We start from the raw sequence: 72,089 nt of genomic DNA on the forward strand, positions 1-72,089 counted from the left end.
GACTCCATCAGTTTTTTTTTTTTTTTTTTTTTTTTTTTTACCTTATAGAAACATGGGGGGTGGGGGTGGACCGTAGCGCAGTGGGTTAGATGCACGTGGCGCAAAGTGCAAGGACCAGAGTAAGGATCCCGGTTAGAGCTCCCGACTCCCCACCTGCGGGGGGGGGGGGGTGCATCACACAGGCGGTGAAGCAGATCTGCAGGTGTCTCTCTTTCTCTCCCCCTCTCTGTCTTCCCCTCCTCTCCCAATTTCTCTCTGTCCTATCCAACAACAACGACATCAATAACAACAATAATAACTACAACAACAATAAAAAACAACAAAGGCAACAAAAGTGGGGAAAAGCAAATAAAAAAAAACGTTTTTTGAAAAAAAGAAATACAAAGAGGGAGAGAACAGGGAGACACCTGCAGCACTGCTCCAAGGATTATACTGCTTTCCCCCTGTAGGTAGAGACTGTGGGTAACATGTGTGGTCTACTGGGTGAGCCACTGCTCAGGCTCAATCACTGGAGCTCAGTGCCTGCACCAGGAATTCACTGCTCCTGGAGTCCTTTTTTTTTTCTTTTCCCCTTTTGTTGCCCTTGTTGTTTTATTGTTGTTGTGGTTATTATTGTTGTTGTTACTGATGTCATTGTTGGATAAGACAGAAAGAAATCGAGAGGAGGGGGAGAGAAAGATAGACACCTGCAGACTTGCTTCACAGCTTGTGAAGCGACCGCCCTGCTCGTGGGGAGCCAGGGCTCAAACCGGAATCCTTATGCCGGTCCTTGTGCTTTGTGCCATGTGTGCTTAACACGATACATTACCATCTGCCCCCCCCTTTTTTTAATGAGAGCACTACTCAGCTCTGGTTTATGGTGGATGGGATATTGAACCTAGGACTTTGGAGCCTTACGCATGAAAGTTTCTTTGCATAACCACTGTGCTACCTACTCCCAGCAAATAATTACATCTTAAAAAGAAAAAAAAAAGTATTGGACTCTCAAGCACATGTACCAGAGTAATGTTCTGGTTCTCTCTCTATTGTTAACAGATTAAATAAATAAAAATAGCTATCTTAGCCTCCTCTGTAGCCACTGACCCCATGTAGCTATTTAAATTTCAATTAAACTTCCATAAAGTCAGGAAGTCAGCTTCCCACTTGCACTGGCCACATCGACAAATATGCAGCTGCCACATACTGGCTGGTGACCTCGTTTGGACAGAGCAAATATGGGACATTCCTGTCATTACAGAAAGTTCTACCAAATAACACTATGAAGTAATATCTGGACTGAAATTCTAGCCCTGGCTTCTCAGCATTGTGAGTCAGTCCTTCTCTTTCTAGTGAAGTAATTGGCACTGGGTTACTCACAGTCCAAAGCATGCAGAGGCACAGCCTCAGATGAGCACACTCAGGAATGACCAGGTGCACGTTATGGTTCTGACCAGGTGTTTGCTAGGTAGTTGCTGAGAGAGTGCAGCCATGGGGTCATAAACAGAGCTAGACAGGAAACACTCAAGAATATACAGTTGGGACTGAGTGATAGCACATCCAATTGAAAGCACACATCACTATTTATAAGGACACGGGTTCAAGCTCCCCTCCCCAGTTGCAGGGAGAAGCTTCATGAGTGGTGAAGCAGGTCTGCAGATGTCTCTCTTCCTTTCCCCTCTCAATTCTCTCTCTCTCTCTCTCTCTCTCTCTCTCTCTCTCTCTCTCTCTCAGTGCACGCCCACACGCACACAGAGTCATTTTACTATTTTCTCCGACTTCTTCAATTAGAAAACAATTGACAGGGAGTCGGGTGGTAGTGCAGTGGGTTAAGCGTAGGTGGCACAGAGCACAAGGACCGGCATAAGGATCCGGGTTCCAGCCCCCAGCTCCCCACCTGCAGGGGAATCGCTTCACAGGTGGTGAAGCAGGTCTGCAGGTGTCTATCTTTCTCTCCCCTTCTCTGTCTTCCCCTCTTCTCTCCACTTCTCTCTGTCCTATCCAACAACAGCGACATCAATAACAACAGTAATAACCACAGCAACAATAAAAATCTTACATACTTTTATTTTATAAGACAAAGAGAAATTAGGAGGGGAGGGGAAATAGGTAGATAGTAAGAGAGGCTCCTGAAGCCCTACTTCACTACTTGTGAAGCTTCCCTCCTGCTGGTAGGAACCCAGATCTTTGCACGTGATGACATGTGCACTCAGCTGGCTCCACCGCTGTTCAGAATCCTGAATAATCTAAAAGAATAATCAGAATAATGAAAACACATATGAATACAAGAATAACTTCATTTAAAATTGTTTATATTTACTTATTCCCTTTTATTGCCCTTGTTGTTTTATTGTTGTAGTTATTATTGTTATTATTGATGTCATTGTTGGATAGGACAGAGAGAAATGGAGAGAGGAGGGGAAGACAGAGGGGGAAAGATAGACACCTGCAGACCTGCTTCACCACCTGTGAAGTGACTCCCCTGCAGGTGGGAAGCCGGGGTCTCGAACTGGGATCCTTACGCTGGTCCCTGTGCTTCATGCCACATGCACTTAACCCGTTGCGCTACCGCCTGACTCCTTATTTAAATGTTTTTTAAAGATTGGCAATTTCTTCTTTTTAAATTAATTATTTGATGAGACAGAGAGGGTAAGGGGGGAGGGCAGGTGGTGGTCATTAAAATATGCAAGAACGAGAGGGTAGAGAGCATAATGGTTATGCAGAGAGACAGTATGCAAGGACCCGGGTTCAAGCCCCTTGTCCCACCTGCAGGGGGAAAGCTTCATGGGTAGTAAAGCTGGGCTGCAGGTATCTCTCTGCCTCTCTCTATCTTCTCCTTCCCTCTCAATTTCTCTCTCTCTCTATCCAATAATAAAAATAAATAAACAAATAAAGAGGGAGAAAGAGAGACATCTGTAGCCTTGTTTAACTGCTTATGAAGTTATACCCACCACTAGTGAAGCTTCCTCCGTGCAGATGGAGACTGGGAGCTTAAGCCTGTGTCCTTGCACATTGTAATGTGTGTCCTCAACCAGATGCACCACTGCCCAGTCCCTTCTTTATTGTGACACAGAGGCCTTACACATATGTGACTTCACTACTCCAAGGCCATCTTTTTCATTTTTTTTTTTAAAGAAAGGTTTATTTTTTAGTGATCAGAGAAAATCACAACATCACTTTGGTACATGTGATAACTGGGGATTGAACTCAGGACATCATGTCCACGGGTTAGATACTTTATCTGTTGTGCTGTTTCCTGGCTCACAACTTTTTCATTTGTTTATGAGAGAGATATCACAGCCCCTAAATTTCCTCCAATGTGGTAGGGGCTGGGCTTTAAACTGGGTCACACACATGACAAAGCAGTCCACTATCCAAAGAAGCTATTTCATCAGCCCCACCCCCCCACCCCCCCTTTAGCCCAGCTTTTCTTTCACTATAAAAAAGTGTTTTGGCAAGTAGAACCTGAAATGTAATTGGCATATCGCACCAAAGTAAAAGACTCTGGGGTGGGTGGGTGGGGAGAATACAGGTCCATGAAGGATGATAGATGACATAGTGGGGGTTGTATTTTTAAATGGGAAACTGGGGAATGTTATGCATGTACAAACTATTGTATTTACTGTTGAATGTAAAACATTAATTCCCCAATAAAGAAATAATTTTTTTTTATTTTATTTAAAAAAAATTTTTATAAACACCATTCCCATCACCAAAGGACCGTGACCCATCCCTCCCACCCATTCCCACCCCCCACTGGCCCAGGAAGCTACATGTCTACCCCTCACCACTGGGTTTTTACTTTGGTGCCCTACTTACAATTTGATCAGGTCCTGCTTTTAGTTTCCCTTTCAGATCTTCTAAGTCAGCTTCTGTTGATGAGTGGGATCATCCCATACTCATCTTTAACTTTCTGACTTAGTCCACTTAACATAATTCCTTCTAGCTCTGTCCAAGTTGGGTCAGAGAAGGTGAGTTCATTGTTCTTGATAGCTGCATAGTATTCCATTGTGTATATATACCACAGCTTTCTCAGCCATTCATCTGTTGTTGGGCACCTGGGTTGCTTCCAGGTTTTAGCTATTATGAATTGTGCTGCTATGAACATAGGAGTACACACCTCTTTTTGGTTGGGTGTTATGGAGTCCTTGGGGTATAACCCCAGGAGAGGAATTATTGGGTCATATGGAAGGTCCATGTCTAGCCTTCTGAGAGTTTTCCAGACTGCTCTCCACAGAGGCTGTACCAATTTACATTCCCACCAGCAATGTAAAAGAGTTCCTCTGTCCCCACATCCTCTCCAGCATTTGTTGCTGCTGTCCTTTTTGATGTATGCCATTCAAACTATTGTATTTACTGTTGAATGTAAAACATTAATTCCCCAATAAAGAAATAAATTTTTTTTAAAAAAGTTTTTTGGGTGGGGGTAGATTGGTTATTCAAAGAGACTCTCATGCCTGAGGCTCCAAAGTCCCAGGTTCAATCCCCTACATGACCATAAACCAGAGCTGATCAGTCCTCTGGTAAGAAAAAAAAAAAAAAGTGTTTTCATGTTAGTAGAAGCTGACAGGGGCCAGATGGTGGCACACATGTTACAGTGCGCAAGGGCTTGGGTTCAAGCCCCTGGTCCCCACCTGCAGGGGGAAAGCTTTGCAAGTGGTGAAGCAATGCTGCAGGTGTCTCTCTGTCTCTCTCCCTCTCTATCACCCACTTCCCTCTCAATTTCTGGCTGTCTCTATCCAATAAATAAATAAACATAATTAAAATATTTTTAAAAGAAGCTGACATAATGGGGCGCAGGTGGTGGGGCACCTGGTTAAGTGCACACATTAGAGTGTGCAAGGACGCAGGCTCAAGCCCTTCATCCCCACCCGCAAGGGGAAAGCCTCACCTGTAGTGAAGCAAGGCTGCAGGTATCACACTGTCTCTTCCCCTCTCCCATGTCAATTTCTCTTTCTTTATCCAGTAATAAGTAAATAAAATTTTAAAAGAAGAATAAGAAAAAGGAAACTGACAATGTGACTCCTGGCATGACACAGGAGAGTGCATCATCTGTGTAGTTTTCTTGCCCAAAGCACATTAAGTTGCATCTAATCATGAAGAGATCACCACAGACTGAGCTCTATGAAATAGTTGGTCTTTATTTTTCTAAAATCGTAACATTATGAAAGACAGAAACACCGAGGAATGTTCCAGATTCAATGAGACCAAAATGATGCAACAAGCAAATGTGATGCATGATTCTGAACTGGATCTTGGGTCAGGATCAAGAAGTTAAAAAATCGGGAGTCCAGCGGTAGCGCAGAGGGTTAAGCACACTTGGCGCAAAGCACAAGGACCCGCGTTAGGATCCCGGTTGGAGACCCCGGCTCCCCATGTGCAGGGGAGTCGCTTCACAGGTAGTGAAGCAGGTCTGCAGGTGTCTCTCTTTCTCTCCCCCTCTCTGTCTTCCCCTGCTCTCTCCATTTCTCTCTGTCCTAGGCAACAACAACGACAACAATAATAAGAACAACAATGAAAAAACAAGGGCAACAAAAAGGAATAAATAAATAAATAAATAAATAAATATAAAAAAAGTTTAAAAATTCAAGTTCGAGGTCAGGCAGTGGTGTGCAGGGCTGAGAGAACATGTTGTAATGAGTAAAGACCCAGGTTCAAGCCTCTGGTCCCCACCTGGAAGCTGGTGGAAGCTTCATGATGACAGAAGCAGTGCTGCCGCTGTCTTCTCTTTCTGTCTTTCCTCTATCTTCCCCCTCCCTGTCCACTTCTCTGTGTCTCTGTCCAATAGATCAATGAATAACACATGTTTTTCAAGATCTCTGAAAAGTTTTTTATGTTTGAAGGGGTTGGGTGGTGCTTTACCTAGTAAATCACACATGCTATCATGGTTGAGAACTAGGTTCATGTCCCCCATCCCCACCTACAGGGAGAAAACTTTATGAGTGACGGGGTAGTGCTGCAGGTGTTTCTTGAGAGCTTGTTTGGAGGTTCTAGCAGGGGAGCGCAGCTACTCGTATACCCTCGACCGAAGACCGGTCCGTCTCTATTCGGGGAAGGCCGTCCTCTTCGACCGAGCGCGCAGCTTCGGGAGGGACGCACATGGAGCGGTGAGGGAGGAAGGGGACACCCGCCTAGCCAGCCAGATCAGCCGAATCAACCCTGGCGATCAATGGGGTGACAGATGTCGCAGCCAGATCGCCCTCACATCCGCTGCAGGTGTTTCTTCTTCTCTCTGTCTGTCCTCTTCTTTCTCTCACTCTATCTCACTGTGTCTCTCACCTTCTATCAAAAAGAAGGAAAAAGGAAACAAAGGGTTACTGAAAATGGTGGTCTGAGTCTCAGGCACTCAACTCCAGAGAGAAACCTGGTAACAAGAAACAAAACAAAAACAAACAACAGCAACAACGTTGGAAAATTGAACTGTGGTTGTATAAGGGAGTGAGTGTATAAGAGAATGGCAAAGCAACTATGATCTCTGCAACGGGTTCACAAATGCTTCAGGAGAAAATAAACAGAGACAGAGAAAGCAAATATAGGTATAATCTAGGTGAAAGGGATATGCTTTTTTTTTTTATAATTTTTAAAAAATTTTTTTTATATTTATTTTATTTATTTATTCCCTTTTGTTGCCCTTGTTGTTTTATTGTTGTAGTTGTTGTTGTTGTTGTTGGATAGGACAGAGAGAAATGGAGAGAGGAGGGGAAGACAGAGAGGAAGAGAGAAAGATAGACACCTGCAAACCTGCTTCACCGCCTGTGAAGCGACTCCCCTGCAGGTGGGGAGCCGGGGTTCGAACCGGGATCCTTATGCCGGTCCTTGTGCTTTGCGCCACCTGCGCTTAACCCGCTGCGCTACAGCCCGACTCCCATGCTTTTTTTTTTAAGCAGCACTTTTCTAGGTTAGAAATCATTTAGAAATAAAGAACAAAAGCAATATAGTGCTATTGCCCCTCCTTAGATAAGAACAAGACAAAACCAACTAATATTTTCCATGATAAATCTCTCAAATGGAAAGCTAAGTAACTCATAGTGTTTTTTGCATGTTTGTTTCTTTTTAGTATTTTAAGAATATTTTATTTATTGTGGTCCGGGAGGTGGCGCAGTGATTGAAGCGTTGGATTCTCAAGCATGAGGTCCTGAGTTCAATCCCTGGCAGCACATGTACCAGAGTGATGTCTGGTTTTCTCTCTCTCTCTCTCTTTCTCTCTCCTTCTATCTTCATGAATAAATTTAAAAAATATTTTTAAAAACAATATTTTATTTATTTTGGATAGAGACAGAGAAATTGAGAGGGAAGGGGGAAATAGAGTGAGGAAAGAGAGAGAAAGAGAGAGAGAGAAGGAGAAAGAGGCAGTGGTGCACATAGACCCGGGTTCGAGCCCCTGTTCCCCACCTGCAGAGGGAACGCTTCATGAGCAGTGAAGAGGGTCTACAGGTGTCTTTCTCTCCTTCTCTCTGTCTCCCCAACTTCTCTGAATTTCTCTTTGTCTTATCGAATTAAAAAAAAGAAAAAGGGGAAAAAATGGTGGCCAGAAGCAGTGGATTCAGAGTGCCAGCACTGAGCCCCAACAACTGGAGGCAAAAAATAAATAAAATAAATAAAAATAAAAAATACATAAGAGAGAATGAGAGAGAGAGAGAGAGACTCCTGTAGCACTATTTCTCCACTTGTGAAACTTTCCACTTGAACATGGGTCCTTGAGCACTGTAACATGTGCTCTCTGCCAGGTGAGCCACCACCCAGCTCTCATATTTTCTTTTTAATCTAGTTTTAAAGATTCACTTGACAGTACAAATATGCATGCAAGAAACAGAGACACCAGATCACAGTACTTCCTGGTTGTGCCTGGGGGCCCTATGTAAGCAAGTCTGTGTTTGAGCTGACAAGCCACCTTCTGGGCAATTTCAGTGTTTTTCAAATAGTATATTCTGAAATTGTTTTGAGAACTTGTTTTAAACATTTGAAAAATGGAACAGAAAATTGGAATGGTCTTATTTTAATTTAAATTAAAATAGTTAAAAAAAATTTTTTTTTTATCAGAGCACTGTTCAGCTCTGGTTTATGGTGGTGCAGAGGATTGAACCTGGGACCTTAGAGCCTCAGACACGAGTCTCTTTGCCTAACCATTATGCTATCTACCCCCACTCCTTAAAATAGATTTATTTACTTATTTATCTATTTACTTTAAAACTATTATCTTTGGGAGTCGGGCGGTAGCGCAGCAGGTTAAGCGCAGGTGACAAAAGCACAAGGACTGGCGTAAGGATCCCAGTTCGAGCCCCCGGCTCCCCACCTGCAGGGGAGTCCCTTCACAGGCGGTGAAGCAGGTCTGCAGGTGTCTGTCTTTCTCTCCCCCTCTCTGTCTTCCCCTCCTCTCTCCATTTCTCTCTGTCCTATCTAACAACAATAAAACAACAAGGACAACAAAAGGGAATAAATAAATAAATGTTTTAAAAAATATTACCTTTATTTATTTATTGGATAGAGACAGCCAGAAATTGAGAGGGAAGAGGGTAACAGAGAGGGAGAGAGACAGAGAGACCCCTGCAACACTGCTTTCTCATTTGCAAAGCTTTTCCCCTACAGATGTGGACTGGAGGGTCTTTACGCACTGTAACATGTGTGCTCAACCAGGTTTGCCACCACCTGGCCCCTCTATTTACTTTTTTTTTTTAATTCTTTTTTTTTTATTTAAGAAAGCATTAATTAACAAAACCATAGGGTAGGAGGGGTACAACTCCACACAATTCCCACCGCCCAATCTCCATATCCCACCCCCTCCCCCATAGCTTTCCCATTCTCTATCCCTCTGGGAGCATGGACCCAGGGTCATTGTGGGTTGCAGAAGGTAGAAGGTCTGGCTTCTGTAATTGCTTCCCCGCTGAACATGGGCGTTGACTGGTCGGTCCATACTCCCAGTCTGCCTCTCTCTTTCCCTAGTAGGGTGGGTCTCTGGGGAAGCTGAGCTCCAGGACACATTGGTGGGGTCTTCAATCCAGGGAAGTCTGGCCGGCATCCTGATGACACCTGGAACCTGGTGACTGAAAAGAGAGTTAACATACAAAGCCAAACAAATTGTTGAGCAATCATGGACCCAAAGCTTGGAAAAGTGGAGAGGAAGTATTAGGGAGGTCTATTTACTTTTTACCAGAGCACTGCTCAGCTCTGGTTTATGATGGTAAAGGGGATTGAACCTGGGACTTTGGAGCCTCAGGCATGAGAGTCTCTTTATATAACCATTATGCTATCTCCCCCACAACCAAAAAAAGATTTATTTTTGAGAGAGAGAATGAGAGAAAGAGAGAGAGAGAAAGATTGGTGGTGGCACACCTGGTTGAGCACACCCTTTAAAATGAGCAAAAACCCAGGTTCAAGTCCCAGTCCCCACTTTCAGGGGGTCAGCTTTTCAAGTGGTAAAACAGTGCTGCAGGTATCCCTCTGTCTCTCTTCCTCTAATCTCCCCCACTCCTCCCAATCTTTCTCTGTTTCTATCCAAAATAAATAAATTTTATTTTATTTTATTTATAAAAAGGAAACACTGACAAAGGATAGGACTCTACACAATTCCCACCACCAGAACTCTGTATCTCATCCCCTCTCTTGATAGCTTTCCTATTCTTTATCCCTCTGGGAGTATGGACCCAAGGTCATTGTGGGGTACAGAAGGTGGAACGTCTGGCTTCTGTAATTGCTTCCCCACTGAACATGGGTGTTGACAGGTCAGTCCATACTCCCAGCCTGCCTCTCTCTTTCCCTAGTGGGGCAGGGTTCTGGGGAATCGGAGCTCCAAGACATATTGGTGGGGTTGTCTGTCCAGGGAAGTCTGGTTGGCATCATCTTAGCATCTGGAACCTGGTGGCTGAAAAGAGAGTTAACATATAAAGCCAAACAAATTGTTGACTAATCATGAACCTAAAGGCTGGAATAGTGCAGATGAAGAGTTGGGGGTGAGGGTGGGGAATCTCTGTTTCGTAGATAGCTAGTAGGCATATTTTAGTTATATTCCAAAGGGCCTGTGGCTATCCAAAATAAATAAATAAATGTTTTTTTTAAAAAGAGGAGAGAGAGGGAGTCGGGCGGTAGCGCAGCGGGTTAAGCGCATGTAGCGCAAAGTGCAAGGTTGGCTTAACGATCCCGGTTCGAGCCCTCAGCTCCCCACCTGTAGGGGAGTCGTTTCACAAGCGGTGAAGCAGGTCTGCAGGTGTCTAGCTTTCTCTCCCCATTTCTGTCTTCCCCTGCTCTCTCCATTTCTCTCTGTCCTATCTAACAACGACGACAACAATAACTACAACAACAATAAAACAACAAGGGCAACCAAAGGGAAAATAAAAAAAAAAAAAAGAGAGAGAGAAGAGGAAGGGAGACAACTGAAGCATTGCTCTATGGTTCATAAAGCTTCTCCCCTGCACATGGGAATCCAGGCCTTGAGCTAGGGTCCTCAGACATAGTAATGTGTGCACTCTACCAGGTGTAGCACCAGTTAGCCCCAGAACATTTATCAAGTAGTAACGGTTAATTCTGTGAAATTTTGAAATAATATAGATCTATAACAATCTAACTATTACACGTCTGTGTACTGGATCATATTATTCAGTGTATTTCTCTTTTTATTTTTATCTTTTTTCTCTTTTTCTTTTTATTAGAGCACTGCTTAGCTCTGGTTTATAGTGGTACAAGGGATTGAACCTGGGGCTTTGGAGCCTCAGGGATGAGAGTCTCTTTGCATAGCCATTATGTTATCTCTCCTGACCTAGCTACCTACCTACCTTCCTTTTTTTTTTTTTTTTTCTTTTTTGCCACCAGAGTTATCACTGGGGCTTATTGACTGCACAACTTCCAACTTCACTATCTCTGGTGGTGGCTTCTCCTTTTTTTTTTTTTTGATAGGACAGAGAGAAATGGAGAAAGGAAGGGGAAGATAGAGGGGAAGAGAGTTAGACACCTCCCAATCTGCATCATTGCTTGTGAGCAACCCCCTGCAGGTGGGGATCCAGAGGCTCCAACCCAGATCCTAGAGTTTGCTATGGGCGTGTTTAACCTGGTGCACTACCGCTCAGCCCTCTCCTCCTCCTTCTTCATAGAGGAAGAGAGACAGAAAAAAGATAAAAAGGGAGAGAGAAGGAAGAAGAGGTACCTGCAGAACTACTTCACTGCTTGTGAAGTTTGCCTCTTAAGGTGGGAGCCAGGGGCTTGCATCTGGGTCCTGGTGCATGATAAACACAACACCAATTTCCACCTCGTGCATCCCCCCCCCCTTTTTTAATGTGGCATTGGGGAATGAACCTAGGACCTATTGTGCACGTACAATACCACCAACTGAATGGCCTCCGCAGAGCAAATTTTTCATCCTTTATTTCTTAGAGAGAATGAAGTGGGGGGAGGAGTGAAAAAGACAGAGAAAGGAGAGATACCCCAGCACCAATTCACTGTTCATGGAGCTTCTGATGATGTCTATAACGCTCCACTTTGGTACAGGAGCTCAAGCTCAGGTTCTCACACGTGAAAGTCATGTGCTTGACCAGGTGAGCTACTGCCTTGGCCCCTCAATGCATTTCTTCCTGTAAGCTCTGATTTAAAAAAAAAAAAGTTCAAGTTCCCCTCCCTGCACCACCATAAGCCAGGGCAAAGCACAAGGTGAAGCAGGTCTTCTCTCCCCTCTCTGTCGTCTTCCCCTCCTCTCTCTGGTTCTCTACGTCCTATCCAAAAACGACATCAGTAACAACAATAACTACAACAATAAAACAAGGGCAACAAAAAGGGAATAAGTAAATAAATATTTAAAAAAATAATTAAATATTATCTTGATTTTCAAGGCAACTAGCTCCCATTCTTAGGTGTTCTCCAAAAGTTGGCTTCATTAACATAACAAGAAACACTTTTACACTTTCCATATGTTGAAAAATACTAATTTGAGGCTAGGGAAACAACATAATGTTTATGCAAAAGACTTTTATGCCTGAAGCTCTGAGGTGCCAGGTTCAGTTCCCAGCACTACCATAAGCCAGAGCTGAGCAGTGCTCTGGTCTCTTTCTCTCTGTATTTCTCATTAAAATAAGATAAATAGGGCAGGGGTGACAGCATAATGGTTATGCAAACAGACTCTCATGCCTGAGGCTCCTAAGTCCCAGGTTCAAGCCCCCACACTACCATAAGCCAGAGCTGAGCAGCGCTCTGGTGTTTCTATGTGTGTGTCTCTCTCTGCACCTCTCTCAAAAATAAAAAAAATTAAAAGAAATAAGATAAATAAGAAAAAAAAAGAAACTAATTATAATTTGAATGACTAAAGCACATATTTTAAAAATATTTTATTGTGGGGTAGAGACAGAGAACTTAAGAAAGGAAGGGTATATAGAGAAAGAGAATGGGGGTAGATAGTATAATAGTTTGGCAAAGAGACTCTCATGTCTGAAGCTCCAAAATCCCAGGTTCAATCCCTGCACCACCATAAACTAGAGCTGAACAGTGCTCTGGTATTAAAAAAAAAAAAAAAAAAAATCAGTCTCAGGTTGGTGAAAGAACTTACCTGGTTAGTGTGCTGCTTTGCTATGTGCACAAACTAGGTCTGAGTCTGGCCCCTCCCACACTGAAGGAAGTTTTAGTACTGGTGTCCTTCTCTCTCACACACACATTTGGAAGTAAACCACTCCCAAATTTCTGTCTGAGAGAGCTCAACTATCCTGCATACGATCACACACACACACAAACACATAAATACACACACACACACACACACACACACACTTCAGATTCACCAACCACAATTAAAATTTCCCTCAGTCTGAGATGGGAAGCAAACAATAACTAGTTGTTGTTAACCATTAACTTGAGCAATGTAAGGTATACAGCAGAAGGGCTAATTTCCCCTTGTAAATTTATATATTTTTTTATTTTTATTTTTTTCTTTTTCCTTTTCTTTTTTTTTTTTAATTTTTTATTTAAGAAAGGATTAATGAACAAAAACATAAGGTAGGAGGGGTACAACTCCACACAATTCCCACCACCCAATCTCCATAACCCACCCCCTCCCATGATAGCTTTCCCATTCTCTAGCCCTCTGGGAGCATGGACCCAGGGTCGTTGAGGGTTGCAGAAGGTGGAAGGTCTGGCTTCTGTAATTGCTTCCCCGCTGAACATGGGTGTTGACTGGTCGGTCCATACTCCCAGTCTGCCTCTCTCTTTCCCTAGTAAGGTGTGTCTCTGGGGAAGCTGAGCTCCAGGACACATTGGTGGGGTCTTCAATCCAGGGTAGCCTGGCCAGCATCCTGGTGGCATCTGGAACCTGGTGATTGAAAAGAGAGTTAACATACGAAGCCAAACAATTTGTTGGATCATGGACCCAAAGCTTGGAACAGTGGAGAGGAAGTGTTAGGGGGATACTCACTGCAAACTCTAGTGTACTTCTGCTTTCAGGTATATATTTTGCAGTAGTTTATGGATACGTGTGCACATAAGCTCTCTCTCACAGAAACTGGTGTATATCTAGGTTATGGGACTTTGTTAGAAAGTGAACTACCTGAGATGAAATTAGAGTGTACTATAAAAGGAAAGGTCTCACCTGAGTAATGAAGCTGAAGGGTTGTCATTCCACACGTGAAGTCTCTGGACACAGTCCGAGGTGAAGCATGTTGAGGTGGCAATCGTTGCGTTGGTTAGGTTGTGATCGGCAGATGAAATATTATTTGGTTTGGATTGGGAGATGCATACGGGAAAGTGGGCCCTATCCAAGGGTTCCAGGACTGGGGGAAGTAGGGGCTCTATAGTGGCGATGTGAGGTTCCTGCTGTCTTAGGGTTCAAAAGACAATCGATAGTTAATGTTATCATCACATTATTTGTTAATTGGGTTAACTTTGAAAAGTCCTTTTGTTATGGTTTGCTGTACAGTATCCAGTATCTTGTATATAGCTGTGCTATTGGATGCTTGTAAGTTTTTTTTTTTTTTAAATATTTTATTGGGAGTCAGGCGGTGGCGCAGAGGGTTAAGCGCAGGTGGCACAAAGCGCAAGGACCGGCGTAAGGATCCTGGTTTGAGCCCCTGGCTCCCCACAGGAGATGAAGCAGGTCTGCAGGTGTCTATCTTTCTCTCCCCCTCTCTATCTTCCCCTCCTCTCTCCATTTCTCTCTGTCCTATCCAACAATGACGACATCAATAACAACAGTAATAATTACAACAATAAAACAGCAAGGGCAACAAAAGGGAATATTTTTTAAAAATTAAAAAAAATTATTTATTTACTAATGAGGATAGGAAGAGAGAGAAAGAACCAGACATCACTCTGGCACATGTGATGCTGGGGATTGAATTTGGAACCTCATTCTTGGGATTCCAACACTTAATCCACTGTGCCATCTCCCAGATCATTCCCTGTAAATTTCTATGATTTCTACAATCTTTTCTTAAATCCAAATTTAATTCCTTACTGATAATTGCAAACATGGAAGCAGCAGAAATTTAAGATATAGAGTGCTTGGATTCATATTTTGAGAGTAAAAGGTGTTTTAGTTTCACAATCTCTGAAACCCAGAGACAACTATCAAATATTGAGTGTCATACATTATCTGCCAATTAATGATGTGAAGAATTCTGAGGGGATTGGGGAGATAACATGATGGTTATGCAAAAAGCCTGAGGCATCAAAGGTCCTGGGTTCAATCCCCAGCACCACCAGAAGTTGGCAATGAGCAGTGCTCTAGTACTCTACCCCCCAAAAAATATAGGGGAGAGCAAGGATGTAGTTCCTCAAAATTAAATGTATACATTAATGAGGGAGAGACCAGAGTACCACTCTGGAATATGTGGTGCCAGTGAGTGAACTCAGATTCTTATGCTTAAAAGCTTTATCCACCACACTACTTCCTGGGCCACCTAGGTTTTTTTTTTTTTTTAGTGTTACACCAAGAAGTGAATCCAAAACCTTGTGCATATCCGATAACACTGACTTGCCTCCCAGGCCCAATTTTTTTAAGTTTCATTTTTTTTTTTTGTTATTAACAGGTTGTTTCTAATAAAAAAAAGATTAAAGAAAAAAGTTTTAAAAAAGAAAAAGTAACGCAACGCGAGTACCACCTCAGCGTGCTTCACTTCAGACTGTGTCCAGAGATGACAGGCATGGAATGACAACCCTTCACCCTCATCACTCGGGTGAGACCTTTCCTTTCATGGTACTCTGTAATTCCATTCCAGCAGGTTCACTTCCTAACAAAGTCCCAAAACCTAGATATAGACCAGGTCCTGTGAGATAGAGCATATATCCACATATATCCCTAAATTAGGGCAAAATATATACTTGAGAACAAAAATGCACGTTTGTAGTGAGTCAGTATCAAGTTCATAATGAAATAGTGTCTACTTAGACTTAGATACCCTCCTCACCTACTTCCTATTACAGTTCTCTCACTCACTCCAAAGCTAACCTTATCAAAGCAAGGACTGCAAAAGCTGAATAAGGGCAAGAGACTGGCATACTTTAACAATGTACTCTTTAGTCACTATCAGGCCACCCCATCAGCTGAGGCCCTATTTGGGGAGTTCTGAGATTCCCAAACAGACATGATGGGCCTAGACCTCGAATAAATCCCTTTCTCCATTGTTACCAGTTATCTCTATCAGGAACAACACAACAGACCCCTTTGTGGGCCCCCATAGGGCCTTGTCCTCAACTTGGATCAACAATGGTCGAGAATGTTCCATCCTCCAAAGGGAGGATGGACAACATACTCTATGCTACACCTGAGGAAGATGGGTTGATATTGGGGCAGCTTGGAACATTCCTACTCATGACCACAGAATGTGAGCTCAGATCTACAGGGATGCAGAGATCACATAGGCTCCTAAGCCGAATATGGGCCCCAGATCACATTAAATCGATGGGGTTTACAGTCAACAATGTTATACCCCTTTGCCATATTAGGAAGCTACTCTCTTCCCTGATCCAGCTTTCTGGTCCTTTTTCCAGCCATGACATCATCTCCCCAGACAATAACTTGGATTCACCTGCATATCAGATTTTAGGTTCAGGGGAAAAAAGAAAAACAAACAAACAAACAAACTAGTATAGCCAAATGTCCTTTGGAATATAACTAAAATATGCCTACTAGCTATCTACAAAATGGAGGCTCCCCTCCCCCCAACTCTTCATCTGCACTATTCCAGCCTTTAGGTTCATGATTGGTCAACAATTTGACTTTGTATGTTAACTCTTTTTTCAATCACCAGGTTTGATGCTAGCATGATGCCAACCAGTCTTCCCTGGACAGACAACCCCACTAATGTGTCCTGGAGCCCTGCTTCCCCAGAGCCCTTCACCACTAGGGAAAGAGAGGGACAGGCTGGGAGTATGGATACAATTACAGAAGCCAGACCTTCCAACTTCTGCATCCCACAATGACTGGGTCCATACACCCGGAGGGTTAAAGAATAGGAAAGCTATCAAGGGAGAGGATGGGATACAGAGTTCTGGTGGTGGGAATAGTGTGGAGTTGTACTCCTCTTATCCTATGGTTTTGTTAGTGTTTCCTTTTTATAAATAAAAAATTAAAAAAGTTATCACTCTGGCCATGTGACGCCAGTGCTGTGATGCCACCTCCTAGTTTGCTAAAATTTATCTATTTATTTATTTACTTATTTAAGAGAGTGAAAGAGACCACAGCACTGAAACTATTTCCAATGTGGTAGGAGCAGGGCTCAAACCTAGGTCATGCAGATGGGCAAAACAACGCATTTCCAAATGAACGGTTTTACTAGCCCTCAAGCCCGACTTTTATTCTGTAATTTTAGAGACCAAAGCATGTCCTTGTTTTTTTTTATTGTTGTAGTTATTCTTGCTGCTACTGATGTCGTCGTTGTTAGATAGGACAGAGAGAAATGGAGAGAAGAGGGAAAGACAGAGAGGGATAGAGAAAGATAGACACCTGTAGATCTGCTTCACCGCCTGTGAAGTGACTCTTCTGCAGGTGGGGAGTCGGGGGCTCAAACCGGGATCCTTACGCAGGTCCTTGTGCTTTGCGCCACCTGCACTTAACCTGCTGTGCTACCGCCCGACTCCCAGAAGTAAACATTTTAAATGTGTCTTCCAGTGTGGCAGTGGCTAATGTATTGTAAGCATGAAATCCTGAGTTGGATCTCCTGGAACATATAGGCTAGATGTCCTGGCCTTTCATGAAATGTCTTTTTTTTTTTTTTAAATTCATTTATTAGGTAGTGACAGATAAACTGAAGTAGAAGGGGGAGATAGACACCTGCAGAACTGCTTTTCTCAACACTGAAGTAATGCTGTATGTTCTCCCTTCTCTAGCTCTCTCCTCTTAATGTCTCTATCCAACAAATAAAATATTTTTAAATGGTACTTTTTATTTTTAATGATTGGCAAGATTGTGGGATAAGAGGGGGTACAATTCCATACAGTTCCCACTACCAGAGTTCCATTGCCTCCATTGGAAGCTCCCCTATTCTTTCTCTCTCTGGGAGCATGGACCCAGGGGTGCAGAAGGTGGGAGGTCTGGCTTCTCTAATTGCTTCTCCATAAATGCTATCTTGTGGTTCAGGAGGTGGCATAGTGAATAAAGCACTGGGACTCTTAAGTATGAGGTCTTGAGTTTGAAGCAAGCACTGCCATGTCATTCTCTCCTTTCTCATTAATTTTTTTTAAAATTGTATCTTCCAGTTCATAGTCCTAGCCCACACATAGCTTCTATAAGTACACATGCAACTTGGTGTACTATTTTTTTCTGTGGTTGTATTTTTTAAAACATAATTCCATTTTGTAACATTATTGTTTACACATGCACAGGACTTTGTGATTCAAGAAGCAAACACATAGATTTTCATATGCCTATTGCGGGAAGTAATGAATATGAAGTTGTTTTTAAGGACAAAGAATCACAGGGTGGGAGAGGTAAAAAGAAGTCCTTGGTGCTAAGGATGGGAGAGAAGTGGAGTGAATGAGTTCTTGGCCTAGGTTTATGAGTAGCTAATTCTGGTGTATTGCTTTGAAAACTAAAATCAAGGAAGTAGAATATTGTATGTTTTCTCTGTCCACTTTCTATTATGGGTGCTTGGTAATCACTCTGTAGGGTGACTCTTCAGATATTTGCAAACAAGAAAGCAGCCTTTAGACAAGTCTATTTTTATTTGTAAAAAATAATATACAACTAACCCTAATTTGATTTTTAAAATCAAAGTTCATTAGTGATAATGTACAATTTATAATAAAATTGTAGTAAAATACTGACATCTGATCGTTTAAACAAAGTATCATTCATGTAAAAATCATGTTATCGCATGTAAAATTTAATTAGAAAATTCATAGTTCACAAAAGTACATATATTTTGTTGATAGCTCATGAGAACATTATCATAAATTTACTTAAGATACAGAACAAAATTCACAGTTAGGCTTGACATTGTTACTATAAAATGTTATGCTGAATCCACTGATTTTGTTAATAAGGTACACTTAAAATAATATGCTGAATCCACTGATATTTCTGTTCATAAGGTACACTTAATTCAGACTACCAATGAGTTGACATTTTATCGTAAAGCCAAGAGCTATTGGTTTTGTGTCTAGTAATCAATTACTTCACCAATAATTTAATCAAGGTTTAGATGAAAACATCATTGACACACCCTTGGAAAGATAATTAAAATAAAATATTAGCAGCTTCGATTTCTATTTTCATGAATACATACAATATAAATCTGCCCTTTACAGTTTAAAATTTGTACAAAAAAAAAAAATCAAGCCCTGAAGTACTCCCCCCTAAAAGTTCTGATGTTAAAACTTTGTTTAAAAAAAGAGAAAGATAGAGGTAGATGTTAAAGTGTTTTTACTTAAAATGCTGAACCCCTGCACCACCTAAAATATAAATGAGATTTGACTTTCTACACATTTACATTGTCATTCAAGAGTCAGATTCATAAATCTCACAGAATGTAAAGCTGGAATGCCATTAGAAAGCAGTATATAAATATGGAAGAACTTCAGTGAATTCAACAACAAAAAAATACATTGCACGACATAATGTGCAGTTAATAAGTTTAGTGATAATATGTCTAGTGGTAATGTGAACAAAATACATTTAAGTATTGAGTCAAGTGATCTTCAGTTAATCAAGACTTTACTTCATATATTCTTAGCATATAGAGAATATCCTTCAGAACGGAGTCATTTGATTCTTCATTGTTTTAATAGCACACACTTGTTTTAAAGGTATGTTATTAGCCCTACAATAAAATTAATTAATAAATAACTGAGAGAAATATCCATAAGCCACAGGGAATGTATGTGCTTCATATTACTCTTAGTTTCTATATACAAACATTTCACTGAGCTTGTGCCTATTGTACAACAAAACCAAGCAAGGAATGAAAATTAGCAGCCTTTTGTTCTATGGATGCACTGGAAAGTAATAAATAGCTTCATAAAATTAACAGTGATAAAGGTGAATACTACTACTTACTATTTTTTTATAAAGTAGGCAGTATTCCTAGAAATCCCACAAAGGAAAACTTGAATCTTTTGTATAAAAAAGTGCACATTTGTCCTTACTTGCCTCTTAAAATTTGGGTGCTTTTTTATCAAAAAAAGTGATTCACACTATTCTAATCCATTAAAAGATCTGAGAAACACACACACACACACACTCACTCACTCTTCCAGTGAAATCTGAAATGAGGACAAGGACCAGGGAGATAGCACAAAGTTCATGCAATAGACTTTCGTGCCTGAGGCTCAGAGATCTCAGGTTCAATCCTGTAAGTTAGCTGTTCTGGTCAAAATAAAAACAAAACAAACAAACAAACAAAAAAACTGAGGAGTAACAAAGTGGTTATGCTATTCATGGCTGAGGCCCCAAGGTCCTAGGCTCAGTTGTCCACAGACCACCAAATGCCAGAGCTGAGCAGGGCTCTGGTAAAAAAAAATAATAATAAAAAGTAAATAAATAGAAGTTATCTAAAATAAAAAATGAGGACACAACCAGGTTATGGGAGAGCCTCCCACATTACAATGAAACTGCTTTGAAAAAAAGCCATAGCCACACGCATGAGTTAGTAAATATGAGAGCTACATGATGGATAAAACAACTATTAAATCCTTATCAACACAGAAAACTACTCCTAAAAACAGTTAACTGGTGTAACTTCTTAGGAATTAAAAAATGTATTTGAGAAATTGTTACAATTAGCATGTGATGAATAACATTAAAAAATCAAAATAAAATAAAGGAAGCATGAGAGTTGAGGTCCCCAAGAAAGAAATAGAGAAAGGAAAAATTAACTGGGCTCTGCACCGGTCAGATATGCAACGACTCTGTACAGACATGGTCTAGTCCTCTTATGCAGTTCTAAGAATGTGTTCTAAAGTTCAGTTCTCTATAGACAAAATAGCAAAAGCAAAAAATTTCACCAGCAAATGTCCCTTTTGACTTAAGACTCACCTCTGACCCACCACAGTTTATGTTGCCAATTACCAAAGCACAGTTTTGATATGCTTTTAAGCTTGCATGAACACTTTTTTTCATGCCTATACCAGGTTACCAGTTCAGAGGTATATACGCTTTAAACTAACCAAATGTAAAAGTCCTTCCCATGGCATCCTCACTCGAAAACAAGTCTCATAGTGTTATGATTGTTCCATCTTCTTCTAAGAGTTTTTGATCTGCATCACACATTTCAAATTCTGTGTTTGTACCACTCGCTATGGGTGCAAAGCTCACTTCATTAGAAGGAATAAAACCATTCTGTCCAGACTCAAAATTGAGTTCTATCTGTGTTAATGATTCCAGGCTTTCTGTGTTAGGATCAGCTTTAGGAATTTGCCGTGGTACTCCATTACCTTCAATAATAATGTCATCTTCATCACTGTCTTCATCCTCTGGCTCGAAGCTTGGTTCGATTTGCTGTGGATAGCCCAGAAGACTGTTATCAGTAGACTGGCCAGAGCTGCCAGAAGTCCGACTGTTCCTAACGACATTATTCCTCTGGTTTGCTGGTCTCACTGTTATGATAAGGTTGCGGCTGTTTGCGATCATCATGTCTGTTACTTGATCAAGACTTTTCCCAGAAACTTCTATGCCATTCACTTCTAAGACTTCATCATTAACAGCTAATAGTCCTGTGCTTTGAGCCAGACCTCCAGGAACAAGTCTGGAGATAAAAATTCCTGGGACTTTCTCTAGGCCATGTGGTGTCACCCTGACACTAGAGCCATCCCGGATGTAGAATCCTAAGGGTTTCTCAGTGCCGTACTTGTAAAGACGAACCCTACGATGGGTTTCTGGAAGAATATCCACGTCTATGATAGAAGACACAGGTCGGAAGTCTTGGGGCATACTAATGACAATGTGTGGCTTTTTCCTATGGTTGTCAGGACGCAAAACATTGGTTAAAACATTCTTCTTCTTTATCAATGTGTCTGTACCGAAGGCACTGTAGTCTGCTTCTTCTGTTTAAAAGTAAAAGAAAATAATTATAGACATGCTGTAGAAGCACCCATTTACCTGCAGATGAATCTTTACAGAAAAGACTGATTAAGTATATTTACATAAATGAACCAGTTAAATACTGGTTAATTCTAATCAGATCAAAATATAGTGTTGGTATTCTTCATGTTGGTTTGGCCCCCTTCCCCCTACCTCTGAGAGAAATGGTTTGGCCCTTGCTACTTTCGCGCCCTTCTTTCTCCCCGCCCCGTATGCTAAGGACGTGCAGAGTCCCAGCAGCAGCGGCAGAGGGAAAATGATGCAGAAGCACATGGTGTGGTGATTTGCCCATTCGTGAATAAAGATTAAACTGCAGTTTCTCAGCCCAGCCGTGTGTCCTCGAATCTCTCTACCATCGCGAAGCTAGCCCGGCCAGCTGGAGCCCCCGAATTTAACAATATAGTACTGAGATGTTGTATCAGAAGAAAACCACTAGGTGGCCCTCTCAGGTCCACATCATAAATTACCAAATGTCTAGTGTTTACATTAGATAAAGCTTAATGATTATTAAACACCAATGAAATTTTGATAAGTTGTTAAAACATTATTTACATTTTCAACAAGTTGTTTCAAAATGTGTGTTTTCATTTGTTTAAAAAAAATTCCTATCTGCACATTTATTGTTAACTCAATGACATAAATGTGACACTTTTGGTTACCAAAATAAATCAAAAGAACCAGCTTATTAACAAACTATTAGAGGCAGGACATAGAATTAATGAAAAAGGCTGACTATGCATATGCACTGTGAATAGACGCATATCAGAAGGTGACACAGTGGGTAAAGCGGACTGTCAAGCATGAGATCTCAACCCCTGGCAACACATATGCCACAGTGATGCTCTGCACTGGTTCTCTCTCCCTCACGAACAAATCTTGAAAAGAAAAAGAAAAAGAAAGAAAACTTAGAAAGTGTGATATTACGCAAATAAGCACTGTCTTTCAACTTTTAGCTTTCCATTTCTGAAAAAGGCTGAGCCATAGAATTTTAAGCATCCCCCTCCCCTGGGTGAAGACAAAGAGCCATGACATTCTGTGTCAGTGGTGGTGCTGCAGGCAGTAGGAAGTAGTAAGGACTGGAGAGTTCTTACTCCATTCAGAGGGCACGGCAGCCTATGTGGTCACATTCAATTTGCCAGAAAGGTTTTTTTATTTTTTATTCATTCTATTATTATTATTTTAATAGGTAAATCTCTCCCTCCCCCCTCTCCCCATAAATGCAGGCACTTTTTAAGCCAAATAGCATTGGGGGTTGAGTGTATCCTCCAAAACAGTGATTTGTAAATTCTGACATAAACTAAAGGGAAACAGGACCTAGGACCAGATAATCTTTTATTACTGAAGGAAGGCAGACTATAAACAAAACTTTCAATAGAAGATAAGAGGTAGAAAAGGAAGTAAAACTAATGGCAGGAACACAAGTTGAAAACATGTTTCAAAAACACTGAATTATCATAAACTAAAAGCCGAATTTTCAAGGATAAGAAAAGATTAAGAAGACATTCCCCACTCCCACCAGCTCAAAGCCTTGATCTTAGCGACTGCTGTAAATAGCAGTAGTACATCACACCTTACTTTGTATCCATACCCCCTGACAAGCTATCATCTCCATTCTATAGACCAGGAAATTAATAGTATAAGAGTAAGTTACAGAGAATAGACTGGACAGAGGACAATGCTTTACACATTCACATGGTGTAAAGTGTGTGTCAGAGTATCAAGAACTTCAGTATTCCTTTCTCCTGCTGCTTGAACATTATTCAAATTGAGTTCCAGATAAATGTGCAAAGCTAGGGATAACCTGTGTTTTGGCATACCTCTTCCTTTTGGGATAATCTATGTGTTAAGTTTATTTGCAATTTGGCATTGGAAATGATTCTATTAACATAAGAATCTTTTGGGACATTTTTGGCCAATAATCTGTTGAGAATGTCTTAAACTGATGTGTTCTCAAAATTAACTTCATTTAGAAACAATCAAATAAGATACTCCACACATTTATAAGGGAAATTCCAGACCATACAGAGAACAAAATCAAGTTGCCTACATACCTATTCATGGGAAACCTAACCAAAAAAACCCCAAACCTGCATAATTTGGCATCACATCCAGACTCTTGTTTGAATGCTCTCTGCTAAATTCTCAAAAGCAATATGCCCCAGCACAAAGGCACCTTTGTTCTCTCATCTAGCTAATCAGTTTCCAGCCACTGGGAAAAGAAATATTTTGGCAGAAAGCCAGGGTGCAGGGTGTTAGCTTAAAGTGTAAAGGTGAATGTCCACAAAGAATGGGAGCTGACTTTCTACCTGTGTATGTATATCGAAGTGCTAAACTCAAAGTGAGATGGAAAGTTTGGTAACTTGGTGCATAGCAACCTTCCACTTGCACAAACCTGGGCTTCTGGAATAGTACAAGAAAGATACAGGCTTACATAACAATGTCCCAGGAATTCTGAGCTTGTCCTCAGTAGACAATCTCAGATTATGTGGAAGGATCCACCTGCAATGCCTTTGAAGAGCCAAAATGGATCTATCTTTATTGGATACAAAAAGGAATTTACTTATAGAAGAACTCTGCAAACCTCCCTCTATTTACTCTGTAAACATTAATTTTGCGGGGGGGGGGAGGACAGTGAGAGAGGGGGGAGAGACAGAGAGAGAAAGAATATGAATAATGCTTGTGCAAATTATTATTGGGCCTAAATCTCTGAGGTAGCAGGTTCAATCCCAGGACCACCTTAAATCAGAGTTAAGCAGTACTGATTGAAAATATAAAACCAAAACAGAACATTAATTCTGAAAAGTCTGGTTGTTTCATTCCCTAGTTCACAGTCCTAAATCACTGATTCAGAGTGAACAATAGGGTCAACTAGAGAGTGGCAGGCATAGACACAAGAAATAAAAAGTCTGTAGCAAATGAGTGAATCTGAGCGTAGGGAGAAAAGTATTATACAAATCCCATCGGCATGCGCACACAACAACAAAACAGCAGTCTATAGTAGGGTCACCAATAAATTTCAAAGATTTGTCCCATTTAAAATTCAGTAGGAAGACAAGAAAGAATTACATCATTTTTGAGGGGCCCACGACATGGCACAGTAAGCAGACAATGAACTTGAAAGCATGAAGTCCTGAGTTCAGTCCTGGGCATCCCAAGTACCAGAGTCATGCTCTGGTGTTAATAAATAAAATCTTTTAAAAAGTAAGTTTTGACATTGTTCTGAACTTTTTAAAAAAATTATTTACTTATTATTTATTCCCTTTTGTTAGCCTTGTTTTATTGTTGTAGTTATCACTGTTGTTATTGATGTCGTTGTTGGATAGGACAGAGAGAAATGGAGAGAGACGAGGGGAAGACAGAGAGGGGGAGAGAAAGACAGACACCTGCAAACCTGCTTCACTGCCTGTGAAGCGACTCCCCTGCAGGTGGGGAGCTGGGGGCTCGAACCGGGATCCTTATGCTGGTCCTTGCACTTCGCCACCTGCGCTTAACCTGCTGCGCTACCGCCTGACTCCCTAACTTTTTAAAGTAAGAGTTATACAACAGTGGTCTGGGAGGTGGTGCAGTGGATAAGGCATCAGACTCTCAAGCATGAGGTCCTGAGTTCAATCCCCAGTAGCACATGTACCAGAGTAATGCCTGGTTCTTTCTCTCTCGCCTCCTATCTTTCTCTTTAATAAATAAATAAATAAAATCTTTTAAAAAAAAGTTATACAACAAACATTTAGGTGTCACAGCTAATAGTTTATAGTGCAAAAGCAGCCACAAGAAACACATATGAGTACGCATGGCCACGTCCCAAGAAAGCTTTGTTTAGACTAAAAATCATTTAAAGCAATACACAAGATTGCACAAACCTTTTCACTGCCTAATACAAGAAAAATTAATCTCCTAGTATACAGAAATACAGGCTGGAGCAGACAGAAAAATCCAATACAGTGAGTGAGGATGGAAGGTTGAATGGAGGGAGGAAAAATGAAGAGTAAAAGTCAGAGTTGGCTGGTACCATGACGACAAACAATATGCCTCCTTGGAAATATCCTGACTTAGTATTTTAGTCTAAGGACAATGCCAAGAAGATAAGGAGTTGGGTTTTTCTGTAAAATGCATGTTTACGGGGGTCAGGGGGGTAGCACAGTGGTTTAAGTGCACATGGCGCTAAGCGCAAGGACTGGCACAAGGATCCCGGCTGAAACCCCTGGCCCCCCACCGGCGGGGAGGGGGGGGGTCTGCAGGTGTCTATCTTTCTCTCCCATCCTCTGTCTTCCCCTCCTCTCTCCATTTCTCTCTGTCTTATCCAACAACAGCAACAACAATAATAATAACAACGATGACAATAAACAACAAGGGCAACAAAGGGGAAAAATAGCCTCCAGGAGCAGTGGATTCCTAATAGTGCAGGCACAGAGCCCCAGCAATAACCCTGGAGGTAAAAAAAAAAAAAAATGCATTCTTACTGCAAGCTGAATAAGAGACCTGAGGTGGAAGGGAGGCAGCTATTGTGGCGATTAAGGATGACACCTAGTCTGAAGTGAAGGCAATGGCAATGAGGAAATAGATTTGAAGAATAATGAGAACAGTTTTAGTAGACTTGGGAACTGAAAAATAAATTACCATTAAAGTGGCATCTAGGTTTCTGAGAAATTGGTGTCATATTCAGAGATGATATGGCACACTTTCTTCTATTTAAATGTCATTTAAAAAATAATAATTTATGGTTAGAATGTATATTCTTTGGTGGTCTGGGAGATGGTGCAGTGGATAAAACGGACTCTAAAGCATGAGGTCCTGAGTTCAATCCCTGGCAGCATATGTACCAGAGTGATGTCTGATTCTTTCTCTCCAATTTTTGTCATGAATAAACAATTTAAATAAAATGTATATACTTTGTACTATTTCTTTTTCTTTTTAATATTTATTTATTTATTCCCTTTGTTGCCCTTGTTGTTTTATTGTTGCAGTTATTATTGTTGTTGTCGTTGTTGGATAGAACAGAGAGAAATGGAGAGAGGAGGGGAAGACAGAGAGGGGGAGAGAAAGAGAGACACCTGCAGACCTGCTTCACTGCCTGTGAAGCGACTCCCCTGCAGGTGGGGAGCTGGGGCTTGAACACTTTGTACTATTTCTAAAATTAATTCCTGATTCGTTAAAATATAGAAACTAGGGGCCTAGAATGTGGCACAGTGGATAAAGTTTTTGACCCTCAAACACAAAGTCTAGAGTTCGTTTCCTGCCATCACATGTGTCAGTGATGTTCTGGTGCACTCTCTCTCTCATTACTAAATAACCTTTTAAAAAAATATACAAACTGGGAGTCAGGCGGTAGCGCAGCAGTGACACAGAGCACAAGTACAAGCGTAAGGATCCTGGTTCGAGCAGGTGTCTTTCTTTCCCCCTCTCTGTCCCTCCTCTCTCCATTTATCTCTGTCCTACCCAAAAACAATAATAACTACAACAATAAAACAAGGGCAACAAAAGGGAATAAGTAAATAACTACTTAATATATATGTACACAAACTATGACTAGGTGGTGGTGTTCCTGGTGAAGTGCACATATTACCATGTGCAAGGACCTGAGTTCAAACCTCCAGCCCCAACCTGCAGGGGTAATTTTCATAAGCAGTGAAACAGGTCTGCAGGTCTCTCTCTCTCCCCCTTCCATCTCAATTTCTATCAAATTAAATAAAGTTGAAAAATATTTTATGAATACATATACACAAACTATATACATTTAAGGTACATCTCAAAATAGAAATGATTTAGATATTGGTCCAGTTACAGGGGTCTGGACTAAATGGTCATGTTCTAAGAAAATATTGAGAAGAGGCTCCTCTAGTGATGCTATCAAATACCCTCAAATAAATCTAATATACAAGCATTATTTGTCTAATGTCATATAAAACCAAATTGTGGCCCACTAAGACATTCTGATCAGTTCAGGCTAGAGGTCTGTACTGATTATTGAACCCAAAATCTGTCTGATCCTCACAAATGGCTGTGAAATATTTAGGGTAAGGTGGTGGCACACCAGGGAACACGTTACCGTAAGTGAGGACCTACGTTTAAGCTCCTGGTCCCCACTGCAGGGGGGGAACTTCATGAGGGGAGTAGTGATTTAAGTCTCTTAGTCTCTCTCTGTCTATCAAAACAGAAAGGAGGAAGGAAGGAAGGAAGGAAGGAGAAATTTCCCTGCCTCTATTCCACTCCAATATTTAGAAATGATTAGTTTCTTCTTCTCTTTTTTTTTTTCTTCCCTCCAGGGTTATTGCTAGTGCTTGGTGCCTGCACTATGAATCCACTGCTCCTGGAGGGCATTTTTCCCATTTTGTTGCCCTTGTTTCTAGTTGTTATTATTTTAACAGATAGGACAGAGAAAAATGGAGAGAGGAGGGAAAGACAGAGGGGGAAAGAAAGATAGACACCTGCAGATCTGCTTCACTGCTTGTGAAGCAACTCCCCTGCAGGTGGGGAGCTGGGGGCTCAAACTGGGATCCTTAGACTGGCCCTTGCGCTTTGTGCCATGTATGCTTAACCCACTGCGCTACCGCCCAGCCCCCACTTTTTCTTCTTAAAGGTGTGACTTTTAAACACTTTCTAAAACTGCTTACTACACAGTGACCTAGACAATAAGAGAGATTCTATCCTGTATCTCCTCTTTGCCCTTTCCCAAAGATCTTCTAAATTTTAATAGGGGATGGATAAGGGTTTTTTTCTTTTGTTTTTGCTTTTATGGTAACAGCCCTAGAAAGAGAGCATGGGGTGTTCTTCCTAACAACAAATTATTATAAAACAAAACTTTTCAATATATAATTTAGAATTGATAATAGCTGTTAAAAAAAAAAGTTTGTGCATTCAATTGTAAGCTTTCCTTTCAAAGAAACCTTATTTAGTTGAGCACATCCAATTTAAAAAGATCATGGCTTTAAATTTTTCTTTTATTACTTATTTGTTGTTGCCAGAGTTTTACTGCTTTGACTTTTTCAGATGAAAGAGATACACCAAAAGTATGAAGCTTCCTCCAGTGAGGCTGGGAATGAGGCTGGAGCCGGGTAGTGTGCGTGACAAAGCAGGTGTATTATCTAGGTGAGTTATCTTGCTGGTCTGGTTTTAAAATTTTATATGGCTTTGAAATGTGTTTTTAAAATTCAGGGTCTGGTAAGACAGCACAGTAGTTATGCAAATACCTTGTATGCCTCAGGCTCTGAGGTCCTAGGTTCAACCCCCCAGTACCACCATAAACCAGAGCAGAGCTCTAGTGTCTCTGCCCCTCTCTCTCATTAAAATAACATAACATAAAATAAAATGTTTAAAAAACCAGTTGGTGCTGCCCTGATGACTCAATAGGAACCAAGAGGCTAGGAAAACAGAAAATGTGTTGTAATTAAGCAGTGTGATGTGATTACACTTAAGGTCATGCTCTGTATTTCCCAAATTTAAAGTTAAGGTTTACATAAATTAACCTCTTTCTTTCTTTCTTTCTTTCTTTCTTTCTTTCTTTCTTTCTTTCTTTCTTTCTTCCTCTCTCTCTCTCCCTCTCTCTCAGTAGAGTGCTGCTCAGCTCTGGCTTATGGTGATGTTTGGGATTGAACCTGGAACCTTTTGATGCCTTAGGCATGAAAGGCTTTTTGGGTAACCATTATGCTATCTTCCCATTCCTTAAAGTTATTTGATCTGAAGAATGAGGGAGCAGCAGAGGGAAGAAAACATTCTTAATAGAAAAGACTAAGTACAAAAACACAGATGGTTGTTACAAGTTTACCAAGTTCCAGGGACAGAAAGAAACTCCAAGTGGTTGGCTTCAATGAGGGAATGGGAGGATACTGGAAGATGAGGTTTTATGTTCAAATCAGGAAGAATTTTATCCTGGCTGCAATGGGAAACCACCAGAGGATTTTAAGCAGGCATCAACTTACCTACTTACTTTCATGTTTTTGCTTAGGTCATATTTGTATTCAACTTATACTTACAAATGAAAGCTTTCTGTTGAATGGAATACATATTTCTAAACCAGATTCTAGGGCCTACAAAATAGTTCACTTGGATAATCAATGGCAATGCTATGTGCACCACCCAGGCTTGAGTCTGGCCCCCACACCACACTGAAGGAAGTGTTGGTGCTGTGGTTTCCTTCTATCCCTCCTCCTGAAGAGTGAAGGCCTGGAGATGTGCCCCTCAGCCCCCCAAAATAATAATTATGGTGGTGGAGGGGAGGCGGGTGGTGGTGCACCTGGTTGGGCACACGTTACAATGTTCAAGGACCCAGGTTTGAGCCCCTGCTCTCCACCTGTAGCGGGAGCTTAGCAGGTGGTGAAGCAGTGCTGGAGGTGTCTCCCTCCCTCTCAATCCCCCCCCAACCTCTCAATGCCTGGCTGTCTCTACCCAAACCCAATAAATAAAGATTAAAAATTTAAAAAATAGTGGTCTGGCAAGTGGCACAGCGGATAAAGTGTTGGACTATTACAAGTGAGGTCAGCTGAGTTCAAACCAGAGTAAAGCCTGGTTCTCTTTTTCTCTCCTAATGCCTCTCCTCATTGTAAACACAGTCTTAAAATACATATCCTCAGGGGCTGGGCAGTAGCTTGCAAAGTGCAAGGACCGAGGCAAGGATCCCTCCACCTACAGAGGTATCGCTTTGCAAGTGTTGAAGCAGGTCTGCAGGTGTCTTTCTCTCCCCTCTCTGTCTTCCCCATCTCTCTCAATTTCTCTCTGTCCTATCCAACAGCAGCAGCAGCAGCAGCAGCAGCAACAACAACAACAGAAAAAAGAAACAACCCGGGAGCAGTGGATTTGTAGTGCAGGCACTGAGCTGCAGCAATAACCCTGGAGGCAAAACAAACACAAAACAAAACATATCTTCAAATAAAAGATAAGTATAACCTTAAAATAAATCAAGTTCCATGGACTATTAGTTATATATATATTAGATGTTTATAACACAGAAAGCTTCTGTCCACATATGCATGGTGTAGAAAATATTAGGATTCCTCTATAATCATGTAATTGTTAGGGTTCCAGTAATAAAAACAGGAGGTGATATAAAATGAATCACTATTTAAAAAAAAGGGGGGATACACAATATTTTGTCAGATGACAATAGTTTAAAAACAGCCATGTGTTTGAATACACATTACAAAAAGCAACTAGATTTTTAATGAAAATTACAACTGCTAACAAGAAAGGCCTAATACTTGAAAACATTTTAAATGATTCTGTTTAAACTGACAAATTTTATTGTCCTCTATTGCTCTTCTTTCTCCCCAAACATTCTGTGCATGGAAGGTTTGCTGCTAGTCTTCACCTCAGCTGGCTCTTACATGTAAACTTCAAAATTTCAACGAACACTTTTCTGCAAATTCCCAACTCTGATTAGCCTCTAGATTGCAATCCTAACTCCAGCCTACCATTCCTAATTTCCTACATGACATGGTTGAAACTTACCAGCCTGATAAGTTTATTTGTATGAAAAACCAACACATTCTTTCCAAGGAGCTCTTCCAAATTCTGCTCCTTTACGGCTGTGTCCCCATCAGGCTCCAACCCAGAAAATCCTTCTGTTGAACCAACCCTACACCATCAATAGGGGAGCACAATGACTCAAATACTCGTTTTATCTTCCACTGCTGCTTTCCTCAACTACCTCCTCTGTGCTTTTGCTCTCTATTGCTGCCACCACTAATCTATCCCAAACAACCGAAAAAACTGGCTTAGATCAGCACACCCAAAAACTATTAAAGGTTTGGGTAAATAATTGTGTTTTGTAAATAGTCAAGTGATACAGACATAGGTAACCCTGGGGGCTTATTTTGTTGGTGGACTTTAGTTTCTCCAAACCCAGGAGAGCAGATACACAATCAGTGGAATTTCAAAGCCCTGGGAGTGGTCCAGTGCTTATCAGACTTCAGGAGTAATCTCTATTCATTCTCAAATTGTTTTCTGGTTGGTTTACAAATTTAGTAAGGTATTAAATTGTCCCAACAATACTGCCTTCTTAGGAAGGTTTCCTAAACTTTTTCTTCAAACTACACGTATCAAAGACAAAGGAATAATGGCATACACTGCCTGTCAGCAGATGGACAGGTAACATATACAGGAGTCCAAAAGTTAAAATAAAAAAAGAAAGTTTAAGTCCATAAAATATATTTGAAAATATATTGCCATATAGAGTAGCTGTTTTAAATGTCCTTTTGCAAGACTAACATTGATATTTATATTGCTTCAAAAGTAATGACTAAGTTTTCAGATAATTAATTTAACTTCTATTATCCTAGAAGAAAAACGATAAACCCATTTACAGAAGATGGTAGTTACATGCTAGGGCACAGCACTTAGCTGTTTAGTCTTCCCAGTAATCCTACGAGATAACATGTTCATTCTATAGATACAGACTCAGGAAGGATAAACAAAGACCCTCTGGATCTGTTAAGTAGTAAACAACCTGTGAAAGCTAGTTACCATCAGCAAACTAGAACATTTCTATCCTTCTCTCATTTTTAATAGTTTTTTTTTTTTTTGCCTTCAGGGTTATTGCTGGGGATTGGTGCCTGAACCATGAAACCACTGCTCCTGGAGGCTATTCCCTCCCCCTTTTTTGTTGCCCTTGTTTTATCATTGTTGTGGTTATTATTATGGTTGTTGTTGATGATGTCGTTGGATAGGTCAGAGAAATGGAGAGTGGAGGGGAAGACAGAGGGGAGAGAAAGACAGACACCTGCAGACCTGCTTCACCGCTTGTGAAGCGACCACACTGCAGGTAGGGAGCCGGGGGCTCGAACCGAGATCCTTATGCCCGTCCTTGCGCTTTGTGCCATGTGCGCTTAAGCTGCAACGTTACTGATAGACCCCCAGTTTTTGTGTTATTTGAGCACTATTCAGCTCTGGTTCACACATACACACAAACTAGAATATTTCTGCCTCCAAAATGGACACAATTTGATTCAAGTAAGTAAAAATTCAGAAAGCCCTTAATTTCTACTTAAACAAAAACCAAGATTATAATGAATTAAAAACACTTTTCCTAAAGCACAATTAGTGATACATATTAAACCAACAGCATCACAAATGTTTTAAGCCACTTGTTTACTATGGTAAGTCACACAAAATGTTGTTTCATTAAATTGGTGGCAATGTCTGTGTGCTTTATCAATGATAACTATTCCTATTTCTAAAACCTTTTAAAAAATAGTACTCACCCTTTTTTTGTATAAAAATCCTAAGTAGTGGATTGGCTGTAGAAACAGCTTTGTGGTAATTATCATCATTATTGATAGGTAGTAAGTCTCCATGGATGTCTGCATAGCCAACCAAAACTTCAACATTGGGTATCTTGTGAACATGTTGCAATAATCCATAAAACTCCTCAAATTTTCCAGGTTTTGATCTTTCCAGTGAAAACCGACGAAATTCAGCTCCAAACTATAAATATAATGAACACATTAATTTTTTAAACCCAGAAAAGCAGTAGCAGCAGGACTCATTTTTAAAATGCAAACCATAGGAAATCAACAGGCAGAGCATTTCCCATAATAAAGAGTCCGATGATATCATCTATTGCCAAAAACCTCGTTATCTGGAGATAAAACAGCAAAAGCATAGGAATGTACTCCTCTCCCTGCTGCATTCCTTTCAGGAGATGCAGACAACTCAATCCTAAGGGTTTCAGGACTTGCTGTAGCTAGATCCTAGCGCAGCTTTTCTCACTCAGGCCATGGTTACTGATTAGATGAATCTCAGTCTCATTTCTACTATTAGCAAGAAAAGAAAGGGGGGGGGGAAATCTAAGTGTCCTGAACCATAAAAAGAAATTATGAATTTATAGAAAAGTGGCAAGAATCAAGAGCAACACACACACACACACACACACACACACACACGCAACAACAAATGCCCCCAAACATGAAAACGACTCCTTTGCTATTAAGGTGCAATATAAATGGAAGCATATCACACCACTCAAATGTCTAGGGATAAGAAGCATATTCTGGGGCCCTGGAGGTGGTATGATGGACAAAGCACTGGACTCTCACAGTAAGTGGTCCTGAGTCCTGTCAGTCCCTGGCATCCCAAGTGTCAGAGATGCCACTGCACTTTCTCTCTTTCATTACAGAAATCTAAATATTAAATAGAACAAACTTTATGGACCAGGAGGTAGTGCCATCAGTAATACAACAGATGTTCATACCAAAGGCACCAGAGGTTCCAAGTTCAATCCCTGGTATCACGATAAGCCCAGAGCCAAACAGTCCTTTGATAAAAATATCACACTTCCCCCATGCTAGTGTTTAAAAGTAAGTTTGATGATATATGTCCTACAACTAGCCTATTAACACAGCAAGTGTTTATGTGCTTCACATAGCAGCAAGCCCTGGAGACTGAAAGGCTCAGGCCTGCTGCAAAAGCTCACTAATTAGTGAGTAAAGATACTAATTTATATCAGAACAACTAAGGAATTACACAAACAGAAAGGATGACAACTCCATTATGCCCAATATTTATCTTCATAGTTCTGATCTCTAGACCTGTTTCCCTCCTCTAGAATCACTTGTATAAATAGTGGCTGTTAACAAAAATACAGACTTTGGGGTTGCGGAGGTAGCATAGTTGTTTAACAAACACACTTTTCATGCCTGAATCCTAGAGGTCCCAGGTTCAGTCTGGCAAAAATAAAATAAACAAAATAGGGCTACAATCACGATTAGAAATCAGTGATCACAGTTCCCCACCTGCAGGGGAGTTGCTTCACAGGTGGTGAAGCAGGTCTGCAGGTGTCTATCTTTCTTTCCCCTCTCTGTCTTCCCCTCTTCTCTCCATTTCTCTCTGTCCTATCCAACGACAACAATAATAACTACACCAATAAAACAAGGGTGTGGTCTGGGAGGTGGTGGAAGTGGTAAAGCTTTGGACACTCAAGCATGAGGTCCGAAGTTTGATCCCTGGCAGGGCATGTGCCAAAGTGATGCCTGGTTCTTTCCCTCTCCTCCTATCTTTCTCATAAATAAATAAAAACCTTAAAAAAAAAGGAAATCACACACACACACACACACAGACAAAAACAAAAAATAAAGCAAGGGCAACAAAAGGGAATAAATAAATAAATAATATATATATATATATAAAATCAATCAGTGCTGGGGAGACAGCATAATGGTAATGCACAAAGACTTTGATCCCTAAGGCTCCAAGATCCCAGGCTGAATCCCTAGCACTACCATAAAGCAGAGCTTAACAGTGCTCTGGTCTTTCTGTCTCTCTCATTAAAATAAAATAAATAGGGGGCTGGGTGGTAGCACACTGGGTTAAGTGCACATGGCACGAAGACCAGAGCAAGGATCCCGTTCCAGCCCCCGGCTCCCCACCTGCAGGGGAGTCACTTCACAGGCGGTGAAGCAGGTCTGCAGGTGTCTATCTTTCTCTCCCCTTCTCTGTCTTGCCCTCCTCTCTCCATTTCTGTCCTATCCAACAACAATAGCAACAACAACAATGGAAAAAGGATAGCCTCCAGGAGCAGTGGATTCATAGTTCAAGTACCAAGCCCTAGCCATAAATAACCTGGAGGCAAAAATAAATAAATAAATAAAATTATTTTTTAAAAGATAGGTTGGCAGGAGTCGGGTGGTAGCACAGCAGGTTAAGCGCATGTGGCACAAAGCACAAGCACCACTGAATCCCCGGCTCCCCACCTGCAGGGGAGTCACTTCACAGGCAGTGAAGCAGATCTGTAGATGTCTATCTTTCTCTCCCCCTCCTCTCTCCATTTCTTTCTGTCCTATCTAACAACAACATCAATAAAAAAAAAAAAAGGGCAACAAAAAGGAAAATAAATTTTAAAAATTAAAAAAAAAAAAAAAGAGTGGCCTGGGAGGTGGTGCAGTGATAAAAGCTCTGGACTCTCAAGCATAAGGTCCCGAGTTCGATCCCGGCAGCACATATGCTAGAGTGATGTCTGGTTCTTTCTCTCTCCTGTCTTTCTCATAAATAAATAAAATCTTAAAAAAAAAAAAAGGTTGGGTGGTGGTAGATAGCACAATGGTTATTCAAAGAGACTCATTCCCGAGGCTCCTATGTTCCAGGTTCAATAGAATGGAGCAGTGCTCTGATAAAACAAAACAAACAAACAAACAAACACAAACAAGGAAGGAGATAATGGTTATTCAAAAGACTTTCATGCCCAGGTTGAATCCCCAGCTCATCACCATAAGCTAGATCTGAGCAGTGCTTTGATCTCTCCCTGCATCTTTCTATGCACCTCTTTTGTTAAAAAAAATTTAAAAATGTCAATAAATAAGTAAGAGCAGATTCAAATCTAGCAAAATCGGAGGCAGTTAGGCTCAGTTAAGTTTAAAGTGGTGAGTGTGTTTTAATGTGTTTTACCTATGCCACAAGAATCACGTCTGAAATTTAAATGAAAACTTTCCGAAACCATTTCTTACTTGTAATAAAAGATTTAAAGTTCCCAAAACACATTCCTGAAACATAAACACTAACATCTGTCAAGAAAATAAGGTGACTCATACCTAAAGCTCTCAAAAAGTTTAGTCACACCTTCAAGTTTCAAAGTAAATAAAAACGGGAACACCCATCATATCAGCTAGTCTTATGATATTATCAAAAGTCATAGTTTCTCCTTCGTTTTGTTTTAGTATCACACATAAAGTTCTTACGGCTTTCAGATTTAACCTATAGTTTATTCCTTTGCTTATTTGAATAGGAACAACATCAAAAAAACATTTTAGGGTTTCAATGTTGTTGCTAAAGCCTTTGGATGAAAACTTTGTCCAATCATTTTTTTTCTCCTTTGCTTAAATGCTGTGATTTAAAAAACAACAATGGAAAACTCTGATTCTAGAGAAGTGCCCTTTGAAAATGCTAGCAGGAAAAAATAAAAAGGAGAAATTGTGCCACCTATCTCAACAAAACAACCGGATTAAGAGAACTTTTTTACTACAGAAAGAAAAATATGGAGAGAAAAAAGTTAAGACAATTATTTAGCATACAGATCCTTTATAACTTAGTCTGATGTAGTTTGTTATAGATATTCAGAATGTATATGGACACTCTTAACATCTGTTGGTACATTCTAGAAATGTGAACTTGATTTCAATATCCTGTTTGCTTATGAATAATAATTAGGAAATGTACAGCTCAAAGACTGTTCTAAGGTTATTAAAGGACACCACCTTGATTATTGATTAAGAACTTTCCCAAGTCTGGAGAAACAAGATAAATCATTACCAGAGAAAAGCGTCACACTACAGCTGGGACCAAGTTTAACTCTATAGGTACATTTACATTATCTGTTATTTTGATTACCTGTACCACACATTTCCCTTTCATAAACAAAGATAGTAAGTTCATACTATTGTTTTCAAAGAAAAAGGACCTAAACTGTGGATCAGCCCTCTAGCTGTGGTTACAACTTCCTATTAAACACTTTGTTAAAAAATACAACAAAACCCACTATGATCTAATTAAAGTAGTGACAAGGACATTTTCCCTTCAAAAATCTGTCCAACATATTTTAAAACTGTTAGTGACAAGTGTTTTATTTAATTCCTTAAAAATAAATGTAGCTGGGCGGAGGGTAGATAGCATAATGGTTATGCAAACAAACTCTCATGCCTGAGGCTTCAAAATCCCAGGTTCAATCCCCTGCACTACCATAAGCCAGAGAGAGCTTAACAGTGCTCTGGTTAAAAAATTAAAAAAAAAAAAAAATGTAGCCAGGGATAGCTAGATAACTCAGCTGAATAGTGATCCTTTGTCACTGCACAACCCAGGTTTGGTTCTGACCTCACACCACACTGGGGAAAGCCTCAGTGCTGTGGTATCTTTCCCTCTCTCTTCTATCTGAAAAAGATGACCCAGAAGAGTGAAGCCCCAGCATGATAATAACTTGATAAGCATGATTAAGGACACATTTAAAACAGGAGTTATAGACACACTAGAAACAGTATCTCTACTAAACATATTTTACCAACAGCTAGAAGGGAAGGAACACACTTCACTTGGAGCAGGCTCTCAGAATGCTACTTGAGATGTGGCTCACTAAACTAGCTGTATGGCAGATCAAGTATATAATATGTAGGTTGCATGTAAGGATGGAAAAGAATCACAAATCAGTTGACAAGAAACAAAGACAAAAAGTCTGAAATTCCAGTCCTTAAGTGTTCAAGGTTTTCTAGTCGAAGAGGTTAAAGACTTCCTATGAAGATTAGGGCCACAAAATGAATTTCAAGATTATGCAACATCATAAGTATTTTTCTTTTCTTAACCTCAACTCCCACAAAACCCAAACTAGATTTATAATAGAAATGCCACGAGAAAATGCAGCCACTGAGCACAGAACCACTACTGTCACTATGTTGCTAGCTCTATATATTCTGAGTTGCCTTAACTCGGTCCAAAAACATCAATTTGCTTTGAAAGCTCCATGAAGGACACAGGGAAGAGTAACATTTCTTAAATTGCTATAATTACATTTGTTTTCTTATTAAACAGAACGGTTTCTGTAACCAGTTGCATCCTAATAATGGAATTAGGCGACAAATAACATTTTTAAAAGATTGTAGATACTTTTGGATGGGCTGATCTCTGTTCCAACTCATAGAACTGTGCTTATCAATTCTAGATAATAAAAACTATTCTAGCCACGGGTTCCAGGAAGTTTTCCTCAATCACAACTCAAGACCACTCCTAGATTTTGCATTCTCCCTAAATAATCTTACATTCAGTGATGTTCACTATCTTTGAAGTTGAGATGTTTTTATTTTCTGCTTTTGTGTTTTGGTCTTCCCAACTCAAAAATGTTCTCTGGGCCCAGCTAGTGTACTTTCTTTCGTATTCTACAAAACCTTACAAGTTATTTTGTAAAGAGAGTTTAAGATATACATGGGGGAAGAGTTTACGGTTTTGTCATATAAGCAGAGCTTGGCAAAGCTAGAATCTTTCTGGGCTTGGTCCTCGTGGAGAATCAAACTAGGTGGTCTGAGCTCCTTTTTGGCTTTTCAACTCATGAAATGTTCGCTAAAAATGTTTCCCGTGGCTGCTGAGCACATTCAAATTCCTGCTCAAATCCCCTTTGGAAAGCATTCCCTAACTAATCCCCTATAGACTAAGGTATCCTGCTTTGGGTACCTTACAATTTAGGAATTCCCCCTTCCCGGCGTAATTATCAGCAAAAGCAGGCCGACATATCATTGGCCAGGAATGGAAAAGGAGGAGAAAAAAAAAAAAAAAAGGCAGCACGATGGAACGAGAAAAAAAAAAAAAAACAAAACAGGAGAGAACAAACAAACAAAAAAAGCCACTCGAAGTGAAACGGTAACCACGCTGGAATGAAAAGAGCATCCATCCAGGCTCAAACTGTAAAATGCTATTCAAACGTAAAGTGATACTGTTAATTTTATAGATTAGATGCATACCAAAGTTGGTGCTGGAAAGAAAAAAAAAATCCTGAGCACGAAGCGTGTCTAACTTGAAAAGGGGTTCTCCGGTAACCGGGTGCTCCTTCTCCGCCACAAACCACTAGGGAGCTTGAGAGAGGGGCAGCGCTGGGTGACAACCAGTGTTCCCCGGACTTTTTTTTTTTTTAAACTCCCGGGCCGGTAGGGAGAATTCTCCCAAACCTTTCCAACCACGCCGCGCTTGGCAGCCTCCATCCTCCGGGGCCCTCCGCTCGCGGCTGCACAAGGAGGCTTAGGGAGCGAGAGGCGCTCCCCGGGTCTTCCCACCCGGGTCAGCACAGCACAAAGCCCCCAACCCCCTCCCGGCAAGTTTATTCCCCGCCATCGCCCGCCTGCACCGATCCCAGCAGCGCCCCCCGGCTCGTGCCGACCCGCCCCCGGTCTCTGCTCCCCGTCCGCGCCCAGCCCGGCCCGGCCCGACCTCCCCCGGCCCCATCGGGCCTGCCGCTCCGCCCAGCCCCGGCCCGGCCCGCGCACCTTGCTCTTCACCTCCATGGTGCCCAGGCAGCCGCTGCCCGCCCCGTGCCGGTGGCTGCGATTCATGTTGAGGCCCGGCCCTGCAGCGGCCTCCTCCGGCCGGGCTGCCCCTCTGGAGCGCGGGGAACAAGTGCGCGTCCGCGGGATCGGAAGACTGCGGCGGCCCGGGCGCCTCCTCCCAGGCACCTGCAGAGGGGCGGCCGCGTCTCGGCTCTCCGCGCGGCGAGCTCCTCACACTGCGGGCCCGAGGGTTGGACTAGCGGCACTGCAGGCGGGGACGGTTCCCTCCCTCCGAACCTCAGGGGTGGCCGCGACTGCAGCGGCGGCGGAGGAGGAGGGGGCGGAGCAGAAGCGACAGGCGCGGCAGCCCCACTCCTGGCCGCCTTCCCTCCCCGCAAGCTTGCGCACCCGCGCGCGCACCCGAGGCTATGCGAGAGGAGCGACGGGTGTGCGCGCTCACCTGCAGCGGCCGTGAAAGCTTCGGCGGTTCGCGCTCCGCCCACGCCCAATAGGAAGCGCGCACCTGCGCCCCGGGCGCCAACCAATCGATGGAGCTCTCGCAGAGCGTGTGGGCGGGTGGCCATCTTGAAAATTCCTCCCACCGCCACACGATTGGTCCGGCGCTGCGAGGGAGGGGCGGGATCACCTGAAGCCCTGGGCCGCCTCTTGGGAGCAAGCAGGAGAGCTGGAAAGCGCATGCGCAGGCCCTGGAGTTTCCGCCCAGGAAAGGCCCGCCGGAAGAGTGAGCGCACCTGAAGAGCCCGGGAGTCTTTTGCGCACGCGCAGCGCGCGACTAGTTAACATAGGATTCGTAGGGTCCCCCTCACCTGCTCTGCGTCCACTTTAGGGTGCTGCAGTCTGCAAGGAAACTCTTCCGCCATCTACTTGAGTCGTCTAAGCATCCAGCTGCGACTGTAGTGAAGTTTTAACGGACTCTGCAGCGGTGTTTTGTTTTTACTTTCCGAACGTTTCAGGACTCTCGTGACATAGTTTTGTATGTAACCACTCCGCAATTCATCGGTCCAGAGGGCACCTTGAGGGAGGGGAAGTGGGCTGCCGTCTGGGCTCCCTTCTCGCAGGCGTGGCTTCCCTTCTCCTGGAGACTAGAAGTCCTAGCCTAGACCTGCACTCCAGGGCTTCTTGCTTTGCTTCATTTGTATTTCTCTGTCATCTCAGAAGTTTCCCTTTTCTTTTCTCAGCCTTTTCTTGGCCATTTGCTGTTAACATCCAGTGACAGCCTCTGGACTTTCTTTCCCCAAGTGATGGAGCCTTGTCCCTCATAACACGGTTGAATTTTTCTCTCTCAATGCCCCACAGCTGAGTTTCCCCTCTCACAGTGTTTTCTTTCCGGAAACTTGGACCTGTTTGTTTAGTTGGTTGGTTGTTTATTATGTTCTATTATTGGGTAGAGACAGCCAGAAGTCGAGAGGGAGAGAGACACCTGCAACACTGCTCCGCCACTCGCGAAGCTTTCCCCCTGCAGGTAGGGAATGGGGGCTCGAACCCGGGTCCTTGTGTATTGTAATGTGCTCTCAACCAGGTGCGCTACTACCCTTCCCAGGCCTGGAGTTTTTAAACTGGCAAGGCCAGTTTAACATGCTGGTTACAGTGCTTCTTTCCATCACTGTCCTTAGGGACTTCCTCAGCTTCTCTCCTATTAACACTTGGCAGTTCTCCTTCCCAGCAATGGCCTCTTCCAGTTTTCATTTGTTTTTTTGTGTGTGCTTTTTTAGTAAGTGTCCAGACTCTACAATGGACCGCACAGCAGGTCCTTGCTATCCACTTTCTAGCAGATGCTCCTGGCAGATATGTATTTGCTGACTGCAGTCGCACTTAGTTTCATAAGTGAGAAGTCCATAGGGTGGGAGAGGCTTTAGTTCACTACATATTTGTGAGGAAATTTAAGAGTATTTATTTATTTATTTATTTATTTATTTATTTATTTATTTATTTATTTATTTTTGTGGTCTGGGAGGTAGCACAATGGATAAAAGCATTGGATTCTCAACCATGAGGTCCCAAGTTCAATCCCCGGCAACACATGTACCAGAGTGATATCTAGTTCTTTCTCTCTCCTCCTATTTTTCTCATTAATAAAATCTTAAAATAAAATTTAAAAATATTAAAACCAATAAACACTTAAAAAAATAAAAAAAATTTTTTTCCTTCTGGAGTGGAAGTACAGATGGAAACGGTAAGCATCTTGACTTGAATAATAGTCTGCCTTCACTACCTGTTCAAAATCACCCATGATGTGACTCATACTTATCTAGAAATGAAGTGTGGTGCTGTGATGGGACAACTTGTCTACTCTTCAAGACCCCTTAGTACTACTTAAAAAAAAAAAAAAAAAAAAAAGAGTGCTCTAAAGTGTTTTGTTTCTGCGTTTCAGTACATTTTTGCACTAGAATTAGCATATGCCTGAAACCCAGGGACACACAACACACGTTCCAACAGTCATCAGGATGATGATGTCATCATCTGTCTGGTCTCTTCAGGAAATCTCCACTGTATTATACCTGTGAGATAATGAGGGTGAGACAATGAGAGTGACATCTTAGTAATGTAAAAATAGTCTGGCTTTCTTCCCTGGATTGAAGACACCACCAATGTGTCCTGGAGCTCAGCTTCCCCAGAGACCCATCCTACTAGGGAAAGAGAGAGGCAGACTGGGAGTATGGACCGACCAGTCAACGCCCATGTTCAGCGAGGAAGCAATTACAGAAGCCAGACCTTCTACCTTCTGCAACCCTCAATGACCCTGGGTCCATGCTCCCAGAGGGATAGAGAATGGGAAAGCTATCGGGGGAGGGGGTGGGATATGGAGATTGGGTGGTGGGAATTGTGTGGAGTTGTACCCCTCCTACCCTATGGTTTTGTTAATTAATCCTTTCTTAAATAAAAAATAAAAAAAAAAAATTGGGCGGTGGGAATTGTGTGGAGTTGTACCCCTCCTACCCTATGGTTTTGTTAATTAATCCTTTCTTAAATAAAAATAAATAAATAAAAAATAATAATAAAAAAAAAAAATAGTCTGGCTTTGAGAACCCCCTAAAAAGGTCTGAACCGGTCACTAGACTCTATCACAACTGCAGGCATCTCCATTATCAGCTGTCACACCTGACTCCTCCTCAGTTGGCCTGGAAGTCAGGCCCCCAGCTCTTTGTGAATGACTGTTGGGTAGTTGAGCTTTATTCTGTAATCAGCACTGATTTATCAAGCTCTATTAAAAAGGAAGTTTGTGGGTGCCAACACACCTGCGTGGGCCCTACATTCCTGGAGGTGGCGTCACATCCTCTTTCCCCTCCCCTGGGTGGGGCACCTCTCTACTTGGACTTTCCTTTCTAAGGGGGTGGGGGTGGGGGGACCCAGAGAGAGCTTCCTGGATCTCCTAAGCGGAATTTGCTCTGAGGCCTGTGTCATAAGGGTGGCTGGGCTGTGTAAGGAAAGAATGTGGAAAAATAGTTTGAATTTGATAGAAGTATGGTGGAGGAGGGGAACCCTTTCATTCTGAGTTTGCAGAGCCTGCATTTCAGTCTTTCTTGAGAAGCGTGAGACACAGAAAAACATCACAGAGAAGGGCTTATGTTTCTGCTGCTTTGGTTTGAAGACCGAACCCTAATCTCCTTTCTCTCAGTCACCTCTCCCCACCCCCAAATCCTCAAACTAAAGCTGTTCAAAGCCTACCTGTGCAATGAAAAGCTGGTCCTATGACTGGGAGAATTAACACTTGTGAATTAGGGAGATAAGTAAGACAAGTGCATGACATGAAGCCTATAAATTATAGGTTCACAAAATCATTAGTTGGGGACAGACTACTAGCGCTCACCACACCCACACACTGTCAGATCTCTCCATCTCATCTCCAGCCTCTGATAGAAGTTAGACAGGGTTATTTTTCTGCTCTCTCCTCCACTCCAATACTTTCTGTCTTTAGTTCTCTTACAACTTACCACACTGTTGTGTTTTTGGAATCTACCCTAAAAAATGGAAAGTGTAATTTTTCAGTTAGTTTCATTGACCCATATCTTGCATAATGATATACTGTTTTCTTCTCCAACTCTCAGGAACAAAAGAAAGGGAAAGGAAGAAAAGGAAGGAAGGAAGGAAGACATAGCAGTATGTTACATATAATAGTGGGTTTTGTTTTTTTTGACAAGAAATTTCTCTTGCCAACTCTTTTTCTCCTTGATTGCTCAAGTTCTAGTTTTGATGGTGCTGGTTAATAATTCTTTAAGAAAGAGCTGAAGTGTATATTTATGAATCTAAGACTACTCACCGAAGCATTTAAACCCCTTTACAGAGGTGAAATTATTAAGTCATATGATTTGCTTTCTGGTTAATAGCTTATAAAGTTTTAGTACTTTGTGCAGGGGTAGGAGGCAAGAGGAGGGCTGCTCACATCTTGGGAAGCAAATGAATTATCTCCTGTAACCTTTAGAAAGCTAGAGACTTTTTAAAATTAAAAATCCATTTTTGGGGAGGCAGCTTATGCTAGGTCCTGTGCATAAGCCCTGCCTCTGAAGAAATTGCTTTCTGACCTTTTTCCCTTTCTGGGGAAATTCTGGGACTCTATTTCTCCATCTGTAAATGCAGACGGTGAATGAGATCATCAACACAGTTCAGTCCGGCTATTAACTTTCTGTACTCCAGGGATAATGGAGAGTGATCACCATTTCAGCGTTACTGGGGATGAACTGGAATGTAAAGAGTAGTTGGTCAGGGTCAGTGGACAGGCAGGAGTCAGTGGCTGAAACATCCCGGTTCTTAGGAGTTGTTGTTGTTGTTGGAGATGACAATAACTAGCAGTAATGAAGCTCCTGCCAGGTCCTAGGAACTGTGTGAAGTGCTTTCCCATGGATTATTTGCATTTACTCTAAATGGTTTGAAAAGAGCTTTACCTTTGCAGGCACTTAGAGCTTGCTTTTTTTTTTTTTTTGTGGTAGATGCTAGCTTGAGCCCTTGTTCCTGATCCTTGCTTATTGAGTGACCTTAACCCAGTGCGCTTAATGGCTTAGAGCCTCAGATATCTCCTATATTAGGGGATGACAATGCCTACTTTATTGTTTTTTGGGGATCAGCTGGCTTTTATTTAGAAATGTTACCTACCAGAGCTTCAAAAGTAAATTCTTTGAAATAAAACGAATGTGTTCTAAATCATCCCTTTCCCCCTACACACACACACACACACACACACACACACACACACACACACGCAGCAGGGCAAACTCTGAATGAACATCTCTTAGGCCCAGAGAGGCAACCTACCATTGTTATTAAGAATATGACTCAATGGCAGCATTTAGGTCTTACCTTGGCTATTTCCTGGCTGTGTGACCTTGGGCAAGTTCTTAACTTCTGAGTCTCTGTTTCCTCATCAGTAAGATGGATTGTCTTCTTTCATGTACAAAGCACACAGTGTAGGGCACAATAGAGAGTAAGGACCCTGTAAATATGATCTATTATTGACATTATTGCTGTCTAATTACTTTTAAGAGATATTATTTATTAACACAAAATGGAGAGAGAAGGAGAGTAAGAAGCAATCAGAGCATCACTCTAGTACTTGGGATATTAGGAATCAAACTCAGGACTTGATGCTTTCAAATTCAGCACCCTACTCATGGTGCCACTTCATATGCCCCTGTCTAATGATTTTTATTACCTACTATCATAATAGAATTCATTGGTGTAATAATTTCCTAAACCCCAAACTGTCTTTATAACACTGTGCTTGGCATGAAGATAATGGGTAAAAAGTGAGAGAGTGGGGATTCAAGCGGTAGCACAGTGGGTTAAGCACAGGTGGCACAAAGCACAAGGACTGGCGTAAGGATTCCGGTTTGAGCCCCCAGCTCCCCACCTGCAGGGGAGTCACTTCATAGCCGGTGAAGCAGGTCTGCAGGTGTCTGTCTTTCTCTTCCCCTCTCTGTCTTCCCCTCCTCTCTCCATTTCTCTCTGTCCTATCCAACAACTACGATAATAGTAATAACTACAATAAAACAAGGGCAACAAAAGGAAATAATTTTTTTTTAAAAATTAAAAAAAAAAGGGAGAGAGTGAAGATCTGACCCCTACATTCCAGTACTTTGTAGATCACACAAAGTTCTGCAGCTGCACTGGAGCACTTCCCAAAGACTAAGGCACAGCTATGAATGCAGCAGAGTTCTTGTGTTCAGCCGAGAGGCCGGGCTCACAGAGCTAGAGGTCTTTTGGAAGTTGTGAGCACATTTCTTTTCTTTTTCTTTCTTTCTTTTCTCTTTCTCTTTTGTTAATGGGAAAGATAGGAAGAGAGAGAGAAAGAAACCAGACAACACTCTGGTATATGTGCTCCCCGGGATTGAACTTAGCACTTCACACTTGAGAGTCTAATACCGTATCCACTGCACCACCTCCCAGACTACAGCACATTTATTTTCTCTAAATATTTATATATAGGCCTGGGAGAAGACACAGTAAGTAGGGTGCTGAACTTGGAAGCAGGAGGCCCCAGGTTCGGCCTGAGCATCCCATGTGCCAGAGTGCTATGGGATTTTTCTCTCTTTCTCTCTCTCTCCCTTTCTTCCTTCCTTCCTTCCTTCCTTCCTTCCTTTCTTTCTTTCTTTCTTTCTTTCTTTCTTTCTTTCTTTCTTCCTCTCTTCGTTCCTGCCTTTCTTTTTCCTCTTTCTCTCCATTCCTGATTCCCTTTGTCTCCTTACCTTGTGTTAGTAAATAAATAAAACATTTTAAAGGATTTATCTATTAATATGAGTCAACCAGAATGTCACTCTGGCGTATGCAGTGCAGAGGATCAAACTCTTGACCTCATGTTTGTAGGTTCAGTACTCTACCCACAGGGCCACCTCCCAAGTCCTCTGGTGGGTATATATGTTAAGGGTGGGGTGGAAAGTGGTTGTGTTTGCTGGTGTTGGGCATTCAGAGACCATATCTGGTTCTATCACCAACTAACTCTGGAATTCTAGGCACATGGTCTTAATCTCTCTTATGATCTTTTTTCGTGGGAGTAAAATGAAGACAGTAGAAATATCTGTCTTCTTAGAATTAGTAAATATCAAGTGTCTGTTACATGCCAGGAACCATTCTTGATGGTCAGGACACACAGTACAGGAAGACAGGACAACCTTCCCCATCCCCGCCCCCACCAAACACACACACACACATTCCTGGAGCTGACATTTCGAGGGGAAGAAACAGAATATAGAAAATAATTAACTAAAATATGCATGGTGTTAGTAATAAGAACCTTGGAGAAAAACCAAGCAGGGAAGGAGGATGGGACAGCAGGGGCGGTTTGAGGTGGGGTTGGGGGAGTGGAAGGAGGAGAAAAAAGTTAAAATGGGATGACAGGGTGACCTCTCAGGGCAGTTGGAAGTGCAAATGTGATCCTCCTGTTTTTCTAGCTGGGACAGGGAGGGGTGCAGGGGGAGGAGAGAAGCCTTCCAGGCAAGGGCTCAGCCTAGGCTTCAGGATTAAAGGAGATAAAGCTCACTCGTGCCTGGCACACAGCAAGCACTCAGAAGACACCAGCTGCTATCCGGAGCCATTACTCAGTGCTGAGGCCAGAGTATGAAAGGGGGGTGGGAACAGAGAAGAATGACTAAGTCACGGGAGCAGGGTGTCTGGAGTGTTTCACGGGTGAAGTGACTGTGGTTCCAGCTCAGGCTGAAGAATGAGTAGGAGTTTGCTAGAGGCATGGTGGGGGCGGCCCAGGAGGAGGCATTCCAGGGAGAGAGGGCTCTTGGCTGGCAGTGTGTGGGGGAAGGGAGAGAACTGGGTTTGTTCCCTGAGCCAGGGAGTGTTGCTTGGAGTGTGTGTGGGGTTGGGGGCTGGGGCCAGATGAGAGGGGTCTCCGGCTGCAAAGAAATTTTTATACTTTCTCTAGTTGGCACTCTAGGAGACTTGGAAAATCTTTAAAACTGGGCCGTGAAAAGATCATCTTTGTGCTTTAATGAGATCTCTGGGAGGAGGCTGACACTGAGGGCAGCAGATTAATAAATCTTGCAGAGAAGGATGTGATTAAATGGCAGATGAGTGGTGTGACATGTGGGACTTGAGGACAACCATCATGCGGCATATTATTATCATTGTTGTTATTTTGATCACCTTCAGGGCCTCATGCTGCACGATTTCACTACTCCAGGCTGACTTTTTCAGATACAGACAGACAGACTAGACACCACACTACTGAAGCCACAATGTTTCCATGTTGTGTGCTGGGGGTCTTGAACATGGCAAGGCAGGTAGCCTCCCACCCGCTTCAGCACATTTTTTATGGAGGAGATAGACACTTGCAGCGGCTTCCCTGGGTGAGAAGCACATTTTTTTTTTATTGAGGTCCAACTCCATGCATGCCAGGCACTAGCTACAGACTGGATTCTCACTGGAGTCCCAAACTGTTCTCTCCCAGAAGGGGAAACAGAAAATAAGCAAGTGAACTGAATTTGGGAAGGAGCAGAGAAGTGTCCTGCTGTCTAACCCAGACAGGTGACAGAAGAGAGTGCAGAGGCTGAGTTAAGAACCTGTCATTAAAAACAAAACGAAGAAGAAGAAAGAACCCATTAGCAGCCTATGTGACTCTCAGTTGGTATGGAAATTCATGTTTCATAGTGCAGGTCTTCTAACTCTGAAAACCCTGGGAGATTATATTTGAAGCAGGAAAATCAACAGCTTTGAAGCAAAACCTATGGTGTCTTTCAAATTTTAACTGGTAGACCAGAATATCCCATACACAACTAAAGATGAGAATTAACTTTGGCTTGATTCATCCTAGAATCCACTCACATGTCCTCTGAGTGTATTTCTCCTCAGCCCCTCCTTTTTTTTTTTTTTTTTTTTTTTTCCCACCAGGGTTATCACTGGAGCTTGGCTTTTTTTTTTTCTTAAGCCCTTTCTTTGTTCTCATTCTTTCTTTTGATAGAATCAGCAATTGGGGGCGGGGGCTGGAGAGAGAGAGACCATCAGCATTGCTCCATTGCTTGTGAATTTTTCCCACTGCAAGTGGTAACTGAGTACATGAACCCAGGTCCTTGTGCATAGTAACATTGCATAATCATTATACTATCTACCCCCCTGCCCTCAATACCTTTTTACTTTCCTACCTTTCCAGTAAATCTGGCCAGCACCCATCCCTTCCCCCCAATCTACTTGTACTTCTCTAAATGTATATCTTTTTTTAATTTATTTAATTTATTCCCTTTTGTTACTCTTGGTTTTTGTTGTTGTAGTTATTGTTGTTGTTGTCGTCGTCGTTGGATAGGACAGAGAGAAATGGAGAGAGGAGGGGAAGATAGAGAGGGGGAGACAGACACCTGCAGACCTGCTTCACCGCCTGTGAAGTGACTTCCCTGCAGATGGGGAACTGGGGGCTCGAACCAGGATCCTTACGCCTGTCCTTGAGCTTTGCGCCACATGTGCTTAACCCGCGGCACTACCGAACGACTCCCTAAATGTATATCTTTACCTCCCCCTCCAAGTAAGTCTGATCTGTCACATAAAATAATGATCTTAGACATTTAAAATGCAGATTCCTGGGTGGTGGAGCACCTGGTTGAGCACACATATTAATTACAGTGTGCAAGGGCCTGGGTTTGAGTCCCCTCCATGGTCCCTACCTGCAGGGGGGAAGTTTTGCAAGTGGTAAAGAAGTGCTGCAGGTCAAAAGCTGAATAAGGGCAAGAGACTGGCAGACTTTAATGGTCACTCTTTAGTCGCTATCAGGCCACCCCATCAGCTGGGCCCTATTTGGGGAGTCCTGAGATTCCCAGACAGACATGATGGGCCTAGACCTCGAATAAATTCCTCTCTCCATTGTTACCGGTCATTCCTATCAGGAACAACACAATAGACCCCTTTGTGGGCCCTCATTACCCTCATCTTGGATCAACAACGGTAGATAATGTTCATCTTCCCTCTGGAGGATGGCCAACACACTCTATGCTACACCTGAGGAAGATGGGTCCTGATACTGGGGCAGCTTGGAACATTCCTACTCAAGACCACAGAATATGAACTCAGATCTACAGGGATGTAGAGGTCACATAGGCTTTTAAGCTGAATATGGGCCCCAGATCATATCAGATCGATGGGGGTTACAGTCAATAATATTTATACACCTTTCCCATCTTTGGGAGCTACTCTCTTCCCTGATCCAGCTTTGAGGTCCTTTTTCCAGTGATGACATTATCTCCCCAGACAATAACTTAGATCCACCTGCATATCAGATTTCAGGTTCAGGGAAGAAAAACAACAAAAAACTAGTATAGTCACAGGCCCTTTGGAATATAACTAAAATATGCCTACTAGCTAGCTACAAAATGGAGATTTCCCCCACACACACACCCAGCTCTTCATCTGCACTATTCCAGCCTTTAGGTTCATGATTAGTCAACAATTTGTTTGGCTTTATATGTTGACTCTCTTTTCAGCCACCAGGTTCCAGATGCTAAGATGGTGCCGACCAGACTTCCCTGGACAGACAACCCCACCAGTGTGTCCTGGAGCTCCGAATCCTCAGAACCCTTCCCCACTTTTCCCTACTAAAGAATAGAAAAGCTATCAAGGGAAGGGATGGGATACAGAGTTCTGGTGGTGGGAACTGTGTGGAGTTGTACCCCTCTTATCCTATGTTTTTGTCAGTGTTTCCTTTTAATAATTAATTAATTAAAAATTTAAAAAGTGCTGCAGGTGTCTGTCTCTCTCCCTCTCTATCTCCCCTTTCCCGCTTGATTTCTGACTGTCTCTATCCAATAAAGATAATACAAAAAAGAAGGTTCACCCAGAGTGTTGAAGCTGAAGTGACAATAAAATAAAATAAAAATAATAAATAAAATGCAGATTCCAGGCCAGGAGTTAGCTCACCCAGAAGAGAGACTGCTTGATTCTGTGGTGTTGTGTTAAGTCCCAGCACCACATGGAAACACGATACACACCACCTGGGAAACTCTAAGGATGGTGGCACAATGCTATGATGTCTCACCCACTCTCTTACTATCTGAAAAAGTCCAGAGTAGGGAAGCCACAGTAATAACAAAGTCAGCAATTAGAATAAAATTAAAAAATGAAAAAGAAAAAAAACAAGCTAACAAACACTGGCCCATGGAGACTCCTCAGCAATGGTGTCAAGTATGAGTAATCTTGCCCAGTCACCAGCACCAGCACCAGCACCAGCACCAGCCACCAGCACCAGCAGGGGGAAAAAAGTCCATATTCCAACATCCGCCATTTGATCCTGCTTCTGGAGGCCAGGAACAGGGCTTGATTATATGTGGTTTTATCTGTCACCTGTGGGATTCCTGCTCAAGAAGGTGGAGGAAATGCTGATGGCTTTCAGGGACACTGTTGGTTTCTGACCTGAAGACACAGAATGGGGTTTTCAGAGAGGCTTGAGCAAAGAGTTTGTGGGAAGATGAGCAAAGAGGCCCTCACCTGTATGGACACAAGACTGAAAGCCTGGACTTGGGTTGTGGCAGAGGCTTTATGTTTTGTTTTTTTAATTTAATTTAACTTTTCTTTCTTTCTTCCTTTCTTCCACAAGGGTTATTGCTGGGGCTCAGTGATGGCACTATGAATCCACTACTCCTGGTAGCCTTTTTTTTTTTAAAGATTTTATTTATTTTATTAATGAGAAAGATAGGAGGACAGAGAGAAAGAGCCAGACATCACCTGGTATATGTGCTTCCAGGGACTGAACTCAGGACCTTATGCTTGAGAGTCTAGTTCCTGAGCCACTGTGCCACCTCCTGGATCACACCTTTTTAAAAAAAAATTTTTTTTTTTGCCTCCAGGGTTATTGCTGGGGCTCAGTGCCTGCACCTTGAATCCATTGCTCCTGGAGGCCATTTTATCCCCTTTTTGTTGCCCTTGTTGTTGTTGTAACCTTGTTGTGGTCATTACTGTTGTTGATGTCGTTCGTTGTTGGATAGGACAGAGAGAAATGGAAAGAGGAGGGGAAGATAGAGAGGGGGAGAGAAAGATAGACACCTGCAGACCTGCTTCACCACCTGTGAAGCGATTCCCCTGCAGGTGGGGAGCTGGGGGCTCAAACCAGGGTCCTTACTCTGGTCCTTGCGCTTTGCGCCATGTGTGCTCAACCCGCTGCGCTACCGCCTGACCCCCCTTTTTTAAAAAAAATTAAAAAATATATATTTATTTATTCCCTTTTGTTGCCCTTGTTTTTTATTGTTGTAGTTATTATTGTTGTTGTTATTGATGTCATCACTGTTGGATAGGACAGAGAGAAATGGAGAGAGGAGGGGAAGACAGAGAGGGGGAGAGAAAGATAGACACCTGTAGACCTGCTTCACCACCTGTGAAGCGACTCCCCTGCAGGTGGGGAGACAGGGGCTCAAACCGGGATCCTTATGCCAGTCCTTGCGCTTTGCATCACGTGCGCTTAACCTACTGTGCTACCGCCTGACTCCCTGCCTTTTTATTTTTTTAAATATTTTATTTATTTATTTACTTATTTGGGTAGAGACAGAGAGAAATCAAGAGGGGAGTGGATATATATATATATATATATATAGAGAGAGAGAGAGAGAGAGAGATATCTGCAGCACTACTTCACCACTTGTGAAGCTTTCCCCCTGCAGGTGGGGGCTGGGGGGCTCTAACCCAGGTCCTTGTGCGTTGTAATATATGCGCTCAACCAGGTGCACCATCACTCAGCTACCTTTTTTTTCCCTTTTTTTATTCAAAGACAGAGAGAAAAAGAGAGAAATTGAGAGGGGGAGGGGAAATAAAGGCAAGTTTTCTTTTCTTTTTTGAAAGTATTCCAACTCAAGGATGAAAATTTTTTTTAAATGTTTTATTTATTTATTTATTCCCTTTTCTTGCCCTTGTTTTATTGTTGATTTCGTTGTTGTTGGATAGGACAGAGGGAAATGGAGAGAGTAAGGGAAGACGGGGAGAGAAAGATAGACACCTGCAGACCTGCTTCACTGCCTGTGAAGGGACTCCCCTGCAGGTGGGGAGCCGGGGGCTCTAACCGGGATCCTTCTTCCGCTCCTTGCGCTCTGCTCCAGGTGCGCTTAACCTGCTGCACTACCGCTGGACTCCCAGAGTCAAGTTTTCTATAGGTCTCTGGCTCTCTCTCTCCCTCTCTCCCCTCCCCCTTCTCCCCAGCCTCTTGCACAAGCTTGAGTCTGCTTCTCCTGGGCAGACTTTTTCATTATTTTTATTTAAGGTGAAGAGAGGGAGGGAGATCATAGCACAGCTCCATTATCTGTAGGATTTCCTCTAGAGTCAGGATGCTCCCTTGTAACATCAACTAAAGCAGGTGTGTTGAGCACGGCAAACCATAGACGATTGGGTAGCTATCTTCTAGCCCTCTTCTAGGACTTTCTTTTCTTTTTCTTTTTCCCCTCTGGTAGAGACAGAAAGAGAGGAGGAGAAAAAGAAACATCTTCAGCACTGATCCACTGTTCATGATACTTTCCCCCTGCAGGTGAGAGCCAGGGCCTTGAACCCGGCCTTTTGATGGTAATGTGTTTGCTCCGCCACCTAGCCCCCTAACTTTTCCCTTCTTTCTTTCCTTCTCTTCTCTTCTCTTCTCTTCTCTTCTCTTCTCTTCTCTTCTCTTCTCTTCTCTTCTCTTAATTTTATTTTACCAGGGCACTGCTCAGCTCTGGCTTGTGGTAGTGTGGGGATTGAACCTGAGACCTTGGAGCTTCAGGCAAAAGCATGTCTTTGCATAACCATTATGCTCTCTCCCTCACCCAGGTTTTCTTTTCTTTTTCTATTTTCTGGAACACTGCTTTGCTCTGGCTTATTGTTGGTGTTGGCCATTGAACACAGGATTTTGGAGCCTCAGCCATGAGACTCTTTACATAACCATTATGCCATTGTGCACCCCCCACCCCAAGGTTTTCTTAGCAAAGTGCCACAAATCAGGTGGCTTCAGATAACCTAAATTTGTTATCTCCCAGTTCTGGAGGTCAGAAGTTTGCAATCAAGTTATGGGCAGAGTAGTTCTTTCTTGGGGTTTTGAGGGAGTTCCCAGCCTCTCTCCCAGCTTCTGATGGGACAGGTAACTCTTATCATTCTTCAGCTGTGTCTGTATTACTCCAATCTCTACTTCTGTTCTAATGATTGTGTCTGATATTTGAAAAAGTACAATAAAGGGCCAAAGCACAGGAGTTGTTGTAAAGCTGCCTGCCTGACCTGGCATATACTCACTGCTCTTAGTGCTAGTCCCTTAAACAATCTGAAACATTTACTGAGAACCTGAAGGTTGTCATAGTGTTGGTGTAGTAAGAATAAATGACATACTGGTGGCTGGGGAGGTGACTCAGCAGATAATGTGAGGAGTTGATATACACGAGTCTCAGTTTGGTCCCCAGCTCCACAAGTGATAGAGTAGTGCTGATTTCTTAGAAAACACGAAGTAAAAAAAAAAATAAATAAATAAATAAATAAAACACGAAGTAAATAAATAAATTTTACCTTGAGAGTCCAGTAAACTCTCCAGTTCCCTCGTAACCCCATTTCATCACAAAAACATAAATTTAGGGCTAAGGAGGTAAGTAACATAGTGATTATGCAAAGTGACTCTCATACCTGAAGCTCTGGGCTCCCAGCTTCAATCTCCAACACCACCATAAGCCAGAGCAAAACATTACTTTGGCAAAAACAAGCAAGCAGACAAACATGCATTTAGGAACTGTTATCATCTTTTTATAGGTGAGGAAACTGAGGCACAGTGAAGCTAAGTAATTGCCTAGGGCCACAGCCTATGAGGTAGTGCAGTGGCTAAAGCACCTGACTTATAAGCATAAAGTCCCAAGACTGATTTCCAGTATCTCATGTGCCAGAGTGATGCTCTGGTTCTCTCCCCTACCTTCTCTCTCATAAATAAATAAATCTTGGGCTGGGGAAAAAGCATACTGCTTATGCAAAAGACTTTCATGCCTGAGGCTCCAAAGTCCTAGGTTCAGTCCCCAGCCAGACCTGAGCAGTGCTCTGGTCATTCACTGTGTCTTTCTCTCATTAAAATAACATTTTACAATAATAAGAATATTTTTAAAAGAATAAATCTTAAAAAACATAAAAAAAAGTGTCTGGGGGAGAACAGGTATTTAAACCAAAATCTAATCCTTCCCTTTTCTCTTTCTTTTTTTCTTTCTTCCTTTCTGCCCTCCCTTCTTCTTCCTTCTCTGTCACAGTGTCAACACGGGGGCTCAGTGCCTGCTCAACAAATCCACAGTCCCTGGTGGTAGCCATTTTTTCTCTTTTTAAAGTTTTTAAAAAAAAAAATTTGTATTTGATGGGACAGAGAAATTGAGAGAGGAGGGGGACATAGAGAGAGAAAAAGAAGGAGAGTCACCTATAGCCCTGCTTTGATGCTTGTAAAGCTTCCCCTCTGCAAGTGAGGGGAGTGGTGAAGTGTGTCCTCAACCAGACACACCACCACCTGTCCCAATTGTTGCATTCATATGCCAGCATTTCTTTCTTTCTTTTCCTTCAAAGTGATGTGGGCTGGGCTTGAATCTGGGTCACACACATGGCCAAGCAGTGTACTATCCAAGCGAGCAAATTTCTGGGACTCCTGTGCTAGCATTTTTATAGGATCTCCTGGATCTTTCTTCCTTTTTTCTTTCTTTCTTCTCTGGGATTTCACTGCTTTGGATTGATTTTTTTTTTTCAAATAGAGGCAGAGAAAAAGATATAGGGAAAGAAACCACAGCACCAAAGCTTCCTCCATTCAGATGGATCTGGGTTAAAACCTAGGTTGTACACATGGCAAAGCAGTGCACTATACAAGTGAGCTATTTTTCTGGTCCTTTCTTTTGTGTTTTTAAATATTCCTTTTTTTGTTTATTACATGTGAGACAGAGGATTTCACATGAGACAGAGAAGAAGAACAAGACAGAATATCATTTTAGCCCATGTAACATGTGACAGTGGGGATCAAACTCAGGATCTCATGCTTAAGAATCCAGTGCTTGGGTGTTGGGGTTGCGCGTCGCAGGAGAGAGAAGAGACCAGGAACTCGTGGCGGCATGGTAATACAATTCTTTATTAATGCGGGAGTCCCAGAGTTGGGTGCAAGCACAGCAGGTTCAGGCTACGTGGAGCTAGCAAAATGGCCACCTCCCACTATTCATGCCAGCCCTTCTTCAGGTCTTCTCCAGGTCCGGACGTGGAAGAGAAAAACGGGGGAGAGCGGAAACAGGTGTGACTTTTATGGGAGAATTCTGGAAGTGGCAAGTCGGGATGGAATTGGCTAGGAAAAGGTGGAGAGAGGCAAAAGGCATGCTGGGAAGGTAGAAGCGTCCTTAGCAACTGTTGCAAAGGTTTTAACTGAATTAGCAGTACCCTGAGGGGATAACGTGGTGGGGATCTGTAAATAATACTTGCATGGAAATATAGTGGTTTGTGGGTCCTGCCTAACTCAACCACATTTGTACAATATCCCAACACCTGGGAGTCTGGCGATAGTGCAGCGGATTACACACAAGTGGTGCAAAGCTCAAGGACCTTCGTGCCCCTGGCTCGCCACCTGCAGGGGAGTCACTTCACAGGCAGTGAAGCAGGTCTGTAGGTGTCTATCTTTCTCTCCTCTTCTCTGTCTTCCCCTCCTCTCTCCATTTCTCTCTGTCCTATCTAACAACAACAATGACATCAGTAACAACAATTAAAAAAGGGCAACAAAAGGGAAAATAAATATTAAAAAAAATAAACAATAATAATAAAAACAATCCAGCGCTTTTTCTACTGTGTCACCTCCCAGACTGTGGTCTGATTTATATTTCTTTTTTTTTTAATATTTATTTATTCATTTTCCCTTTGTTTTTGCCCTTGTTGTTTTTTTATTGTTGTAGTTATTATTGTTGTTGTTATTGATGTCTTTGTTGTAGGATAGGACAGAGAGAAATGGAGAGAGGAGGGGGAGATAGAGAGGGAAGAGAAAGATAGACACCTGCAGACCTGCTTCACCACTTGTGAAACGACTCCCCTGCAGGTGGGGAGCCAGGGGCTTGAACCGGGATCCTCTTGCCCGTCATTGTGCTTTGCACCACCTGCGCTTAACCGCTGTGCTACCGCCCGACTCCCCGGTCTGATTTATATTTCTTTCTGGGCTGGCAAAATGAGCTCAGGCTCCATCTAATTGAAGGAAGCTTCAGTGTTGTGTCTTTTCCTTATTCTTTTTATTATTATTACTATTCCCTTTTGTTGCACTTGTTGTTTTTTATTGTTGTAGTTATTATTGTTATTGATGCCATCATTGTTGTATAGGACAGAGAGAAATGGAGAGAGGAGGGGAAGACAGAGAGGGGGAGAGAAAGAGAGACACCTGCAGACCTGCTTCACTGCTTGTGAAGTGACTCCCCTGCAGGTGGGGAGCCGGGGGCTCCAACCAGGATCCTAAAGCCAGTCCTTGTGTTTTACGCCATGTGCACTCAACCCACTGTGCTACCTCCCAATTCCTGTCTTTTCCTTATTCTATCTCTGTCTCTTTATATGTATCTGAGAAAAAAAAATCTTCCTTTATAAAATAAATCATTTTGCTTGGATGCAGAAAGCATATCCAGGCCTTTCCCCTCTGCCCCGAGAGAGGCAAAAAGTCAGGTGAGAGTCAGGTTGCAAGGCTCAGTGCCTTCTAGAAACAGGATACCACCCCTCCCTCCATCCCTAAGGGAATAGAATTGGATTAGAACGCTTCATTTTGGAAGCTGGCCGGTGGCACAGCGGGTTAAACCCACATGGCACAAAGCACAAGGACCTGTATAAGGATCTTGGTTCCAGCCCCTGGCTCCCCACCTGCAGGGGGGGGGGGTCCCTTCACAGGCGGTGAAGCAGGTCTTCAAGTGTCTATCTTTCTCTCCTCCTCTCCCTTTTCCCCTCCTCTCTATTTCTCTCTGTCCTATCCAACAACGACGACAGCAATAACAACAATGGCAGCAATAACAACAACAATAAACAACAAAGGCAACAAAAGAAAAAAAAACTTTTTTTTTTTTTTGAATGGGAGTGTTTCACTATGGAGAAGATTTTCCAAAATGAAAATAAAGCAGCAAACAAGCCAGCTTGTTAAAGGAGACCCAGAGACCTCTGCGTCCTTGCTTGATTAAGGTCAACCCACATTAAGGAGGGGTGAATTAAATCACTTAGAGAAACCTCTTTATTCTACAGGGGACATTTAAGAACTGAACATAGTTTTTAAAAAATTATAAAAAGATTGCCAGCATTATGTAAAATCATTCCGGTGATGAAGGTGACTTGAGAACAACAAAGCCAGCCAAAATTGATACCCAAGTTTTATTTATGCACTTGGGAGACAGAAGGAAGCCAGAGTGAAGAGGCCAAGCACAGGAATAAGGGGTCAGGAACCCAGCTGTGGAGCTGCCTCCTTTGCTGGCTGATCAGGGATGGGGCCCTCTCCTCTTGAGTCTGATCTCTAAGGTGGGATACTGAGAGGAACTCCTTCAAAAGATTGGGCTAAGAATTCTACGACATTATAAATGTGTCCTTGAACCCTGGCAGACACCTGGTAGGTGTGGAATAAACAGAACCTGTTGATCAAGCTTCCTGTGGGTTTCCACTTTGGTCTGTGATTTGAAAGACCCTGAGCCAGTGTTTACCAATGGCTCCCCTGCTGTCAGGCCTGACTGAACTAAGCCTTGTAAATAAATTCTATTACTCTTTATTTGCTGTTACTATTTTATTTTTGCTGAGGTTTTACCATTCTAGGCTGACCTTTTCAGAGAGAGAGAAGACAGTTCCAAAACTTCTTCCAGTAATGTAGTTTGTTTTTTGTTCTTGTTTTTTTTTTTGTCTCCACTGGGGTTCGATGCCTGCACTACGAATCCGCTGTTCCTGGAAGCTATTTTTTTCCCCTTTTGTTGCCCTTGTTATCATCATTGTTGCTGTTATTATTATTGTTGTTGTCATTGCTGTCCTTGTTGGATAGAACAGAGGGAAATTGAGAGAGAAGGGGAAGGCAGAGAGGAAGAGAGAAAGATAGACATCTGCAAACCTGCTTCACTGCTTGTGAAGTGACCCCCAAGCAGGTGGGAAGCTGGGTGGGTGGAGGGGCTTGAACCGGGATCCTTATGCAGGTCCTTGCTCTTTGCACCATATGCACTTCACCCGCTGTGCTACCGCCCGACCCAGGTAATATAGTATTTTTTAAAAGACTTTGCCCCCCCTGTTTTATTGGATAGGGCAGACAGAAATTGAGAGAGGAGGGGAAGGTAGAGAGGGGGAGAGAAAGATAAATACTTCCAGACTGCTTCACTGCTTATGAAGTGACCTCCCTGTGGAGCTGGGGACTTGAACCGGGATCTTTGTGCTCCATACTATGTGTGCTTAACCCGCTGTGCCACCGTCCAGCCCCCAGTAATGTATTTTCACATAGTATGCCAGGGGCTCAAACCTGGGTGACAGGTAGAGCAAAGCAGGTGCCCTCTTAGGTGAGCTATTTTGACCAGGTCTGATATTTAGTATTATTTTACTTAACAATATACTATCTCCTCAATCCTCTGATATTTATTCCTTTTAAGTTATAATTTTATAATTATTGTTTTTTAAATATTTTATTTATTTATTTGTTTATGAGAAAGATCACTGGAGAAAGAGAAAGAACCAGACATCACTCTGGTACATGTACTGCCAGGAATTGAACTCGGGACCTCATGATTGAGAATCCAACGCTTTATCTACTGTGCCACCTCCTGGACCACATATTTTATTTATTTTAATGAGAGAGAGAGAGAGAGAGAGAGAGAGAGAGAGAGAGAGAGAGAAAGAGAGAAAGAACACACAGAAAGAGTGAGACCAGAACTCTGTTCAGCTCTGGCTTATGGTGGTGCTAGGGACTGAACCTGGAGCCCCAGAGCCTCAGGTATAAAAGTCTTTTTACATAATAATTATGCTGTCTTCCCAACTCCTGATATTTGTTCTTTTTTACTATTGGGGGGAATGTAATGGTTTATCGTAAATAATATTATTGGTACATGTGTAAAATTTCTCAGTTTTCTGCAAAACACAATCCCCACTAGGCCAGGTCCTCCTCCACCATCATGCACCAGGATGTGACACCCCCCCCCCCCAGTCCTTTATTTGGTGCAATATAACAAACCCAGTCCATGCATGTTCAGCTTTGTGTTTGCCCTTTCTGTCCTTGTTTCTCAACAGGCATATAGCTCAGTGATAGAGTGCATGCTTTGCAGTTAGGAGACCTTGGACTTGATCCATTCAGCACACATACAAAGATCTCTCTATTCATATTTTTTTTTTTTTCTGGAAAGTGCCAATGGGGAACTTAAAAATGGAGCAAGGTGTCAGGTGACTTTCAGAGTTGAGTTTTTTGCTTATGTTTCCACTCTGTTGAAGTGTTTCAAGGTGCACCCTGGGGCAGACCCAGCCTCACTGCTTAGTCTCTTCTCCCCAAGGCAGTGTTTGCACCTATGTCCTGTGTTTCCTATTTCTTGCTGGGGGTGGGGTGGGGGGGTAAAGACGACCTTTATCTTCATCTACTAACCACAGCTGATTTCTGTGACCATAAACAGCACTGTTTTTGGCTTGTATGTGACCCTCACAGATCCTGACTTGGGGGCAAAGGTCTGCTAGCTTTACCCTTATAATCCAGGATCAAACTCATGCTTGAGAGACCAAACTTCATTTACTGGGGCACCCCCTAGGCCTCTTTTCTATTTTTGTTTGCTTTTTTGTTTTTAAAGTAAACTTGGTTTACAAGGCTCTGAATGTTTTAGAAGTACTGTCCCACACCTCTCTAAAGCACCAATACCAAAATCCAGTATCAATACCTCAACCCTCACGGCAGCCAATTTCTCCCCAGCACCACCACCCCCATTCCCTTTTGGAACCTTAGCTCTGTAGTCCTAGACTCTTGCCCTTTTATGGCTCTAAATGGCAAAACTTTATTCTAGGAATTTTTCTTACTGTAACTTACACTTGCTCACTGGAATCAAGTTTAATATATGTAATATATATGTATGATTTTATTTTTATTTTTATGAGAGAAAGACACAGTCAAAGCTCTGACTTGTGGTGTTGCTGAGTATTGAACCTGGGACCTCAGAGCCTCAGGCATGAAAGTCTTTTGCTTAACCGTTATATTATCTTACCAGCCCACTTCCTCTCTCCCTTGTGGCCATTTTTTTTTTTTTTTAAGATCCGGACAGAGGGAAATTGAGAGAGGAGGGGAAAATAGAGAAGGAGAGAGAGACACTTGCAGACCTGCTTTACCATTTGGGAAGTGAACCCCTTGCAGGTGGGGAGCTAGGGGCTATAAATGGGATTCTTGCACTTGTCCTTATACTTTGTATTATGTGCATTAACCCCATGTATTACTGCCCATCTCCCTCCCCCTCCCCCACCCCTCCCCTCTTTTCCACTCCCCTTCCCTTTTTTATTTTTTAATTTCTTTATTGGGGAATTAATGTTTTACATTCAACAGTAAATACAGTGGTTTGTACATGCATAACATTCCCCAGTTTCCCATATAACAATACAACCCCCACTAGGTCCTCTGTCATCCTTCTTGGATCTGTATTCTCCCCACCCACCCACCCCAGAGTTTTTTACTTTGGTGCAATACGCCAATCTCCCCTCTTTTTTAAAATTATCTTTTTGTTTGTTGGATAAAGATAGCCAGAAATTTATAGGATAGGGGATATCTATCTGTCTATGGAGAGAAAGAGAGAGACACCTGTAGCACTGCTTCACCACTTGTGAAGTTTCCCCCTTGCAGGTGGGGACTGGGGGCTTGAACCCAGGTCCTTGTGCATTATAGTGTGTGCTCAACCAGGTGCACCACCACCCAGCCTCCCCCCCCCTTTTTTTTTTTCTACCAGAGCACTGAGCAGTTCTGGTTTAAGGTGGTGCAACCACCTCAGGCATGAGAGTCTGCATAACCATTATGCTATCTACTCCTGTGCCTTTTCTCTTTTTTTTTTTTTAACCAGAACTCTGCTCACCTCTGGCTTGTGATGTGCTGCGGATTGTACCTGGGACCCTGGAGACTGACGAAATGAAAGTTGTTTGTATAAGCATTATGTCATCTCCTCAGTCCTTGTTCACTCATAAAGTCATGTAGCAATTTTAGTCTAAATGTACAGTTTTCACAGTTCTCTCCAACAGCCCTGTATCTTATAGAGTTCCTCAACCATTGCATTGCAGATGAAGACTTTTGTCAAATAGAATAAAAATGAATTTAAAAAAATTACTAGGAAAGAGAGAGAGAATTTATAACACCAAAGGCATACAAAATACAAGTTCCAGCAGACTAAACAGGCCACATTTTGTGCTTGAGCACACAACTATAATACAGTGTGACAAATGTCTTCATTTGTGTGAGAACCCTAAGGATGGGAATATAAATAGTTCATAAATAGAACTCAAAGGGCTCAATCATGTATGTAACAGAAAGAGCTTTGAAAATCAAAGTCTGTGACATCTATCAAACAGTCCACTACACAGGGTAGTGGGGGTGGCTGAAACAACACACTAGGCACATCTGGGTTTGAGAAGTCCTAAGCAAATCACTCTATTTCAAGGTGGTTTTTTTTTTTTGTTGTTTGTTTGTTTGTTTTCTCCTCATCACTCAGGCTTCACTGTTCCAGAATTACCTTTTCACATAGAGAGTGGAAGGGATCACAGCACTGAAGTCTCCTTCCATAAGGGGAAATGGGGCATGGCAGGGAGGCTGGGTTCAAATCTCATCGCACACAGGGCAGAGCAGCATACTAATCCGAATGAGCTATTTTACCAGTCCTCTTCAAGTTTGTTTGATAGTTTGAAACTCAAATTGTGTGGCTGGGGAGGTGGCTCAATGCTAGAATGTGAGTCTTGCATTTGTGAGTGAGGTCCTCACTGACTTCCCCAGCACCATATATGCTAGAGGAATACTCTTGTTTTCCTTCTTTTTAAACAAATAAAACAAACACAGCTTTCACTTAACTTGCTTAAATGAAATTCATACAGATTTGCCTTGTGGCGCTCTCTACCAGTATATACATATATACATATATATTTTTTTTTTACCAGAGCACTGCTTAGCTCTGCCTTATGGTGGTGCAGGGGATTGAACCTGGGACTTTGGAGCCTCAGGCACGAGTCTGTTTGCATAACCATTATGCTATCTACCCCTGCCCCCAAGTTAAAGTATTTTAAAGTAATTTTTATGTCAGTGGCCTGGAGGATGATGCAGTAGACGAAGCGTTGCTGTGAGCGTCCTTGTCCTCTGCAGTTGTTTCTTTCTATTATAGTTGTTTCTATTATATATTTCTATTATATAAGTCAGCACATTAAAACGTATGGGTATGGTCAAATTCCCTTCCTGAAACGTAATGCCAATCACCTTCAGATTTCAAAGTAGGCAAGTAGACTATTGAAGTCACCTCCCGTTTACAGGTTAAGAAGTTGAAAGGGGTGGTCTGGGAGGTGGCGCAGTGGCTAGGGCACTGGACTCTCAAGCATGTGGTCCTGAGTTCGATCCCTGGCAGCACATGTACCAGAGTGATGGCTGGTTCTTTCTCTTCTCCTATCTCTCTCATGAATAAATAAATTCTTAAAAAAAAAAAAAGAAGTTGAAAGGGGAAAGGTCTTGGTCAGAATCACATGTGAATTCAAGGCAGGGCCCAAAATGTAATCTTTGACTCTACCCAATGAGGTTCCAGTGGTGTTTTTTGTTTGTTTGTTTGTTTTTGTTTAATCAACCTCTAACCATCCTAAAGCCATTTACGTCATATACGATGCCTTCCTTAGAAGCAGGTGTGAAGCTTTTGAATACACAAATTTCTGGGAAATGTGAATCTTCATCTCTAAAAGGACATCTTTTTATTATTATTTAGATTTATTTATTTAGCTGGTGTAGGATGTGGCACAGTGGATAAAATATTGAATGCTTAAGCATGAAGTGCTAAGTTTGATCACTGGTATCACATATGCCTGAGTGATACTCTGGTGCTCTCTCAAATAAATAATTTTTTTCTTTTTAGAGACAGAGAGGCAGAAAGTGAAAAAGACTACATCACTGAAACTTCCTTCAATGTAGTAGGAGCTCGCCTCAAACCTCAGTTGTTCACATGACAAAACAATGAATAAATCTTTATTTATTTTTAAAATATTTATTTATTTTTCATTTTTGTCTTTTTTTATTGTGTTGTAGTTATTGTTGTTATTGATGTCATCGTTGTTGTATAGGACAGAGAGAAATGGAAAGAGGAGGGGAAGACAGAGAGGGGGAGAGAAAGATAGACACCTGCAGACCTGCTTTATCGCTTGTGAAGTGACTCCCCTGCAGGTGGGGAGCCAGGGGCTCTAACTGGGATCCTTATACTGATCCTTGCGCTTTGCACCATGTGCACTTAGCATGCTGCACTACCACCGACCCCCTGAATAAATCTTTAAATTTATATGTATATTTATAAATCTTTAAATATTTATATATATTTATATTTAAAGATTTATATAAATAAATCTTTAAATCTTTAAATTTATATAAATAAATCTTTAAATATATATATATGGAGAGAGAGAGACAGAGATTGAAATTGAGCCAGAGTATCACTGCACTATTAATGCTAGGGATTGAACTCGGTAACTTATGTTTGAGAGTCCAATACCTCATCCACTGTACCTCCATCCAGGCTATAGATTGAAAGGGATTGTGACTTGATATTCTTTTTTTTTCCTTTATTGGGGGATTAATGTTTTACATTTGACAGTGAATATAAGTTTGCACATGCATAACATTTCTCAGTTTTCCACATAACAATACAACCCCCACTAGATCTTCTGTCATCCTTCTACAGGACCCGTACTCTCCCCCAACCCCACCCCAGAGACTTTTACTTTGGTGCAATACACCGTGACTTGATATTCTCTGCAGCCCCCTTGGGAGGATCCTCTGATTCTCATCAGACTAAATCACCCTTGCCTTGTATAGGGAGAGCTGAGTATGGTGATTGAAGCACAGAACTTGACTTCCAAACTTATGTGTGGTCTGACTTTATGATTTAGGAGCTTAGCTTCTCTGTATCTCTGTATCTCCAGTTAGAAAGCAGTAAACTTTCTTTTTTTAAAAAAATATTTTATTCATTTATTTATTTATTATTGGACAGAGACAGGGAGAAATTGAGAGGGGATGGGGAGATAGGGAGAAAGACAGAGAGACACCTGCAGCCCTGCTTCACCACTTGTGAAACTTTCCCCCTGCAGGTGGGGATCGGGGGCTTGAACCTGGGTCCTTGCGCACTATAATGTGAATGCTTAACCAGATGCGCCACTGCCTGGCCCCAGCAGTAAATTTTCTACACAGTAATCATGAAGATAAAATCAGAATTATAAGGGAGTCGGGCTGTAGCACAGCAGGTTAAGCTTAAGGATCCTGGTTCCAGCCCTGACTCCCCACCTGTAGGGCAGTTGCATCATAAGCAGTGAAGCAGGTCTGCAGGTGTCTATTTTTCTCTCCTCCTCTCTGTCTTCCCCCGTCTCTCTCCATTTCTCTCTGTCCTATCCCACAATGAGGATAACAATAAAACAACAAGGGCAACAAAGGGGAATAAATAAATAAACAAATAAAATAATAATAAAAAAACAAAATTATACATCGCTTGGGAGGTGGCCCAGTGGATAGTGCTGAACCTGCAACCATGAGGTCCTGAATTTGATCCTCATTACTGTATGTGCCAGAATAATTCTCTGCTGGTTCTTTCATATATATATATATATATATATATATATATATATATATATATATATTATATATTCATTTATATTATATTCTTCATATATATTCATGTTATTTATTTATTTATATATATTGTTACCATCATCATCCTCATTACCACAGTACTGTTCAGCTCTGGTTTATGGTGGTGCAGAGGATTGAACTAGGACTTTGGGACCTCAGGTATGAGAGTCTCTTTGCATAACTATTACTATCTCTCCTGTCTTTTCTTTTTAAAAGTATTACTTGTAAAAAAAAAAGAAAAAAAAAGTATTACTTGTTTATTTTATTTTATTTATTTATTTATTTTCCTCCTCCAGGGTTATTGCTGGGCTCGGTGCCTGCACCATGAATCCACCGCTCCTGGAGGCCATTTTTTTTTTCCTCCTTTTGTTGCTCCTGTTGTAGCTTCGTTGTGGTCGTTATCATTGCCCTTGTTGATGCAATTCGTTGTTGGATAGGACAGAGAGAAATGGAGAGAGGAGGGGAAGACAGAGAAGGGGAGAGAAAGACAGACATCTGCAGACCCGCTTCACCGCCTGTGAAGCGACTCCCCTGCAGGTGGGGAGCCGGGGGTTCGATTCCCTACGCCGGTCCCTGCGCCCTGCGCCACATGCGCTTAACCCACTGCGCAACCGTCCGACCCCCTTGTTTATTTTATTTTAAGAGAGATACAGAGAAAGACCAGAGCACTGCTTAGGTTTGGTTTATAGTGGTGCTGGGGATTGCATCTGGAACCTTTGGTTCCTCAGGCATGAAAGTCTCTTTGTATGCATAACCAATATATTATCTCCTTCATCCTATCTTTTAAAACATATTTATATTTATTTTCTTTTACTGAGATAGGGAGGAAGACCAGAGCTTTGGTTTATTTCCCTCAGGGATGAAAGTCTTTTTGCATAACCATTATGCTATCTCCCCAGTCCATAAGTATTCATTTTAAAAAATGAGATGGGCGGGAGTCTGGCGGGTTAAGCACACATGGCGCAAAGCATAAGGACCGGTGTAAGGATCCCAGTTGGAGCCCATGGCTCCCCACCTGCATGGGAGTTGCTTCACAGGCGGTGAAACAGGTCTGCAGGTATCTTTCTCTCCCCCTCTCTGTCTTCCTCTTCTCTCTCCCTTTCTCTCTGTCCTATCCAACAACAGCAGCAGCATTAACAACAGTAACAATAGTAACAACAACAAGGACAACAAAAATGGGAAAAATGGTCCCTAGTAGCTGTGGATTCATAGTGCAGGCATGGAGCCCTAGCGATAATCCTGGTGACAAAAAAAAGGGGGGGGGGGCGCTTGGGAGATTCTTGGGAAATGTTGTTGGCTATCCTATCTTGGAGTTTCAAAGGATTAGCATTTGCAATAGATGTATCCAACAGAGGGCACTGTCTGAGCTAGAAGTGGGATTCTTTGGCATGCAGAGAGGAACACTAGAAGCATCAATGGTGCGAATTTATTCCCAGAGTCTAGTTTTAATTGAGGTCATTGTTATGTTTGACCGGTGAGTTGCTCTGAAGAGGTTAGTTAAGGACAAGAAGTGGCCACATACCAAAATTCCACAGACACTCCCTTCACACTACTCCCTCTCTGAACTCTATGAACATAACACGCAATATTGATCCTCCTAAATGCCACTACTGGTCTTTGCTGCTTTATCCTGGGTGTACTGCATGCTGCCACCATCTCTCTGTTCAGGACCATAACTGAATTTTGGACCCTCTTTCTTTTTCTTCCCTCACTCCCTCCATTCATGCAGCTGTCTGATTCAAATCGTGTGACACACTATTGCACCGCAACAGCGTCTCCGATCTCTTGCCAAAGCTGAGCACCACATGCACACAGGTCCTGCAGCCCCAGCAATCTGACCATCTCTGGAGCAGACTGATAGGCGACCATTTCTTTCCTTCTTTAGGGTAACACTCGGGGACTCTCTGGAGTCCCTTCCCATAATAATCACTGCTATTTACAGAGAGTTGATTGTGGAAAACTAAAGCCTTTATAAGCATAATGTCTTTTAATTTGCAGGACATAAGGACTGTTATTATGCTCTGTTTATGGAGAAGTCAGCAAAGGTTAGTGTCTTGCTTAAGGTCTTGTAGCAAGGAAGTAATAATGTTAGGGTTTCAAGCTCTCTATATATGAATTGTGTTTGCAGTGTTCACAGGGGGTGTGTTAAGAGGGTCTATCAAAACTGACAATGGCTTCAGTCTCAGTTTCCACTTGAAATGGATGTTTTTGTTGTTTTTTTGTTTGTTTTTGTTGTTACCAGAGCACTGCTAAACTCTGGCTTATGGTGGTGCAGGTGATTGAACCTAGCACTTTGGAGCCTCAGGCATGAGTCTCTTTGCATAACCATTATGTTATCTGAAAAGGATGGAAGATGGTTTCTACCTTTTCCTTAAAAGCCTGACAATGTGGGAGCTTCTGCTCTCTCAGTGAGTACAGTAACAAGGAGCCTGGCTCAGTCACCTGCTGGGTTTCAATGACACTCCTTCAGCACCATGCTGGTTACATGATATTAAGTTGCCTTTATTCTTAGATCTTTATTGCTTCATTTCTTCCAAAGCAGAACACCATCCTTGTAATCTGATAAACTAAAGAGGGGCCCATGCTATTGAAACATCATAAGTTACCTGGGAGGTGGTGCAGTGGACTTTTTTGGCAGTGAACTTACTGGCCTGAGGTCCTGAGTTTGATCCCTGTCGTCAGTGCATTGCCAGGGTGACTGATGCTCTGGTTCTCTCTCTCTCTTCTCTTTCTCATATATAAATCTTGGGCGAAAAACAAACCAAACAACATTAAAAAGAAAAAAATATAGAAAAAAACATAACAAAAAAAGAGAGAGGGGCTGGGTGGTAGCGCACCTGGTTGAGCACACATGTTACAATGTGCAAGAGCCTGGGTTTGAGCCCCTGGTTCCCACCTGCAGGGGGAAAGCTTTGCGACTGATGAAGCAGGGCTGCAGGTGTATGTCTTTCTCCCTCTCTATCACCCCTTCCCTCTTGATTTCTGGCTGTCTCTATCCAATAAATAAATAAATAGATGATTTTTTAAAAAAGAAAGAAATAAAAAAAGGAAAGGCAGTGCTTACAAGTAAAAATCTGAAATAATCTCACCTTACCTTTTAGAAACAGAACCACTGAAAAAGTAAACTTTTTTTTTTCCTCCAGGGTTACTGCTGGGCTTGGTGCCTGCACCATGAATCCACCGCTCCTGGAGGCCATTTTTCCCCCTTTTGTTGCCCTTGTTGCAGTAGCCTCCTTGTGGTTATTATTATTACCATTGTTGATGTTGTTCGTTGTTGGATAGGACAGAGAGAAATGGAGAGAGGAGGGGAAGACGCGGGGGAAGGGGGGGGAGAAAGACAGACACCTGCAGACCTGCTTCATCGCCTGTGAAGCAACTCCCCTGCAGGTGGGGAGCCGGGGGCTGGAACCGGGATCCTTACGCTGGTCCTTGCGCTTTGTGCCACGTGCGCTTAACCCACTGCACCACCGCCTGACCCCCTAAAAAGTAAACTTTTAAAAACACAAAATACAATGACTTTTTTTTTTGTCTTCAGAGTTATTGATAAGGCTTTGTGCCTGCACTGCTGACTTTTTTTTTCTTTCTATTTTCTTTTTATTTGATAGGACAGAGAGAGTTTGAAATGGGGTGGGGGAGATAAGAGAGGGACAGGCAACTCTCTACAGTTGGGGAGCCAGGGCTCAAACCTGAATCCTTGAAGCTGGTCCTTGTGCTTAACAGGGTGCATCATTGTCTGGTGCCCCCAAAATACAATGACTCCAAGAGAAGCAGGAAGATTCAATTAAAAAAAAGTGACTGTGGGAGCCGGGCTGTAGCACAGCGGGTTAAGGGCAGGTGGCGCAAAGCGCAAGGACCGCATAAGATTCTGGTTTGAGCCCTTGGCTCCCCACCTGCAAGGGAGTTGCTTCACAGGCGGTGAAGCAGGTTTGCAGGTGTCTTTCTCTCTCCCTCTCTGTCTTCCCCTCCTCTCTCCATTTCTCTCTGTCCTATCCAAAAACGACGACATCAATAACAACAATAATAACTACAACAAGAAAACAACAAGGGCAACAAAAGGAAATAAATAAATATTTTTTAAAAAGTGACTGTTAGAATAATGGTTCTTTTGCTAGGAAATAAGCACCATGACATTGGGGACTGTGTTACTTTGACCCCTGGGCAACCTGGAACAGAGACAACTGTCAGGAAATGTTTGTTGAATAACAGATATAATCTAAGTTAGGCTGGGATGTAATGGTCTGGACTTGGTCTTTCTAGAAAGAACTAAGCCATGACCAAGATTTTCTGCTCTTTGTAGTTTGTGGCACTTTCATCATCATCATCATCATCATCATCATCATCATCATCATCATCTGATATGATCCTTATGCTTATGATTATAAGGATTACACCTTGTGCTGTGGCTGGGGAAAGTTTTGCCTCTCTACTTTTCCAAGGAGGTTGGGGAAGATGAAACGCTGTGCTCATGGTCCCACAGTAAGCAACAGGGCCTAGACCGATCTGGTGAACCTGTGTCCAGTTCTCCTTTCACTATCTTTCACTCTTGGCAGGCTGAAGGTGATGCAGAGATTGGTGATTAGATTAAGCAAAGTTCAGCTTCTGCGCCTGTAGAGTGGAAGTTTTGATGGGCCTCTGTTGCTAAATGTTGAGGACCTCAGGGCTAGGTGCTTGGATCGCTTCTCTGACTCCTACCCCTCGTGATCTTATCAGATGTCGTGGCTTTAAGTACCATCTGTGTGCTGATGGCCTTCACCTGACTGTCTCCTGCCCCTATCTTTCCCTTGAGTTCACTCTGCATGTGTTTTCCAGCCTACCTGGCTCCTCCCCTGTTTATAATGACTAGACACCGTAAGCTTAACGTGGTCCAAACTGAACTCTTGAATCCGCTCGCTTTTAAAAAAACTTTTTTATTGTTTTTACTTATTTATTGTATAGAGGCACTCAGAAATCAAGAGGCTTGGGGGAGATAGAAAATGAGAGACAGAGAGACACCTGCAGCCCTGCTTCACCAATGGCAAAACTTTCTCCCTACATGTGGGAATCAGGGGCTTGAACCTGGGTCCTTGTGTCTTGTAACGTGTGCACACAACCAGATGCGTCACCACCCAGCCCCTCTGCTCCCTTTTTGTCGGTAAGTTTTTTTGTAGCTCTGTCAATGCATCTTTCTGCTGACTTTAGTGTTATCTTTGTAGCCAGGGAGGTAGTACAATGGGTACAGCATTGGGCTCCAAGGCTTGAAATGTATAGCAAAATCCCTGACAACACATGTGCCAAAGTGATTCTTTGCTTTTCTCTTTCACTAATAGAAATTTTTTAAATAGATGTTTCATTTTTAAAAATTCTTTCTTTTTTTTTAAGTATTTATTTATCTATTTATTTATGAGAAACATAGAAGGAGAGAGAAAGAGCCAGATATCACTCTGGTGCATGTGCTGCCGGGGATTGAACTGAGGACCTCATGCTTGAGAGTCCGATGCTTTGTTCACTGTACCACCTCCCGGACCACTTTAAAATTCTTTTTTACTATCTTTATTAATTTATTGGATAGAGCCAGCCAGAAATTGAGAGGAAACAGGGAGATAGAGAAGGAGAAAGACAGAAAGACACTTGCAGTACTGTTTCACCACTTACAAAGGTTTCCCCTTGTAGGTGGGGACCAGGGGCGAGGGTTCAAACCTGGGTTGTTGCACATTGTAACATGTGCTCAACCAGGTGTGCCACTACCTGGCCCCAATACAATTTTTTTAAAAAGAATTATCCTTGACTTATTTCTTCTCATATTTCATATCAAGTCCCATTGATTTGTCCTCCAGAATCCAACTTATTCTTCTTCTTCTTCTTCTTCTTCTTCTTCTTCTTCTTCTTCTTCTTCTTCTCCTTCTCCTTCTCCTTCTCCTTCTCCTTCTCCTTCTCCTTCTCCTTCTCCTTCTCCTTCTCCTTCTCCTTCTCCTTCTCCTTCTCCTTCTCCTTCTCCTTCTCCTCCTTCCCCTTCCCCTTCCCCTTCCCCTTCCCCTTCCCCTTCCCCTTCCCCTTCCCCTTCCCCTTCCCCTTCCCCTTCTCTTTCTCCTTCTCCTTCTCCTTCTTCTTCTTGCCTCAAGGGTTATTGCTGGGGCTTGGTGTCTGCACCACAAATCCTGGAGACCATTTTTTCCCTCTTTTGTTGCCCTTGTTGTTTTATCATTGTTGTGGTTATTTTTGTTGTTGATGATGTTGTTCATTGTTGGATAGGACAGAGAAATGGAGAGAGGAAGGGAAGACAGAGAGAGGGAGAGAAAAATAGACACCTGCAGACCTGCTTCACTGCCTGTGAAGTGACTTCCCTGCAGGTATGGAGCCAAGGGCTCGAACCGGGATCCTTAAGTCAGTCCTTGCGCTTTGTGCCATGAGTGCTTAGCCCACTGCACTACTGCCCGACTACCCCAACTGCTTCTTATTACTCGAAATTTTCTAGCTGGAAATCAGTTGCCATCATCTCACACTTGATCTATTCCATAGCCTCCTCTCTGGTTCCTCTGCTTCTTTCCTTGTTCCTCTTTGGTCTGTCTTTACATCAAGTCAGATAGATGCTGATGAAATCTAAGTGAGAGAAATAGATCATGTTCCTTCTCTGATTGAAACTTTCTTATCTCACTTAGAATCAAAGAAAATTTACCCCCTTTATTTAAAGATTTCTTATTTTTAAATATTTATTTATTATTTATTCCCTTTTGTTGCCCATGTTGTTTTATTGTTGTAGTTATGATTGATGTCGTTGTTGGATAGGACAGAGAGAAATGGAGAGAGGAGGGGAAGACAGAGACGGGGAGAGAAAGATAGACACCTGCAGACCTGCTTCACCGCTTGTGAAGTGACTCCCCTGCAGGTGGGGAGCCAGGGGCTCGAACCGGAATCCTTTGCACCATGTGCGCTTAACCCGCTGCACTACCACCCAACTCCCAGATTTCTTAGTTTTTATGAGAGACCAGAGTATCACTCC

At 42.3% G+C, this 72,089-nt stretch overlaps 1 protein-coding gene across 2 annotated transcripts; it reads right to left on the reverse strand.

Moving 5' to 3' along the window:
* Positions 1-2,058: 2,058 nt before the first annotated feature.
* On the reverse strand, positions 2,059-39,820 carry PARD6B (par-6 family cell polarity regulator beta). Of its 2 annotated transcripts, XM_060185354.1 has the most exons (4): positions 39,394-39,820; positions 32,647-32,869; positions 20,812-21,420; positions 2,059-2,222 (listed from the first exon to the last, which is right to left on the reverse strand). In XM_060185354.1, the coding sequence occupies exons 1-4, from the start codon at positions 39,457-39,459 to the stop codon at positions 2,206-2,208; spliced, it is 915 nt and encodes a 304-aa protein (XP_060041337.1). In that variant the 5' UTR covers positions 39,460-39,820; the 3' UTR covers positions 2,059-2,205. The 2 variants fall into 2 exon arrangements, with proteins under 2 accessions (XP_060041337.1, XP_007533175.1); XM_007533113.3 differs by lacking the exon at positions 2,059-2,222 and having other exon boundaries at positions 18,080-21,420; positions 39,394-39,818.
* Between the last annotated feature and the right edge of the window lie 32,269 nt (positions 39,821-72,089).

Source organism: Erinaceus europaeus, chromosome 1 (assembly GCF_950295315.1).
Source record: "Erinaceus europaeus chromosome 1, mEriEur2.1, whole genome shotgun sequence".
NCBI lineage: Eukaryota > Metazoa > Chordata > Mammalia > Eulipotyphla > Erinaceidae > Erinaceus > Erinaceus europaeus.

What these genes read in the sequence shown, in the direction of transcription:
- PARD6B (XM_007533113.3), bottom strand. Translation starts at nt 39,459, where the DNA reads ATGAATCGCAGCCACCGGCACGGGGCGGGCAGCGGCTGCCTGGGCACC. An exon ending in CCATGGAGGTGAAGAGCAAG is followed by an intron (nt 32,870 to 39,393) that starts GTGCGCGGGCCG and finishes TTATATTTATAG; the next exon opens with TTTGGAGCTGAATTTCGTCG. An exon ending in GATTTTTATACAAAAAAAGG is followed by an intron (nt 21,421 to 32,646) that starts GTGAGTACTATT and finishes ACTTTTAAACAG; the next exon opens with AAGAAGCAGACTACAGTGCC.